The sequence below is a fragment of the Trichosurus vulpecula genome, chromosome 7, assembly GCF_011100635.1.
Source record: "Trichosurus vulpecula isolate mTriVul1 chromosome 7, mTriVul1.pri, whole genome shotgun sequence".
Classification (NCBI taxonomy): Eukaryota; Metazoa; Chordata; class Mammalia; order Diprotodontia; family Phalangeridae; genus Trichosurus; species Trichosurus vulpecula.
In genome coordinates this window covers 41613091-41685179 of record NC_050579.1, presented here as the reverse complement: position 1 = coordinate 41685179, position 72089 = coordinate 41613091, and the positions used below count along the sequence as shown (strand labels likewise).

The 72089-nt window shown below is 45.3% G+C and overlaps 1 protein-coding gene across 1 annotated transcript; it reads right to left on the bottom strand.

Moving 5' to 3' along the window:
• Window positions 1–45128: 45128 nt before the first annotated feature.
• On the bottom strand, window positions 45129–59450 carry TMEM132E (transmembrane protein 132E; the record flags this gene model as incomplete). Its single annotated transcript, XM_036766294.1, has 8 exons — window positions 45129–46187; window positions 48012–48203; window positions 48557–48839; window positions 50207–50412; window positions 53513–53656; window positions 55251–55443; window positions 55929–56075; window positions 58492–59450. Coding segments are annotated over 8 exons (3183 nt in total), but the record flags the coding sequence as incomplete, so codon positions are not given.
• Window positions 59451–72089: the final 12639 nt, after the last annotated feature.

Sequence of the window (72089 nt, the reverse complement as noted above, 5' to 3'; positions counted from 1 at the left end):
GTTTGCTGGGCCTTAGCTCTGGAAAACAGGGTGTCTCCTAACATCTTGATACAGAGGATCTTGTTAAAATCACGTGCAGCCCACATTTCTCTAGTGTTCAGTTTTCAAAGTGCTTTCCTTCATGCTAGCCTTGTGAGGGGGATAGACATATTTTATCATCCCCGAAGCTTCCTTCCTGGCTCTTGGCAGAAGGAGATGAGAGGTGCAGAATAAAGCATACATTTTCAGGTATGGACAATGTGTGGTTTGGTTTCTATGGCCTCATTGGTTACAAGGGAGGGCTTCTGTTTGGGAAGTCTGAGTTCTTGCTTGACTACAGGCTTCCATCTGGACTAGCTACCAGAGATGATCAGTTTAGGCTTTTAAGGGTTGTCAAGTCTTGGCCAGTGACCAGGCTATTCTACTAATTCAATAAAGGAAAATTCCTTTTACATTTCAGATAGGGTGTAGACATATCAGTTGTCCATTTAGTTCCATGAAGGAGAATTACTTTAGGCTTTGTAAAAGGATACAGGGCGTAGTCCCTCAGCTCTATCTTTCCATTTAAATACTTTACATACTTAACATACATACACACATGATACGCATAACTTTAAATGCTTAACATGCATACATAACAATACATAACACACATAACTTTACATACATACATAACACTCATAACTTAACACACTTTACATACTTGACACCTTGTTCTTTGTACTTTACTTTCTGTGATTCCAGCTGGGGCTTCCTGGGCTAAGAGGCTGGTCAGAGGTTAACTTTTCTATGCTGGAAATCTGGGAGAGCCGAGGGTGACACTGAGACAACTCAGCCAAGAATTTTCTAATGTTTTGAAATCATGGAAGCTTACCATGAAAACAAAAACAGTCATGAAGCCTTGACTGAACAGTAAAATTTTATTAATGTACGTAAGGCAAATGGCAATGAAGTAAAATTTATATCAGCCTAAAGCCAATGATCCATTTTAAAGGAAGGGTGATGATAATAACTGAACCCTTGGTGTCACCCAAAGGGCAATGGAGATATGCATAGTGGGCATCAATGGGATGCAGCCCATTACCAGCGAAGAAATGTGGATAGGAAACATGTGAAAGGATATCATAGAAAAATGTGACGAGGAAAGAAGGCAAGCTGGTCATGGAGGGAGAGTGAGGGATGACTGATGGACAGCCCAAGTGCCCTCTCATGTTGGGGAGACCCCTGGAGAGGCATTCAAGGACTCCCTTGGAAGGAACTTTGCATCATGAGAAAGGGTGAATGTGTTGAGATTTGTAACATTGGAGGGACCACTTACGTAGATGTGCTGCTGGTGGATTCACTGAAATACTGGTCAGTTGGTAATGGTATCATAGGGGCAGCTTGTGCAATGTGGAAAGCACTAGATTTCAAGCTGGGACTTCAGAGGCCATCTAGTCCAATTTCCTCATTTTACAGTGGAGGAAATTGAGGCCCATGGAGATCAAGTGACTTTTCTAAGATTACAAAGATAGCAAGATATTAAAGGCGGGGTTTGAACCCACATCCTTCCTTTGACTCCAAAGCCCTGTCAAATGGATTAATAATGGTACAGATCTTAGGCATTACTGGGGCTAAAGATAAGAGTTTCTGAGATTATAATAAAACTTTGGTTTTTCTTTTTTATCTTCAGAGACAACCTAACACACTGGATGACAAACCTGCCTTATACTTAGGAAGTTCTGGGTTCTAGTCTTTTCTCTAACATATGCTGGCTTGTGTGTTTCTGAGTTGGTCACAACCTTTCGGCCTCTAGGCAACTTCCTAAAACTGTAAGTTACAGAAGACTGTCTGTGAAAAGAGTTTGCACATAGATAAAAGTATTGGTCTGTACAGCCAGATGGCTCAGTGGATAGACCAAACACTGGGCCAGTCAGGAAGACCTGAGTTCAAATCTGGTCACTAGCTATTTGACCTTGGGCAAATCATTTAACTTCTGTTTGCCTTAATCCACTGGAAAAGGAAATGGCAAACCACTCTGGTATCTTTGCCAAGAAAACCCCAAGGATAATATGGTCCACGGGGTCACAAAGAGTTGGACATTACTGAACAACAACAATTTAAAACAAATTTTAAAAGAAAGATTTTCAATAGAAGTCATGAGATTATAACAAAACTCTCATCTTTCCTTTTTATCTTGTTCCTTTCACTTGGGAAATGTTTTTTGAACACCTGTTCTGTGGCAAGGCACTGTCTTGGGTAGTTGGAAATATCAAAATAGTTGGGGGAAGCATGACAGGATATTTGAGTGAAGGTCAAAGGAGAGAGAAACAGTTATTTGGCCATTGGACTATACTACAGACCACCTAGACTGAAAGAGAAAATAGATGAGGAGTTTGTGAAATATACAAGCCTGGCATGGCACAGAGCCATGTTACAGTATTGATTGAAGGAGACATGGGGGAAGGAGTATCAATTTTCTAAACATCTGCTGGAGCTCATTCTGTGTTAAAAGCAGAGCAGAAAATAACTTCTTCATTTGCCTTAGCGATAATTACATCCTTCCAAAGGTGGAGGGACCATCCAGAGGGAATCTTATTTTGGATTTGCTTCTCACCAGCAGGGAGATACTGGTTGCTGGGTTGGAAGTGATAGGAACCTTGGGAGATGTGACCCCTCCATCCTTGCGTTTGTGATAGAGAAGGAGAGGGAATCTCAGCCTAGTTTCACATGTACTGTAAATTTTTTGGGAAAAAAAGAATTTGAAGGGTTCATAGAAAAAAGAGGTAGGATTCCACGGACTAAGATGCTTTATTGGGGGTTGAGAGAGGCTCAAGAATAAAATTCTGAGGATGCAAAAGGAAACAATTCCAACAAGAAGGAAAAATGAGACTTGTCTGAAATACCAATGTGGATGAAAGGGAACTCAACAATCAATTTAAATGTTAAAAGGAATGTACAGAAGATGGAAGCAAGGAAAGCAAACAGAAGGTGAATATAAGAGTACCACACAGTCCTGTAAAAATAGAGTAAGGAATGCTAAAGTTTAGAATGAGCTGAGGCTGGCAGGGGAAGTTAAGGACAGCAACAAGGCTGGGTTTTGAGTTATATTGGGAGAAAAAGGAGAATCAAAGACCTTTTTCTTGGAGGGGGGCGGGGTAGGATGATGATAACTGATAACAGAGAGAAGAGAGAGAGCTGGTCAACTTTGATTTTGTTTCTCTTCTCTCTGGCAAGGAAAATGATCTTGACACTGGACATGACCAAACAAAAATGACTTTCAATGAGTTGACAGCCAAGAGAAGTATGAAGAGAATGATATATCACCCAGCTTCCCTTGATCACCTGGCCAAGAAGAGCTATACCCTAGGTTCCCCAAAAAACTGGCTGATGTGGTTGCTGAGTCATTGTTAATGATATTTGAAAGATCATGGATAATAGTAGTTGTATCCTAAGATTCAAAAGGGCAAATGTCCCAGTTTTCAACAAGAAAATCAGCAAAATATAAGAGATGGGAATAGAATGAGAAGGGAGAAACATGTGAGGAAGGAAGAAAAGAGAGAAGAAAAAAGGGTGGCAGGGACTAGGACAGTAGAGAAAGGGGATTATTCTTATATGTAGCTCTTTGTATATAGTTATCCCTTCCACATCATGGGGGTTAGGGGTGTAGTGCCACCATGATCTGGAAAATCTGTGCAGAATTTTTTGGCCCTCTTCATATCAGAGAAGAAGTCTGAATTATTATGGTATTAAAAGATGAAATATGTTGATAATATACAATACTATAAGTATATTTTATGCATTTCTGAATTTCTAAACTTTTTCTGTGTCAATTCCTGGCCTTCGTGTTTCAGCTGTGGCTTCCATAAAACTCCCCAAAATTCGCATTTAATTTCTTATGCTGACCTGTGATATGTCCAAACTTTAATGGGGAAAGTCGCAATGTGGAAGGGATAATTGTATACTCATCCTTTCCCACCTTATATTACTGTTACTTGTGAATTTGCCTCACTTTCTATACTAGATGGTAAGCAGGAGATACAATTCATTATCCTTAATATTGTTAATTCATTTTTGTATCTTCCTTGGTACCTAGCACAGTGTTAGACACATAGTAGATATTTAAATGTGTCTGCAGAATTTAATTTAATAGCAGGAATGGGGAAAGGAGAGATAGAGGAAGAAAAGGAAAAGGTAAGTTGGATGGAGATCTTTTTCTGGTTCTTTTCTCCCAGGGACACTGAAATGAAGAATGGACAATTGTTTTTACTCTGGGTCCTTTAAAGCAAATCAGAATCAGCAAATGATGTCCACCAGTCTCAATGTTTCAACACAAATCCCTGTGCTTAGTGTTGCATTTTTTCACTCAAGCCTTCCAGCTCTGATGGGGGAGACTATCACCACATATTAGGCCTTGGTGGGAAACAGGTTTTGTTCTGCTCAGGAGGCTTGGCTGTTTATCACATACTACAGACCAAATGGATTACCTGGAGACCGCATCTTTCTCCCACCACAGTGGAAATATGTATTTTACCAAGTGCTCCTGACAGCTAAGACATCCGTTCTAAACTTGGGGTTGCTGGGAGAACAGAGCTATTCTGCCCCTCTCTGGATACGGGCATAAAACAAAAGCATAAAACAAATCATCCCCCTCCTGCCACCCCACATATTCAACAGTCTTTCCTCTTCTCCTTCTATGTTCCCCTTTAGCTGCTTCTGTTCTACAGCCTCGCCCACTCCCAGCTTTGAGCTCTACCTTCCCCCTAGATTCTTTCTTCCCTCACCCCCATTTCCATGCCTCATTTGGGAGCGTCTAATGATTTGTTAGCTGATGCCCAACTTAGAGTTAGATCTGGGAACCTTAGAATGTGGTTTGTTTCCTCTCACCTAAAGTCTTTCCTGGGAACATAGCTTATGGGTGAACGTCTATAGATATGTATAGAAAAGGTTTTCAGCTCCTACGCAAGTGCTTAAGCTGATGATATATATCAAGTACAGCTCAGTCTTTATTTAATTGCACAGAACACGAAAAAAACACAGAAGGCTCACAGGAATTTATAAACACAACTCCTTTATCTGGTGAGTTCCTTTTCTTCCTTCCCCATCCTCATCTCCAAGGACTACATTTCAAGAGTTACCTTTAACCGCCTTAGAAAGGAAATGCATTTGAGGTAAATAGGTAGGTGACTCCCCTATTTTCTGGTCAGTGCTCCATCTCCTCTAGGGACTTCTACAAGCCTCTAGACTTAGGGGCTACTCCCAAATGGATTCTTTTGAATTTTGGAATGATTTGATTGCTAGAGAGGAATACCCTCTTTCTTGATGAACACACACAGCCCACATAACTCACAGTAAAAGGAAGGAGGTAAGGACCAATTTTACTCTTCCATTTTGTAGCTCAATTCCTTGATTCTCCTACAGATCCGGGGCTATACATACAAACATGCACACAGATATACATGCACTTGTTGCTTTTCTCTTCAGGAGTCTGGGTTCAGGAATATGGCATTAGTCAGGAACTCAGTATTGTTCAAGAAATGCCCCTTTTACTCTCTAGGAGGCTCTGCCTAAGAATTCTTGCCATTCTATAACTGACCCTCAGCTATTTCAATCTGTGGGTTTATATGGTTCCCTCCTCTCCCAGGGCTATCCTATTTCCTTCTTTCCCTTCTTTACATAAACTTCCAGGATACCTTGGATGCTCTGTCACTGACTTCTCGCAGATATCATCTCTTGTCCTAGAGGTTCTACCACCACCTGGACTTCCCAATGCCCTGGGTGATGGTAGAGATGCACAGTCTTCATCCTCAGGAACTAGTTCTGTTCTCTGTGACAGAGCTTCTATCTCTCCCTCATCTCTGGTTTTTTCCTCTTCACCAGTTTAATTAATCAATCAATATTTATTAAGTGCTTACTGTGTGCACACCTAAGTTGGGAGTTAATTTATACAATGGTCCCAACACAATAAAACATCCCTAAATACCACAACTAAGACAATTAACTAATACAGAGGCCAAGTGAACTCCACATACCCCATCAAGGTGATGTCCTCCATTATCTCAAAGAGGATATCCATATTTATTCTTGGTCATATTTTCTACACGAAGACTACTTCCTCTACTCATATTAGCATTCAGAAAGTAATCTGACAAAGTTATCCCAGCTGCTGCATCTCTCGTCATCTTACTATGGAAGATACTTTCTTGGAGGAGAGTCTTTATAACTACACTTTGCTCTATAGAATTAACTGCTTTTAAAAAGAACCAATGAACTCTTTCTATACATGTATGTATACATATGCATATAGACATATTTGTACATATATATGTGCATATATACACACATATATATTTGTATACACACATACATACATATAGTTTGTATTCTTTGCCTTTTAGTTGATTGCGGAAACATAAAGATGTGACTGGCTCTAGAAAATCATTTGAGAAAGCCTTTCTGCTTCTTTCTTGTGTTTTCATCAATAATACCTTGGAAACATGAGATACACGTACACTGGGAGATTCTCATAAAGATTTCGTAGTTGAGAAAGGAGGCATTTGGATCAGCAGTCATTGATATTCACTCAATAGCTTTTGTGTGTGTATGCGTGTGAGATATCATCCATGATTTTTTTACTTGTTCTGTCTACTTTCAGATATCTTGAGAATCTATCAAAATTCTCAAAATTGTGTTGCTTCTAGCACTGACTCCCTGTATATGTTTGGTCTAGTTTAGATGCTCCCTTCATCTTAATTTTCTTTAGTTCTGTAAAGGAGGTACAAAGAAAGGGTTAAGAGGTGTTTCCATTCTTTGCTGCTTTAGGAGGTGCCCGCTGCATCCAGGGCCACCTCCATTCATCCTGATCTATATCTTGCCACTGGACCCAGAGGGTTCTGGAGGAGAAAATGAGGCTGATGATTTTGCACAGCCCTCCCTCACTTAAATCCTATTCACTTGCATGTCATGGAATCACCTCCCTGATGGCATGGTCCTCTTTGATAATGAAGGACAAACGACAACAGCATTTAGGAGGTATGAAGAAATTCCTCAACCAAACTTGTTGGAATTATAGGTGAACCACATACCTGGTCACCTCGAGGAGCCAGCTGGGGAGGAAGAACACAGATCTTGAGAGAGATTGCTCTGTATTTGACCCTACTTACCCTCTATCCCTATGGAAAAGGCACAAGGGAAAATGTGAAGGGCAATTCCTTCTAAAATCAGAGTTCTTTCTCTATAGTTGGCTCTCTTCTTGACTGTTCTTGATGACTCTCCTGATTATCAGAAATGGCTAGCTGCACAGAGCTCTTCCTGTCTCTACTAACTACCTCTGCAACTGGCAAGCTTTTTTTTTTAAAGCAACCAGGGACATGGCTGCATCTTCAGACATTCAGTGGCTAGCCAGTTTATAATACCATTAAGTTCAATTAAGGAGTTTCTTTATACCTCCTAAAAGAACCAAAGAGTGAAAGTGCTATTTTTTATGGTGGCAGTTTTGCTTCTGAGGAACACTTCGAGGAAGGTGAATGAGTACCCGATGAAATGTTTCTTGCATCGTTGGACTTATGAAGAAAACAACTCCACAAATTCTTTGCTTGTGTCACTATGTAAACCTGTGAACTATCCTTTCATTAGTTTCAAATTCCTTATGTTTCTGGCTTTATTTGTATTGAGAAAGTCAATGTTAATACAGGAGCAGAGGATCATATATAGAGCTAGAAGCATCATAGAAGCCTTCATGTCCAGCTCCTCTCAGTTTTCAAATGAGGCCAAGAAACATTAAGTGACTTGCCTAGGATAATTGATTTGGTTCCATAAACATAAAACTGGTATTTGCCATGGAGGATATCTATCACGAAGTCCAAGGGGAAGAGGGATTCATTAGAGATGGCATGTCTTTTAGCATCTCCTGTTTGTGCACAACATTATGTTAATTATATCAATCCCTTCCTAAATGAGATCTATAACCAATTGGCTTTAGCCCTACAGCAGCTTAGAATTCCTCAGCTCAAGCGACCCACCAAGCTTTTGACTTTCCAGTACCAGGAATTACAGGCATTTGCCACTCTGCCTTTCATTTTATTAGTAACAACATTTTTCTGCTGATACTACATATCTTTTACTCATAGAATGCCATGATTTCTAAAGAATCAGAATTACATATCACCAAGAGACCCACGATGAGAAGGAGAGATGGTGGACATAAACAGGCAGCAGCACATTACTAATGATGATTTGCATGCAAGAAATGGCATAAAACATCTCATCAAAGAGAAGTATGCATGAAAAGGAGATGGGAGAGTCATGGAGGAAGGGCTAACAGATGGACAGTCCATGTGCTGTCCTGATGCCCATATAATGTTCAAAGACCTAGAGAAAAGCCCCCAGCACATTGGGTGGACACCCTATGGAGCACATATGGGCGGAGAAAGATGAATGTTGCATAGAGTAAGAAGGCATGGCTGGGTTGCCATCTGCACCCACCTCAATGAAATCACAGATCCATCCAAGAGGGAAGACTTCCTCCTCCTGGATTCCTATCATTCTCCCTCTCTGCCAATCCATGCTCCTTCCCCTCCTTCAAAACCAGTGAATACTCATTTCAGTGTTTCCTGAGAGACCATGAGGGACCCCTGCTGCAAAGGAGAACAGGAGCTCCTTATGTGCTTTCGTGTGAGGCTTCTTCTACCCCCAGGGCAGCTCAGGGGGCCTGTCCATGTTGTTTGTTCTGTTGATTTGACTCATCATCTGGGGATACCTTGAAGCCCTACAGCATTCTTGGTGGTCATTTTCCTTTCCCACTGTTAGCTCTAACAGCCCAGTGCCCATGACCTCTAATGCCCCTGGCCTTCCACAGTTACCACTTGTTGTTGTTCAGTCATTTAATTCTGTCCAACTCTTTGTGACCCTGTATTGGGTTTTCTTGGTAAAGATACTGGAGTGGTTTCCCATTTCCTTCTCTAGTGGATTAAGGCAAACAGAGGTTAAGTCACTTGCCCATGGTCACACAGCTAGTATGGGTCTAAGGCTGGATTTGAGCTCAAGTCTTCTTAACTCCAGGCCCAGTGCTCTACCCACTGAACCATCTAGCTCCCTCAACAGTTACTCTTTAGAAACCTCCAATGCCTCTGGCTTTGACATTTGCACCCCCAATGGACCCATTAGCATGGTGCTTTGTACATATTGATGATATCTACCATTTTATATAGTGCTTCAAAGTTTGCAAAGTTTTTTTACATGCGTTAACTCATTTGATCATCACAATAAACCTGTCAAGGTAGGTACTATGATTATCATCCATGTTTTCCAGCTTTGGAAATGGAGGTTAGCAGTGACTTGCCCAGGATCATACAATTAGCGAGTGATGGGGAGGTATTTGAACCCAGATCTTCCTGAATACAAATATACTACACTGTTCACTGTCTCCCTCCCTCTCCCCCCAACCCCCACCCCAGCCCAGCTGCTGTCACAGTGGTGTGTAATAAAGCTCTGGTGGAGATGAATGTGTGGAAATGTAAAAAAGATGGATTGATCTGGTGATGGTAGTGAGAGATAAAAGTGTGAGGTCTAAATGCTCCAGTGGTATTCTGCAAGTCAGAAGAAAAGGAGGAAAACTCTTAGCACATTATTTGATCCCCTCGTGGTAAACTTACTGGTGGAATTGAGATACTAGTTGCACAAGATGGGACAAACCTGGATGTCTCAGGATCTGCATGGCTGCAGGGAAAATTCAGATTGATGAGAATGCAGACCCATGAGAGTAGAGGCTCATAATTGTTTTTGTTGGGTAGTCTAGTGAAGTCTATGGGTCTCTTCTCAGAATAATGCTTTTAAATATATTAAATATAAATGTATTTGAATTTATAAAATAAAATACATAAGGTTACAAAGGAAACCAATTATATTGAAATAGTTGTCAAATTATTTTAAAAAAGAAAATCCACAGACTCCAGGTTAAGAAGCTCTGTGTTAGAGTAGTGAATATTAAATGACTTGCCGTAGTAAGTATATGTAGCATGATTTGAACTTGGGTCTTCCTGACTGCTGTCCAGTCCGGTACTCTACCCACTGGGCCTACTATCTGCCTTTAAGACACCCCCTAGTGGAGGGGTTGAGGATGAAATTCTTTCCCACTGAACTCTTCCAGGTCTCCAAAAGTATGCTGTCTGCCATGGTTTCAAAGTTCCACGTTCCACGCCCTTTCTGGACTCCCTCCTTCCAATGTCTCCTGCCTCCCAAGAAGCCAGAGTGAACATCAAAGCCTTCAGGTGCTCCCCAGTGCCCAGGTGCTTAACGAGGCTGTGCCTTCTCGGTTACCGAGGAATTAGCCATGCGTCTGGGAGCCCTAATGAAAAGCCTCTCTGGAGCTGTTTGGGATTAGCATTCATTTAGGAACCAATTGAGGGTCGCTTGGGGGATGGAGAGGATGGAAGAAAAGAGTGGAGAGGGCTCAAGCTATCGATGTCACGGGAGGGAGAGAGGCATCTGCTGACAAATGGGGTAACCAAGTCCCGTGGACAAGGTAAGTCAGGTTGTCAGAGTGGAAAGAGAGTCAGACTAGGGGTGTGTGGCCATTCCAGTCCTGGCACTGTTGTTTACTGTCCCTTGGACAAGTGACTTCTGTTATCTGGACCTTGGTTTCCCCTAAAATAATAACGATGGCTAGCATTTGGACAGCTAGAGTGCCAGACCTGGAGTCAGAAAGATCTGAGTTCAAATTTGGCCTCAGACACTTAGTAGATGTGCGACCCTGGGTAAGTTACCTAACCCTGTTTGCCTCAGTTTTCTCGGCTACAAAAAGAAGGAAATGGCAAAACCGCTCCAGTATCTTTGCCAAGAAAACCCCAAATGGGGTCACAAAGAGTCAGACAGGACTGAAACAATCAAAAGAGCAACAACAAAAACTGTCATTTAGATGGTGTTTCAAGGTTTGCAAAGCATTTTACAAATGTTATCCCAGTGATTTTCACAATAATGCTGGGAGGGATGGGCCATTATTATCTCTGTCTTAGAGATAAGGAAACTGAGGCTGAGGTTGTGATCGACCCAGGGGTTTAGACCAGTGCTTCTGGGGTTGTGAGAAATCTGGCAACAGGAAAAGATTTCTGAACTTGCGACAACCAAAAATTAACTAAATCTCAAACAGGAAATGAATCCGGGATGTTTCTGGAAGCGCTCGCCTGTTTTGTATCTTACAATTTCACTGTAGCCTTGGTTCCGAACACAAAGCATGCGTGCTTTGCACTGCACATGCCCCCAGGCCATGCAATGCCAGTGAACACGGCCAAAAGGCAAAAAGGGATCAGGAGTGGAAAAAGTTTAAGAAGCTCTGGTTTAGACTGGGGTGGGGAATCACATGCGGCCTCAGGAAGGAAAAGACAATCTGTACAAACATAAACATATGCACAAGAAATAAAAGGTATGTGAATATATGAAATGAAATGGAGAGGAGAGGCCGTATTAGCTTGGAGGATCAGGAGAGGCTTCATGTAGAGAAGGTGCCACTTGAATTGATTTTGGGAGGAAGCTAGAGAGTCGGAGAGTAAGGTAAGAATGAAGTGCATTCCAGGTACAAGGGACAGACAGCCTGTGCAAGGCTGGGCCATGTGTAAGGAACATGAAGAGGACCAGTATGGCCAGAAGATATAAAGGAGAGTAGGAAGATGGAGCCTTTAAATGTCAAATTGAGGACTCTGTACTTGGTCTTTGAAGGCAAGGACTAACTTCTGCCTTTATATTCCCACTGCCTAACATACTTCCTGGCCCATAGCAAAGTGCTTAATAAATGCTTTCTGATCGATTGATTGGTTTGGAAAGGTTACGTGATTTTCTTTTCTTTTTTTTATTTAATAGATTTTTTTAAGTTAACATTCATTCTCTCTCTCTCTCTCATCTCCCCTAATTTTAAAGAGAAAAACAAAACCCCTGTAACAGATATACACAGACAAACAAAACAAGCTCCTCTGTTATCCACATCTAGTGATATCAGTCTCATTCTGTACCTTAGTCTATTTTTTTCTATGTCAAAAGGTGGGCAACATTTTTCTTTATTGTTCCTCTGGAATCCTGGTTGATTGCTGCATTGATCAAAGTGCTTACATGATGTTTGGAGGTCACAGAGTTGGTAAATAGTAGAGTCAAGGGGTCAGGTTAACTATGTAAGGAGGTGCCTTCTACTAGGGCCTAGATGGATTTATGAGACGTAATAGAGACTCTCCACTAATGGACCCTTTCAGTGATTTGCCATTTTTACTCTGACCCCTCCCCCAACTCCTTTTTCAGGGTCCTTCCTGCCCAAAAATTCCACAAATAACTATGTAATTCGGAAGCATCCTGGGCATGGACAGCTGCTTTTCTCAGTCCCAACAAGATTCTGCCTGAGATCTTGCACCTGGTATGTCCCATATGAAAGGAACGATCAGACCCTTTTCCTCTGGAGCCCACTTTTGCTCAACCAGGTTACCTTGGAAATGGTAGGACTGGAATGTATCTTAGACATAATCTAGCCTAATCCTCTGATTTTAGAGATAAGTTGAGACTCGCTTAAAGGTATTATTTCCTTTTCACATGGAGTGACAAGATTGTTCTGTTGGTATGAGAAGCAAAAGCAGGTTATCTTCTGCATCTTTCTTGATAAACTGGGTTCCAGAAACCCTGAAAAAGGGGACTCCCCCTCCTCACCTAAGAATGAAGGAGTATGTGCCAGGAGTCTGGGGGGAAATTTACAGAGTAGTGTGTATGCATGTATTAGGACCACCTTAAACCAGTCTCTGGACAACCTCTGCTCAGGGTCTCCTAGAAAAAACCCTAGCCATCCTTAGGGAAGGGGGTGGTGGTGGTAATAAAGACGTGCTGCCACCTTCAGACAGACTTTTTAAAAACTACTGTATCAAGTACAGTCATCTGGCTGCCTCTGGTAATGACTCCTCCTCTGGATCAGGCAATGAACTGAAGGCAAGAATCCTATTTCAAAATCATAACATGACCTTGGCATGATAGGAGAGTGCTGTTTATGAAGCTATTGAGATTTTAGTTGGCTCTCTATAGAGTTGAAGGGGCAGCTAAATGGTGCAGTGAATAGAGTTCTGGGCCTGGAGTCAGGAAAACTTATCATGAGTTCAAATCCAGACTCAGATACTTACTAGTTGTGTGACTCTGGACAAACCACTTAACCCTGTTTGCCTCAGTTTCCTCATCTGTTAAATGAGCTGGAGAAGGAAATGGCAAACCACTCTACTATCTTGACAAAGAAAACTCCAAATGAGGTTAGGAAGAGTTGGACATGACTGAAATGACTGAACAACAAACTATAGAGTTGAGAAGGTACTGGGCCTACTGAAACAATTTTAATATACTACAATAAGGAATAAGGTACCATGCAGTCTAGATGCAGAACATGGTACAAGCTGCATCTAGGGGATCCCACTGGAGAATCTCCTGGGATGCTCACTGTATCCCAGTTTCTGGGAATACCTGAATGGAAGAACTGAGTGGAGGTTGATTGTATTGGGCATAAAAATGGTAGACCTAGCAGTGTGCTGGTAAATGTATGACAAGTGCTTCTTCAGGAAAAAAAAATAATTTTGCATGACTCATTTTAAAATTTAATTTGCATCATTAGCATTTTTCCAGCACTTTCTTAAGTCAATCAACAAAACAACAAATCAAGCCCTGATTTATAGCAGTGGCTGATTTCCAAGGTGTAAATACTCACGTTGAAAATTTAACAATTGGCTCTCCCCAGTGGGTATGAGCTGGCTCCAGCACATTCCTGGGTAAATTCAAAATGGTTAATGGGGAGTTGAAAGTGAATAGGAGAGAGGTAAAGAGAACACCCAGATATCTTCTGTAAGTTCAAGTGACAAGGTCTGGAGGAAGTACACCCCAGGTTGCTGAAAGAACCGGTAGTGTGATTACTGAGCTACTGTTAATAACCATCACAAGTATGAAGAATGTGATAGGTGTCATAGAGTATATGACATCTGTTTTAACAAAAAATGGAATCTTCAACTCATCGGCTGGTGAGTTTGACTTTGATTTCTAGCCCAATTCTGTAATATTATTAAAAGGATGGCTTGTGGATATTTAGAAAGAAAAGCAGCAATCACTGAGCACCAGCGTGGCTTCATCAAGAACAGGTCATGCCAAACTAACATAATTTTCTTTTTTTGGGTAAGATTGCTAGGTTACAAGAATCTTGTGACCATGTTTACCTAGACTCCATCAAAGTATTTGACAAAATGTCCTATTCTGTTGTTGTGGCTGAGACAAGAGAAATGTGAACTAGATGAAAATAGAAGTATCCCAAAGTACAGTTTTAAATTATTAAAGCTTATGGCTGCACTAAGATGTTTGGGACACCTTGTATTGTTAGGTGTATTCAGAATCAGTGGAATGACTAGAAGCAAAGAATTATTATTCATGACTTGGTATAAGTTTGGAGCTCCTGGAATATCTTTTTAATCCTGTACTTTTCAATATTTGTATCAATCCTTTGGTTGAAGGCATAGAAGGAATGCTAATTAGTTGTAAAGATGACCAAAGCTGGGTGGAAGTGTTAACACACAGAATAACAGAGTTGGGATCTAAAAAGATGCTGACATGCTAGAACAATGGTCAGAATCTAATAAATCAACATGTGATATATGTAAATGTAAAGTTCTATGCTTGGGTTCAAAAAATCAACTTCCCAAGTTGAAATGGGGGAGATTTTCATAGACAACATCTCTTGTGAAAAAGATTGGGAATTTTAGATGACTATAATTTCAATGGGAACCAATGCATGAGAGCTATTCCCTCTTGCTTACTGGGCAGCGAATAATAAATATAATATGGATGGAATATTCCATCTGTTTCTTCCTCCTATGGTCCTTCCTGAGATGCTTTTGACCATGATGCTCCTTTCTGGATCATGGAGTCCCAAACAGAAACATATCTATCTATCTATCTATCCATATATGTCCATATATATGTTCATTGTATAGCTCTCCTATACTTGAATTGACCCTTCTGGATGCATGGAAAAGCAGGACTTTGGCTGCTGGCTGGGAGAAAGAACATAAGTGTTCAGCATGAAGGAATGAGAGAGGGTTCATGGTCAAGGTCAGGGATGCCAGGGCAGAATGGCAGCAGGGAGAGACTCCCTGCCAGGGACTGCTACACCATGGATTCACTCTACTGCATGAGGGATGAGCTAGCTGAGGCGAGATCCAGCTGGAGGTCACCATCAGATCACAGGATACTGAGTGGAAAAGCACTGGCCATTAAGGGTTTTAGTTGCACTAGTTCCTGAGTCCAAGTGCTAGATCATCAGTCCAAAGTGTTGAATTCTGAAGTCTTCATTGAAAGAATTATCCTCCCATAAGTGTGAGTGGAACATCAGCTAGGAATTATACAGTAATGATGATAATAACAGCAACAATAAAAATAGTTTGCACTTATATAGTGTATTTGGGTTTGCAGAGGGCTTTATAAATATTGTTTCATTTAATCCTCACAACAACCCTGGGAGGTAGGTGCTATTATTATCCCAATTTTACAGGTGAGGAAACTGAGACAAACAGAGGTTCAGTGATTTGCCTAGGGTCACACAGTTATTAAGTGTTGGAGGCTGGATTTGAATTCTGGTCTTCACGACTCCAAACCTAGTGCTGCCACTTAGCTGCCTTGATAGGCTTTAATGCACCCAAATGTCTTACAGAGGGTCCTAAAAGTCTTAGTGTGGTTTTCAACTTTAATAGCTGTCTGTTCTCCCTTTCATTCTTGCAAGAGAAGCAGGTATAGAGTTCAAAAAAACAGAACTTTGAATTCATAGGATTGTTCAGAAGACATGAGAAAACCACCTAGAAAACTGCCTGGGTATGGGAGCGGTTACAGGCATGTGGCCAAATGATAAATGCTCTATTATGTATTGCTTTTATTGAGCCTCTGCCAAGTATAAAGCACTGTATACAGTTAATAAATATGTTCTGTTGGTTACTATGGGGAAGTGACTCCATTATTCAAAGGTCATGTAATGTCTCATTGAAATGCCAGAAATGCAGGAAGGAGGCAGGGTTTCTGGTAGGATGGGGGCTTGAAGCTGATTCTTATTGGATCCATCCATAATATCCATACTTCTTCAGCAACTCAGCCTAGTTATCTAGAGAAAGGCAGAGTTGGGAGTTAAAAGGCCACCTACTCTCAGAGAAACAGAGAAAGCTTGGCACTTCTCCACCATTTCTACTTGATGGGGTTGAAGGACTATAATGACCAGGGTTAAGTTTGAGACTTGCCTGGCATCTGATCCTTTCTCTTGAATAGGCTCAGATGCTATGCTGGCAGCACCACATGATCACTAAATTGGTACATAATGCTATTCCTCCACCCTTTTTTATTTAATCTGTTCCTTTTGAAAAAAAGGCATTCTGTTCCATGGCTATATTCCCACCACATATCATGCCTACCAAATCTCAGTGATATCTATGAGGCCATGTTTACCTCTTTATATTGAGATCTCTTTGATGAGTACTCTATATATTTGCGTACAGATATTTGAAGTCATGAGTATTACCACTGCCTGATTTCCTGGAGATTGCCTTCTGTCAATTACTATCTTTACTACCAGTCTTCTCCCATTCTCTACCATTTTTATGCCCAATACAATCAACAACACAACAAATCAAGCTCTGATTTATAGCAGTGGCTGATTTCCAAGGTGTAAATACTCACATTGAACATTTAACAATTGGCTCTCCCCAGTGGGTATGAGCTGGCTCCAGCACACCCCTGCTATTCTCTGTGACTTGGGGGCAGCTATGTGGCACAGTGGATAGAACTCTGGGCTTGGAGTCAGAAAGACTCACCTTCATGAATTCAAATCCAGCCTCAAACAGTTACTAGCTGTGCGATCCTGGGCAAGTCACTTAACCGTTTTTGCGTCAGTTTCTTCATCTATAAAATGAGCTAGAAAAGGACATGGCAGACAACTCCAGTACCTTTGCCAAAAAAAAACCTTTAAAATGGGGTCACAAAGAGTCAGATATAGCTGAAATGATTCAACAGCAACATTCTCTGTGATTGAAAGGATGGAAGTGTGTGGTTTTCCTTTCTATCTCAGTTTCCTGTTTAAAACCTTTATCATTAGATCATCAGCTGTCCAGACAAATCTGATCTACCCAGATCTTGTTAGCTATATTCCAAACCTGGCAAAAAGCCTGTCTGCCATTCCTGTATCTTCAGCCTAGGTCCAAATACTCAATTCTTTCATATTGTCTTTTCACCCAACTATTCACTTAATATATATCCCTTTCTCTTCTGAAGTCCAGCTGTAATGATTTTTTAAACAAATAAAATAAAATATCGCCTAGCCCCTAAAATCTTCAGTTTCCTATTCAGGACTTCATAATCTCTAGAGACAATTCCTAGGTTCCTTATGGCAGAGTTATTTGTCTCCACATGTATCACCAGAGGTGTAGAATAGTTAACAAGCCTGACAAGGTTCTTTCTCACATCAGGGGGAAGATAATATACTTTCTCACTGTTCATGTCAAGTTGATGTATAGGTGTCTTGGTACTCTTATTTGCGGAGTGACCAGCTGCTAAAATGCTTTTCTGCTTCCTGTACCCAGCACTGAAGAACCCCTTTCTTGGTGTTCCCCACAGTGACTCCAAATCCTTCAAAGGAAAACAAAAAGCCACTTTTTTCTCATGGAGTATAGTCCCATCCTCCAATAAAAGCCCCACTCCTATGACAAAGCAGCAAAGTTTCAGTCCTTCTCCTGCTTCTCTTCCTCCTCTATGTCATATTCTTCTGCTCTCCACCCTCCTGAAACAGGTTAGGATTATTCCCTTTGGCCTCTTCAAATTAATTTTCTTTTTTGCTTTCTCCTTGAAGCGCTCCTTCAGTTTTTTCCAAGAATACTTCATTCTCATTGATAAGTCAGAAAGTCACGAAGTATTCCTTCAGACCTCTCACCTTCTCCCTGAGCAGGGAGATAAACCTATACTTGGTGCTCACATCATCATTTGTAGGCTCTGTTGCTGGGGGCCCCTAGGCAAGGCTTTTTTATATTCCTTCTGTTATCTAGGGACTCAGGGGCTGCTAAGGTCCTAATGTGTATTCAGCTGTTGTCTGAGAAAGTCTTCTAAAGAAATCCCAGCTTCCATGTGCTATTCACCTGTTTCTTTCCCTGCCTTTCTCTTATAATAGTCAGTTCTTGTCTTGCCCCCTTCACCGCAGCACTATATTCTTAATTTGTCACTTGATTAAATTCATTAATACTGGGAAAAGGGACATGGGTAATCAAAAAATCAATCCACCAATTGACAGGCATTTATTAAGAGCCTACTATGCATCTGGCACTGTGCTGGGTGCTGAGGATACAGATACAAAGAATGAGGCAATTCATACTCTTAAAACCCTTATACTCTAAATGGAAGAAAACCTGAATAGAATAAATATGAGAGAATATATATATATATACATATATATGTATATATATGCAAAGTAGTTAAATACAAGGTTGTTTGGGAATGATATCTCTAGCTGTTGGTAGGAATCAAGGAAGGCTTCACAGAGCAGCTAATGCTTGAGCCATGGCTTAAATGTTAGAGAAGAGTTGTAGGTGGCAGAGGCGAGGAGGGATTGCAATCCAGGTATGAGGGAAAACAACTACAAAGGAATGGAGCTGTTTTGTGGGAAGAACTGAGAGGAGGCCAATTTATCTGGATCATAGCATACAGGAAAGGGAGTAATGTCCAAGGAAGATAAATGAGGGACAGTTTGTGAAGAGGCAATAGGAAGCTACTGACATTTGTGGAATAGGGGGGTGACACGGTTAGATCTGTATTTAATGAATCACAGTAATGCAAATCACTTTAGCAGGACTGTGGAGAAAAAATAAGAGCAAAACAATCCCGTATCATTCTTTATCAATTTTGGAAAACATTACCACAGAATCTCAGAGTTGGAAGGAACCTTTGAGGCCATTTAGTCCAACAAATCCCTAACTAGGAATTCTTTCAACAACATTCCCAGCAAATAATCATTCAACATCTGTTTGTATGTTGGACCGAACACTGGCCTTCAAATCCAGACTCAGACATTTATTAGATCTGTGACTCTGGACAAGCCATTTAACCCTGTTTACCTCAGTTTCCTCATCTGTAAAACAAGCTGGAGGAGGAAATGGCAAGCTGCTCCAGTATTTCTGCCAAGAATACCCCAAAAGGGGCATGGAGAGTTGGATACAACCAAAACAACCAAACAACAAAAACAATTCATTTATTGCTCATTTAGTCATTTATTTGTTTATTCATTTATTCTCTCATTAATTTATCATTATCACTACTACTATAACTACTATTATATATAAACTCTTATAATTAACTCTACTCCTATGACTACCATAACTATTATTAAGTATAAACTATTTTCATAACTAACTCTAACTACGACTGCTATTACTACATATTCTATGAACATATAGATAAGCTATTATTACGACTAACTATAATTACAATTATCATTACTACTGTTGCTGCGGTCGCCACCACCATCACTGTTACTGCTTTGTTGATTTTCTTTCCTTGTTGTTCCTGGTCAAACTTTCTTTGAGCAGGTTCCAATGAAGTGACAATCATAAGACCATAGATTTAGAGCTAGAAGGGACCCTGAAGGGCAAGGAGACCAACCTCATCATTTCACAAGCGACCTTGGGAAAGGTTCTTGGTGCTTTTGGGCCTCAATTTCCCCATTTGTACATTGAAAGCATTTTCTCATCCGATGTCTAAAGTTCCTTCTAATTTCAAATCTATGATTGTTATTCCATCTATGGCCTGCCCCCGCTCCTGCTGCCTTCCAGGGTACTTTGTGCTGGTGACAGCATTTGTCCCCCTCCTCAATGCTTCCTCCACCTGGATGACTGCCCATCTCTCAGATCAAGGGTCAATATCCCAACTGATGTAGGAACACTTCTTTCCTCCAATCTTGGTACAAACATCTGCCCCACAGATAAAGCTTTCATAACCTCACAGCTGCCAAGGAAGAAAGGGAAAGGAGATAAGTTGGGTATGGTAGAAAGAAGCTAAAATTGACTTCACTAAATATCATATGTGCAAGTGCCAGATTTATGTCCTGGCCATATGTGTTATGTATGCATATCTTGGCTAAGTAGATACATGATCTGGACACGTGTACAATGTGTGTGTGTGGGGGGGGAGATGCACACACAGGATGTGAGGGGGATTCATTTATATTCAACATGTATTAAAAAGTACCTATTTCCTGAAAGATAAGGTCTATACGAAGCATATGATACATTCAATATATACCTAATCCATGTGTAATGCATATACGGTTTTTGCGTCTTCCAGAAACTTTCTATAATGTTGCTTTCTTTCCTCAGTCTCACACACACTTGGTCTTCTTGGACTTAGAACCTAAGGGAATTAATGAAGGGTGACTGATAGTCAACTAATGTAGGTTGGGCCCTGTGCTGGGCCAGGAAGCAATCTGGTGTAATGGAAAGAGCTTCAGACTTGGAGTCAGAATACCCAGGTTTGAATCCCAGACAGGCCACTTATGACCTGAAGGATCTTGGGTAGATCACTCTCCTTTTCTCGTCCCTAGTTTCTTCATCTCTGAAATGAGGGGAGGGGAGAGTAAGACTATATAACCTACGAGTTTTTTCATACTCTGCCAGTCTATGATTCTGTGAGATGAAAGCCTGGGGTGTGAATGTAGCCTGGGGTGTGGGTCACATTTATATATAATAAGTCTGGGGAAAATGCTTTTGTACTGGCTCCATCTTATGTGGACCTGGGCATCTGGAGGATAGAGGGTGGAGGATACAGATAGAGCAGACTTGAAGTGAGTTTGGGGAAGGCAACTGGCCCCCACTCTCCTTCCCCTAGCTCCCATGTCATATTTGGGTGGAATTTTGCTGGACAGATCTGTGGAATGTTGACAGTAGTAGGGTCTCCTACTGGGGAAAGGAGACTTGGGAAGAAAACTCAGTATCATCTGGGGAATGTGAGGATACTGGCTGAATTCCCCAGCAGCTCAGGGAGGATTTTCTTTTTGGCAGAAGCTGTGTGTGTGGTTGGCCAGAGACATGTGGTGGGGAAGACCATGTGTGTGACAGACAACAAGGGTGTTAAAAATAAACCCTGAATGAATTTGTTCATTCGCCAACAATTTATTAAGCACCTGCTGTATACAGAGGACTGCTGTGAATGGAGGAGACATCAAACTTAGCTGTCATCTTTGCCTTCATAGAACTTAAGAACATAAGAACTCAAGTAAGGAGATATATAAACACCAATATTGCCTGAGCAGGAGGAAATAATCAGGTCTTGTTGTCATTAGGAAATTGTGCAATGCAATGGCCTCAAAGTCTTGCATAAATGAAAGCCCATTTTTAAAAACTCCAATCAAGTAAGCATGTATTAAGCATTTACTATATGCTGGGTGTTTTTGATACTAGCATTCTTTCAGAGATGCCATACAGCTGTGAGTCATGGAATCCTATAGCCACTGAATAATTAAAGTTGGAGGTCAACCAAAGGACAATGGAGAGGACATGAATTCAAATCTAACCTCACACACTACAGACATTTAGTGGCCATGTGACCCTGGGCTAGTCACTTAACCACTCATTGCCTTGGTTTTCTTAACTATAAAATGAAGATCATAATAACACCCACCTCTCAGGATGCTGTGAAGATCAGATGAGATGATCAAATGAAATCATATTTACAAAAGTGCTTAGCCCACTGCCTAGAAGAGAGTAGATATTTGGCAAATGTTTATCCCTTTCCCTGTTCTCTGACCTATCTTCATTGGTTGAAGGCATTTCCTCACCCAGAAATTCTCTCTACCATTGAAATCCCAACTCTAGTCCCTATGCTTACCCTGAACATGGCATAACTTTTTTCGTTGATAGAATATGTGTCTTGATTTTTCAGATTCCAAATTTTATATGTGGAAGAAAGATTCCACTTGCTTTGCCTGGGCCTAAGAAACAGAACAAACAGAACTAGGCACAGTGGAATGGAGTCAAAGAGAAGACCTTCTGTGGTTGGAAGGAACAACAGTCTAACAGGTGGAGCTGTCCAAGAGCTGACAGCGCTAGGTGAGGAGGTCAAATGGAGGCCAATGATCACTGGTGAGTAATGGTAGGGAGGAAATGCCTGCCTGGATGAAGGGAGGATTGACCCCTTCTAACTCTGAGATTTTATAACCGAGAAACTCCTCTCTTACATCCTTTCTTAAGGAAGAGATTGCCCCCTTGGAATGTTGTTTCCCCCTGGAAAGTTGGTGATTTCTGTTCCCACCTTTGATCCCCAAAAGAGAATTAGTCTCTAACCTCTAATAGTTAATAAGCTACACAAAGATGGGGCTGTAGAATTATTATTACTAATTATTGCCATGTAATATATAATTATTAATAATGATAATGAAGAATAGCTAACATTTATACTGCATGTTAAGAGTTGAATAGCTCTTTACCTATATTATCTCATTTGATCCTGATAAAAACCATATGAGCTAGGTACTATTTTTATCACCTTCATATTACAGATGAGGAAGCTGAGGCTGAAATCAGCAGAAGATCACAATCCAACCCCCTCAGGCTCAGGGATGGGAAGTGATTTTTCCAAGATGACACAAATTGTAACGACATATCCAGGATTAGAACCCAGTTCCTCTAACTCCAAATTCAATATTCTTGCCACTATATGCCCCTCATCATCTTTGGAAGTGACTCTGGCCTGTGTGGGGCCAGGAAGGGCTCAGACCTGATTCCATGGAGGAAAGAGGGGCCTATTTCTCTAAACCATCAGGAAGCTCCCCCTCCCCCAGACCCCTTTCCTTTACTTTGCCCTTCCACCCCTATTCTCCCCACCCCAAGCAGCCAGGTTCATTACATGCCCAGCGAAAGAGGAAAAAACCCTCCCATCAGATGGGAAATTAGACTCTGTGGGAAACAGGAAATGAATCAGAGATGGGAGATGGACCCTTTCTAAGCTACTTGCAGAGAGCTCAGGAGAGCCCCAGACGGAGAGAGAGATAAGGTCCTCCACCATTCGGGCTGAGTCTTATCTCTGACTTACAGATACACATCTAACACATCCCAGCCAACGACAGGCTGCATATGAGCTCATAAGAGCTGCCCCTCTCTTCTTCCAACTCCCGATGTGTGTTGGACTGAAGTACACATTGGGCAAACATTTTTATGGGAAGCTGAGCTACTCCTTGGCTCTCGACTTAAGGTCTCCATTTCTTTTAACCCAACCCCTTACAGATTTCCTGCAGGCTTCATGTGCCCAACTGCTCTGCAGCCCTGTTGGTCCAAGTGAGAATCATAAGCCTTTCTTTGCATCCTCATATCCTTTGGAGGTTGGCTGGGTAGACATCTTTGTTGCCATTGGATGGAAAAGGAACCTGAACCTCAGAGAGGGGAAGAGGCTAGCCTAAAGTCACACAGCTAGTTAATGGTAGTCAAGAATACAACTCTGGCTTCTTGATTCCCCATCTTTTCCATGTTGCCCTTCTTTCCACTAACCTTAGTTCAGGCCCTCATGACCCGTTGAAGTGTTTCCTAATTGGTCTCTCTGCCTCAAGTCTCTCCCTGCTCCAACCAATTTTACCAAAGTGTTTTTCCTTAAGCACAGATCTGACAGTGTGCCTCCCCTACTCAACCAATTCCAGTGGCTTCCTATTAGAGTCCTTTACAACTCTAATCCAATCAATCTTTCCAGCCTCATTGGACATTACTCCCCCTCTTCAAAGCAGCCAAATAGGCCTTCTTTCTGTTCCTCATTCATGACAATCTCTTACCTCCATGTCTTTGCACTGGCTGTCCCCATGCCTGGAATGCCCTCCCTCCTTACCTCTACTTCACAGAGACCCTGTCTTCCATTTAAGACACTGCTCAGACATGAAGCTTTTCCTGAATCCTCAGCTACCAGGGCACTTTCTCCCAGAGTACCTTGTACTTGAGTACTTTGTGTCTATGCATGATTTATTCACTTTATATTTATGCTGCCTATATATTTTTATGTACTCGTCCTCATGATTAGAATGTAAGCTGCATGCAAATAGGGACTGTTTCACTCTTTGTGCTTGTACCCCAGTGCCTGGAACATGGGAAAGGCTTCCCAAACACTCGATTAATTGATCGGACCAGACTAGAATTAGGATGCAGAAGGGAGAAGGGGAGGAGGCAGGCTTCCTCCCACCAGTCTTCAGAGATGGAGAGACATTTAAGCCAAAGGACAGGGCCTATCCTTGGCTCCTTTACAGGAAGGGTTGGAGACCAGCTTCTCTCCTCGACAGTTTCTGGCTCTTCCTCTAAGGCTGCAAGGCTTCCTATGATCTGGAATGAATCGTCTGAGATTCATGGGGCCCTGATGTCTCACAGCTCTGCAGGCTGGTGATTGGCCAGATCTCTGTGCTCTGGCCTACTACTACCTGGCTAGGGATTCCTTGGCCATGGGAGTTTTGGACACATACCACTTACCACTATGGTCCTGAGCCTCAGCCACATACAATCTCCATCCTCCGCTGTACTTCTTATGGGAGATAAACAGGAGAATGTGACCAAGAAAGTACAGATCTGACTGAGAGTTAGGGGGAGGTAGAGGTGTGGGCCATATGAGTGGTACAGAGAGGAAAATGGAAGTATGTGAAGAATCCAAGATAGGGCAGATGGGTGGGAGATCAAGATGGGAGCAAGTGATAAAGAGATAGGGAGAGTCATGGACCAGGGAGATAGGTCAGATGTCACAGGACAGAGATGGGGCATATATGGGAAGGGAGGATAGAGATTGGGCAGGTGTGGGGAGGTAGAAAAAGGGGGACAGGTGTGGGAGGAACAGAGAAGGGGCAGATGAGGAGAACAGAAAGATGGGGGGAAGGAAAGACGATAGGTGTGAGAGGAAAACAAAGGCAAAGATGAAGAAAAGACATGGGGCAGAAATAGTGGGGAACAGATGGATATGGGGGGCACAGAGATGGGCGAGAAGTGGGAGGTACAGAGAAGGGATAGTTGTGGGAGAGACTGAAAAAGAGGAATGTGAGAAGAGGACAGGGAGAAGGACAGAAAGAAAGGATTACGGAGGGAGAAGACAAAAAGACAGAGAGAGGGAAAATAGCTGGATTTATTAAACATTTGTTTTTTTACTCCAGGATGTATGTGAGTGGGGGGGATGGGTAGGAGATAGTAGATACTGAGGTTGCTAAGCAATAAAAATCCCATTGAGTGGAAGGGGGCTTAGATGCACCGGAAGAGAGAGGGCAGGAAGCTGGTCAAAGGATCACATAAAACCTCTTTTCTTCCCATTATTAGGGCTTCCCTAATCCTCATGTTATTGTTCAATGCTTTTTCAGTTGTTTCTGACTCTTTGTGTCCTTATTTGGAGTTTTCTTGGCAAAGATACTGGAGTGGTTTGCCATTTCCTTCACCAGCTCATTTTTACAGATGAGGAAACTGAGGCAAACAGCGCTTAAGTGACTTGCCCAGTGTCACATAATTAAGTGTCTGAGGCCAGATACAAACTCATGAAGATGAGTCTTCTTGACTCTAGGCCCACTAAGCCACCTTTTTCTGTCCCTAGATCTTCACTTCTGCTATGCACAAGGAGAAAACAAAGGGAAACAGTAGCTCTTCGAATCTACCCCTGCCCTCTCTCTCCCACCCTGACCCATCCATCTTGTCAAAGAGACAAGACCATGTCATTTGGACTTGGGGTTAGGGCATAGGAGATCTACTTCCCTGGCTTTATCCCCAAGCACCTTAGGATCTATAGTTCGCATGTTCTGAAATCCCGAAATCTCAGCATTAGGAGGGATCTCAGAAACCATCTACAGCAGGGGTTTCTAATATTATTTTGTGTGTGGCATGGACCCCTTTGACATATTGATGAAATCTACAGAATCTTTAGAATAATATTTTTAAACGAGTAAACAAAATGGCGCAGCTAAGGAGCCCAGTGTGTTGGACTTGGAATCAAGAAGGCCTGATGTAGCTAAATCTAGCCTTAGACACTTAACTAGCTATGTGGCATTGGGCAAGTCGCTTAATACCTATTTGCCTCAATTTCCTCGACTATAAAGTGGGGATAATGACAGCACCTACCTTCTAGGTTTTTGTGAGAACCAAATGAAATAAATTTGTAAAACGCTTAGCACAGTCTGGCACAAAACAGGCACTCAATGAATGCTCATGGCACCCTTTATTCCCTTCTTTTAGTATCCTAATCAGTAAAGTGAGATGCTACTTGAGGCCATTGTATGAGGATCAAATAAAATATTACATATAAAATGCTTTTCAATTGCTATATGAATGGTAGCTAACATTGCTAAAATACACAGGATCACAAAAACGTTGATCAAAATATTTAGAAAACGAGGTTCAAGGTCCGCCGGGTTAATGGATGGGTTTAATCCTAGCCTGAAAAGGAATTACCTTTACTGCCTCCTCTACAGAAAGCCACCCAGCTTTGGCTAGAAGACCTCTTTGGGGGTGAAGCCGCTGCCTCCTGCAGTGCCCTGTGCCCCTTTAGGAGAACTCTTTTCTGCAGGAAGCGCCCCCTTAAAGGAAGCCTAATTCTGCCTCTTGGCCCTCTTTCTGGACTCAGGGGGCAGAGCAGAAAAGCTCAGCTCTATCATTTCCAACTATCAAGTGTTGTTAGGCACTTGATGTTTCTCTGGGCCTCCTTGAAGGGGAAGGTTAAGAACTTTTTGTAATTAGCATGTGGCCTCGTGTTAACTAGGTGCCCTTAAATATTGTTTTTAGAAACTTGAACACATTGGGCTTTCATCTCCGGACTGTACATCTCTTCCTTTCAAAGCAAAACCCTGATTTACACACATTTCTTGGCCATCCCTCAGAGAACACAGAGATAAGCTTTAACACTGTGGAAATTATTGCAAACTTGACTTAGTCAGTGTTCTTCACTTGTTTTTCAGCTGTGTCTGACTCTTCTTGGCTTGCCCAGGGTCACACAGCTAATAAATATCTGAAGTTGGATTTGAACTCATGAAGATGGCTTCCTGAGTCCTCTGTCCACTGCGTCACCAAGCTGCCCAATTTAACTTGGAGGGATTTGAATTAATGCTCTCTGATATTCGTAGAGGGCACAAAACACGTGTCTCCTTTAGGCCTCACGGTAACCATGTTTGGTAATTATTGTAGGTTTTAATGCTCCCATTTTATAGAAGAAGAAACTGAATCTCTGCAACATGAAGTCCACGGTCACTAAAATAATACTAATATGAATAATTAGCATTTAATATAGCAAAGCATTTTACATATGTTATATTGTTTGATCTTCACCACAACCTTTGGGGTATGTTCTATTATCCTAATTTTATAGATAAGAAAACTAAGGCTGAGGGACTTACCCAGAATCATACACTAGTAAGTGCCTGAGGTAAGATTTGAACTCAGATCTTCTTGGCTCCTAACTCCAGCATCCTATCTGCTGTGCCACCTCCCTGATTCTAGTCCATATCAGAGACAGGATATGATCATGTGTCTCTACTGACTTCAGAATAGAGCATTTCAGAATTAGAAAGAGCCTTAGGGATCAATTGGTCCAACCCATACCAGAAAAAATATCCCAACTACAATATGCCCATCATTTGGTTATCTAGCCTTTGCTTGAAGACAGTCTGTGAGGGAGAATTCATTCCCTCTTGAGGTATCCCACTTCTCTCTGCCCATTATACCACATTGCTTCTCCAAGTAATGAGGGTTTTTACTGTAGGTGGCGATTCAAAATGAAATTGGAATGGGTTTTGGCTTTTCTGATCTCTTCCCGGACCCCGAAACAACACCAGCAGGCTGCCCCTGCTCATCTTCTATGCGATACTGGCCCATCTGTCTCTGTCTCTCTGCCTATCTCTTTCTGCCGCAGAATTACAGGATTTAGAGCTGGCAGGGACATTCAAGACGGTGAGATTGTGGGTTTAGAGATAGAGGGGCTCTGAAAGACCATCTAGTCCAACCCCTTTGTTTTGTAGATAGCCCCTCCGCTTGTTCCAGCCAACTCAGTCCATCCATTCTCCTCCAACACATCACCACCTCCGTCATCCCCATTCTTTCCCTTATTTTTGGTCTCTCTCTTTACTGGTTCATTTCCTACTCCCTACAGACACATCCAGGTTTCCCCTATCGTAAAAACATCCTCACTTGATCCTTCCACTCCCACTGTCGTCCTATTTCTCTTCTGCCCTTTGTAGCTGAACTCTTTGAGAAGGTCGTCTACAATAGGCACCTCCGCTTTCTCCTCCTACTCTCTTCTGAACCCCTTACAAGCTGGCTTCTGACCTTATCATTCCCCTGAAACGGTTCTCCCCAAAGTTACTGATGATTTCTTCTTGTTTGTCCTTCGTTCTTGAAGAGGACTGTGACATCAGGGAGGTGACGCCATGACATGCAAATGAATTGGATTTAAGTGAGGCAGGGCTGTGCAAAGTCACCAGCCTCACTTTCTCCTCGGGAGCCATCTAGGTCCAGAGGCCAGGTATAGATCGAGAGGCCTGGAGATGGCCCAGGATGCAGTGGGAGACCTTGGCCTCCAATGGCCTTTTCTAATTCCTCATTCTCTGCAGCCTTTGATGTTATTGATCATTCTCTCTTCCTCGATACTCTCTTCTCTCTTGGTATTAGGGACACCTCTCTCTCCTGGTTTTCCTTGTACCTATTGGACCACTACTCTGTCTTCTTTATTGGATTTTACTTCAGATTACACCCTCTAACCACAAGTGTCCCTCAGAGATCTGTCCTGGGCCTTCTCCTCTCTCTCTATGCTACTTCACTTGTTGATTTCATCAGCTACCATGGATCTGATGATGATGATGATAATGATGATTCTCAAATCTACTGTTCCTGTAACAATCTCTCTCTTGATCTCCAGTCTCTTATCTCCAACTACCTTTCAAGTATCTTGAACTAGATGTCCAGTATACATCTTAAATCCAACATATCAAAAATAGAACTTATTATTTTCCCCCCAGCCCCTCCCCTTCTGCCTTCCCTGTTAATATAGATAGCAATAAACTGAGACCTGTTAAAGATCTTAGCTTGAAAAGGCCAAGGTCCCCCACTGCTTCCTTGGCCATCTCCAGTTGTTCTGATCTATATTTGGTGGCTGGACCCAGATGGCTCCAGAGGAGAAAATGAGCCTGGTGACTTTGCACAGCCCTCCCTCACTTAAATCTAATTCACTTGCATGCCATGGCATCACCTCCCTGAGGTCATGGTCCTCTTCAAGAAAGAAGGACCAACACCAAGCAGATAGTAATACCATCCTCTCAGTACCTTAGGCTCACAACCTAGGAGTCATCTTTGATCCCTCATTACTGCTCACTCCCCCATATTCTATCTTTTGACAAGACCTGAGATGTGACCTCTGCAAAATCTCTTGAATATGTCCCCTTCTCTCCTCTGACATCACCATAACTCTGGTGCAGGCCCTCATTACCTCATGCTTGGACTTTTGCAATACTCTACTGATAGGTCTTCCTGCCTCAAGTCTCTCCCCACTCCAATCCATCCTTTATTCAGCCATTAAAGTGATTTTCCTAAAATCCAAGTCTCATCATGTCACCCCCATCCCCTACTCACTCCCAGAGGCTCCCTCTCACTTCTAGGATTAAATACAAAATTCTCTGTTTGGCATTCCAAGCCCCTCATAACTCAACCCCCTCCTAACTTTCCAATCTTCTTACACTTTACTCACCAACATATACTTTGATCCAGTGACATTGTCCTCCTGGTAATTCCAGGAACAAGATGATCCGTCTCTCAGTTCCAGGCATTCTCTCCAGCTGTCCCCCATACCTGGAATGCTCTCCCGCCTCCCCTCTGACTACTGATCTCCCAACCATAATCCCATCTCTTACCGGAAGTCTTTCCCAACCCCTTTTAATTCCAGTGTATTCCCTCTTTAGATTATTTCCTAATTATCTTATATATAGCTTGCTTTGTATCGATTTGTTTGCTTTGTCTCCTCCATTAGACTGTAAGCTCCTTGACAGAAGTGGCTATCTTTCGCCTCTTTTTGCACCCCTGGTGCCTAGCATGGTGGTTGTCATGGAGGAGCAGCTTAATAAGTTTTTATTGATTGATTGTTTGATGAAGAAACTGAGATCTAGAGGGATGAAGTGGTTCACCCATGATTGACGGCTAGCAAGTGGGGGAGCCGCTGCAGATGCTGCGCTGTTTCCGCTGGAACTCCATCTCACTTTATAATGTTCAGGAGATGAAACAGAGGCCCAGAGAAACTGAGTAACTAGCCCAAAGTTAATGATAGAACTGAGATTAGAACTCAAGCCTTGGACAAATCAATCCACCTCATCTGTAAAGTGAAGTGGTTGGCATCTACGACCCTTTCAGCTCTGAATCTAATGAGTTCTGATCTCATGGTTACATTTGCAATTGTTGTCGTTCTGTTGTTGTTGCTGTCGCTGTGGTCATTCCTCCTACACACGCGGCACTCTTTTCACCACACCAGGAGTCTATGCTGTCTCTTTTTGTGAATCTGCCTCTCTCACATAGGATAAGGATAGACTCATCTCCTGCATCAATGTAGTGCCAACTGAAGTGTAACTAAGGAAGGGCAATTGGAGCTTTTCCCAAAGTTGACAAATTTAGAGGGTGCTGATGTCACAGACATAGACATATCTCTTCTTCCTGTCCTTCTCAGGAAGTGGCCATTGGAGTATGTGTGTGGTAGGTGAGGGGTGGCGGTGTGGGGAGAGTTTCAGGGGTGTTTCCTTCACCTTCAGTAGCTTAGAAACTTCGTGATGTCCTAGGGCAGTGGTCTCAAACTCAAATAGAAATAGGGGCCACTAATCTGTACATAAGGATCCCTGTGGGCTGCATATTGACTTGGTTTTAAAGTGCAATATTTTCTATTTTATTGTATTTTGTGAAATATTTACCAATTACATTTTAATCTGGTTCAGGGCCACACTGGGGAATGTTATGGGCTGCTTGAAGCCTGCAGGCTGCTTGTTTGACATCTCTGTCCTAGGGAATGTTTTTCCTCCCTTTCCATCCCATAGTTGAACTCCAGATATTCTCTCTACCTCCCCCTAACTCCCTCTCCCTTACACACACACACACACACACACAGAGACACTCTCTCTCTCTCTCTCTCTCTCTCTCTCTCTCTCTCTCTCTCTCTCTCTCTTTCTTTCTCTTTCTCTCTCGTCTTCACTGATGCTGTTTGCCCCAGCTGCAGAAATCACTAGCTGTTTCTCTAAGTGCCTGTCCCCTCCTGGGATAGAGTAAATAGCGGGAAGGGTCAATGGCCCCTGCCCACCCCCTCGGCCCCCTATAATAACATGGTTAGGCCATCCCTGATTGCATTAGACACCTCTAGTTAATGCATTCTGGCTGTGAGTCTCCAATCAGTGTAGGCTAGTCTTCCAACGATGGCCTGGATATGTGTGTGGCTCTCTATGTGTCCCCAGATGCCTGACGAAGGCAGCAATTTAATCACCTGGTACGTCTGATGTTTTGTTGTGTCTGTTCTTTGAACAGGGTTTTCAAGGGAGGAGGACTGAAGGATAACTGTGGGACACACACACACACACACACACACACACACACACACACACACAAACCTCTGCAGAATTTTCCTCCAGCTGTGGCTGCCCGCTAATATTTATGAAAAGGAGATCTTACTTTTTTCCCTTAAACCACACTTCATGTTGTATTTCTATCCTTCCCCTACCACGGACTATGTTTTTACAGGTTTCCCTCTATAACCCTCCTACTTACAGACACAATGGATGCATTCATCTCTTTTTCTCATATGCTTTCCCTTCTATTTACAAATAAACAGAATCAGGGCAGCTAGGTGGCTCTGACACTCACTAGCTGTGTGACCCTGGGCAAGTCATTTAACCTCAATTACTTCCCCCACCCCCAAAACAAACAAACCGAAAACCCCAAATCCAAATAAATGGAATCCTCACACATTTACACCAATTACCACCTCCCCAGCTCCATTCCTACTCTTCCTACTTCTATCTCTTCCCTGCTTTGCACCCAAAGGCAAGGACATCACTCTCTCTGGGCCTGAGGTTTATTTATCACATAAGAGGCATTCACAAGAAATGATTCTCATTGACTTAGAATTAAAACTGAGACCTAGGCGGAGCTAAGTGATTTGCCCAGGGTCATATGGCTAAGAAGTGTCAGAGGCAGGATTTGAATCCAGATTCCCTCAATCTAGAGCCAATGCCCACTTGAGGGGGTCCAGATAGAATGGAGAGAAAGAACAGATGGAAGGAGATCCAGGGGAGAGAATCTGAACCAATTTTGTGGCTAAGAGATTTCAGCTTAAACTATCAGCTTTGTCAGAATAGCTACACCCTAACAGATGGGAGAGATAGGGGGTGGGTGCAGAGGTAGGTCCCCTCACTCCATGCCCAGGCTATGAACCATCCCTGGGATAGGGCCCAACCTAGTCCTTGTGAATGAAGCGAGAGGAATCTGTCATCTTGGAGGGAGAGCTGGAGTGGGGCAAGGTTTCTCTCTCTGCTACTGCACCTCTGACAGGGAGCGTGGATGGAGTCCCTACTTCACCCCACCATCCTTCCCCTGCCCCAATTCAGTTTCCAGTTCTTTCCATACCTCCTGAATGTAGCGGATCCATTTCTACCACTCCCCCTCCCTCTGTCCCTATCCTCTTGATCAGCCCCTCAAACTGCCCTTGGCAAATTGAGTCTGGGTTGCTATTTCCCACCCCAATTCAGTTTGTTTTCTCCTATCAGAAAGGTTTAAATGACTCCATTCCACTGGGATCCAGAAATCTCTATACAGCATCCACTGCTCGTAGTACAATCCCGCCAGCCTCACCTCCTGTGATTTCCCTATGTACCTCCTTCCCAATTCCTAACCAAGCTCTGGGCACTAACCCTTGATGGTAGACTTGTGTGAGTTTACCTCTCCTTGCCCACCTGCAAGCTTTTACCTACCAAGATGGTGGTGATCCAAGATGGATCCCACCTATCCATCTGAAACCCCTTCCAAATAGCCTCTTCTTTGGATTCATGGTTCTCTTTGAACAAAAACATGTACTTAAAGCCCATCTTCTTCAGGAAGCCTTCTCAGATTAACCCCACACAAATGTACCAGACTGGCAGTTCCCTAAGGGTGGCAGTGGATAGAGCATTGGGCTTAGAACCAGGAAGACTTGAGTTAAAATCCAACCTCAGACATTTACTAGTTGTGTGACCCTGGGAAAGTCCCTTAACCTCTGTTTGCCTTACTCCACTGGAGAAGGAAATGGCAGAACACTCCAGTGTCTTTTCCAAGAAAACTTCAGGGACAGTATGGTCCATGGGATCATGAAGCATCAGACACAACTGACCAACTTGGAGCTTATTGAGGGCAGGAGTTGTTTCCCTCCTCCTGCCTCCACCCAATAAAGAATCACTCAAAAGTTATTCCTTTCTTCCCTTTCCTCCCCTCCCACCTACAGGGAGCTTGGAGGAAGGGAGCTGGAATTCTCTTTCATCTCTTTCCCCTCCTCTCCTTCCTGGGAGCTCCCAGAGGGCAGGGAATTTCTCTCTATCTCTGTCTTTCTCTGTCTCTCTTACACATGCACACACACACACACACACACACACACACACACACACACACACACACACACTGGGAACTTCCTGAAGGCAGGAGTGGTATCTCTTCCTGCAGGATGTAAAGATGAATACATATGACCTTTCTCGAGGTCCATTAGGACCCTCTGTTTCTTCCATTCTCCGGGGGCTGGGAGCAGACCCTCCTTTTATTCTATCCTGGTGCCCCAACATGCACACACAGCCAGCAGCTGCCAAAAACTGAGCTCTGAGGCAGACACAAGTGACAGATAAAAAAGCCAGACCTTCAGAGCATGGCAAGCCAAACAATCCTGTTAGCCCCGAGGTGTAGATTCTCACCCCCAATCATTCCCTGCTATAGCAGAATGGGCACCGGGCCCAGGGGAGTGAGGAGAGGAAGCCCAGATTCCTGGCTCCCCAATACCAATCTGACCTGCGGTTCCCTGAGTAAGGAAGGAAAACAATAACCAAGGGCCTCGAGATGGAGAAGAGGAGGGAGAAGATGTCTCTGTGGGCTGAGATTGGCCAGAGGTACATTCACCTTGACCAGAGTATCCTCCAGTTTTCTCTTCCCTTCCCCCACCATGATCTGGGGACAGAGTGAATGTAGGCAGGACACAGAGCTTGGGAGACATAGGACTGTAGGTTCAGAGCTGAAAGGGCAGTTTGAGGTAATCCAGACCAGCCCCTTCCTTTTAGAGATGAGGAAACTGAGTCCCATAGAGCCCAGGGTCGCATGGCTACTAAGTACCCATGGCAAGATTCAAATCCAGGTCTTTCTGACTCTAAATCCAGCACTCTATTGACCTACAAACACTCCCAAGTTCAGAGAGGTTGGAAAGAGGCAGAGGGACCAGGAGGCCTTAGCATCATAGATTTAGTACAAAAAGGTGTATTAGAAAGATTGTTGGAACTGGAGTCTAAACAGATGTGGGTTTGAATGTTGTCTCTGACACATTAACCACGAGTAAATCACTTAACCCCTCTGGGTCTTCCTTTCTTCATCTGTAAAATGGGGGTGATAAGATGTCTCCTTTACAAGATTGTTTGTGAGAATCAAGTGAGATAAAGCTAAGTGTTGTAGGGGAGAGGGAGGTTGATCAGGACAGCCCTTGTCAGCTGATTCCCTCCTCCCGGCACTGGTGAAATAACGGGAATGTAAGGAGACACAGAACAGAGACAAGAAGATGCTGAGATCTTAAGCTAAATTGAAAGAAGTCCATTAGTCAAAGCAGATGGATTTTTATAGGGCTTTTTTGTTACTCCTTTAGGGGCTGTGAGCCAGTCTTAAACCAAGCCAGATGGAATTAGAGGATGGTAGTCACTGGGTGGCTCTTTAAAAATGAAAACAGGATCTTCCCTGAGGCTCTGGTCTCCAGATTGTTGACCCCCTCCCCAAGACCAGCACTTTAGGAAGGATCTCAGTCCTGTTTCATCTCACTCAAATCTGGTCTCCTTCTCCTCACCTGCTGCCTCCCCACCTACCCTGCCCCCTTCCCTTATGTGTTGCCCCCCCCAAGGACTGGCTTATAATAATAATAGCGATAATAATAATGATAATACTCATGATAGTGATTACTAGCACTTTAAGGAGCTCAAAGCACTTTACAAATATCATTTCAATTGATCCTCACAACATCTCCAGAAAGTATGTGCTATTATTATCCTCATTTTACAGATGGGGAAACTGAGGCAGACAGAAGTTAAGTGACTTTCTCAGGGTCACACAGCTAGCATCTCTAAAGCTGAATTTGAACTCAGATCTTCCTTGGGTAGCTAGAATCTCATGTAGGAGACAGAGCACCAGGCCTGAAGTCAAGAAGACTCCTCTTTCTGAGTTCAAATCCACCCTCCGACATTTACGAGCTGGGTGACCCTGTGCAATTTACCTTAACCCTGTTTGCCTCAGTTTTCCCAGATGTAGGAGGAAATGGCAAATGGCTCCAGTATTTTTGCCAAGAAAAGTCCAACTGAGATCATGAAGAGTCAGACATGACCGAAAACCACTGAACGACAACAGCTTCCTGATGCCTATGCCCAGTGTCCAGGTCCAGTGCATTTGTGCCACTCTCCCAAAACACCGAATGAACTCCAAGCTTTAGCACAGTGAATGTTAAGCTTCTTGAGGGAAAAGACTATCTTATTTGCTTGTATTTGCATGGTGCCTGATACGTAATAAAAGGCCTAATAAATGCTATCTCTCACTTCTCTCCCTCTCTTCTTTCCTTCCCTTCCTCCCTCCCTCCCTTCCTTCCTTTCTTCCTTCCCTCTTTCCTTTCTTTCTTTATTTCTTCCTTCCCTTTCTCCCTCCCTTCCTTCACTTTCTCCCTCCCTTCCTTCCCTCCTTCCTTTCTTTCTTCCTTCCTTCCTTCCCTTCCCTCCTTCCCTCTCTCCCTCCCTCCTTCCTTCCTTCCTTCCCTTCCTCCCTCCCTCCTTCCCTCCCTCCCTCCCTCCTTCCTTCCTTCCTTCCATCCTTCCTTCCTTCCTTCCTTCCTTCCTTCCTTCCTTCCTTCCTTCCTTCTTTCCCTCCTCCCTCCCTTTTACTTTCTTGCTTTCTTTCTAAGCAGTTATCTGAGAAAACTACAAGGAGTGTGACCTCTGGTAGCAGGGAAGAAAGTCATGTATGGAAGAATCTATCCTTTGAGAGGAAATTGCTCCTGTCCAACCAGTAGAAGATGTTGTACTCAGCACTGTATCAATCTACTGGTTCCCCAAATAAAAAGATCTCAATGCAAATGTCCTAGAAACCCAGCCACTGGGCTAGTGGTCACTGGACTCCCAGGATTAAGCATGTTTAGCTTAGATCAGACAATTTTTATACAACCCAACTTGATACCAGCTCCATTTCCTCTCTACTTCCTCCCTCCCTCTCCTTCCCCCCCCCAGGAAAATTTCTGTCTAGGCTTGCTGACTTCCAGGACTCCCTCCCCTGCTGAGGATGAAATACCAGATGCCAACCAAGTGGGCTTCCAGCCCTCTTGACTGGCTGGCATCCCTTCCCTGTCTACAGCCCTGCCCACACAAGCTGTGTCCTCCCTGGAGGGATTCCACCGTCTGGCAATCTGGCCCTGACCTGGCTGCCAATCTTGCTCCTGGGGCAGAGGGAATGTTCCCCACTAACCTGGGGCATTATAGCCTGGGCATTACCCACCTCAGCACAGTCCTTACAACTCTGTCCCACCCCTCCTTTCCCCCTTCCACTCTAGAAGAGCAGGGGAAAGGAGAAGCTGGTGAAGGAGGAAGCCTTAGGAACTGGAAGTGCTGGCTGACATTCTTTTTTGAGGAGTCCATCATCTCTGAGAGAGGCAGAGCCAGTCTCCTGCCTCCAGATGGGGGATAATGGTAGTGATGATTCCCTCCAGAAGAAAAAGAATAGAAAAATGGGTATGATTCTTGGGAAGAAAGAGGGGAGAGATGACTTTCCAAAAACAAATTAGACTGATCGTTGTGAGACTCTCTACTCTTTCCCCATGTGGAGTTTGGCTTTCAGTTCTGGGTGCCATGTTTTAAGAGGGATGATGACAAGTGCAAGCTGGTGAGGGGGCTCAAATTTGAAGAATCTGGGATGCTTAGCCTGGACAGGACCTAACGGTTGCGTGGGGGATCAAGGAGGGGTGGGCACCCAATTACTCTTTAAATATCTGAAGGGTTGTTATGTGGAAGAAGGGTCAGATTTATTCAGCATGGTCCCAGAAGGCAAGGTAGTGGGAAGCAGACTTCGGCCGATAGAAAAAAACTGTTAGAACTGTTCAAGAATAGAACAGACCTGCATTGTATGGTTGTGAGTTTCTGGAGGTATTCAAACAGTGTCTGATGTCATGCTAGAAATACTGTGGAAGACCGTCCTATCCTGGATAGGGGACTGGACTATGATAGATGTCTTCAGGGTCCACACTAGCTCTGGGATTCCGCGAGCTGCTAGAATGGATACTGAGGATTCCTAGGCTGGGGAAAGTTCCTTGGGTCACCTGTCCCTTCTCCAAACAAGTACATTCTCTGCTCTCATCATTAAACCACCCTCATTGTCTAATCTTCCATGTCTCAGCCCCTCAGCTTTGCCCATGAGGATCATCATCTTCTTTCCCGATGCTTTTCCAGTTTGATCTCACTTTACTTCCTAACAGGACCCCTCATACCCAGCCAAGTCTATCTCCCTACTCTGCCCCAGCCAAGCTTGCTTGTTTCCTCCACAGATTCTTAGATTCACAGATTCCACAGAGTTGGAAGGGACCTCAGTGACCATCAATAGCCCAGTCCACGCCTAACAAAAGATTCCTTCCACTACATCCCCAAGAGGTTGACTTGCTTTCTCTGTGAGATGACAAATAAGGGCATACCCAGTACTTCCCAAGGCAGGCCATTTGGTTAGCAACTTTTCTTCAGTACACATAGGTATGTGTGTATGGGATTGGACTGGAGCCCTTCCCATAGAGCTGGGGTTGTACTCAGGTCCTTTTCTGTGAGACGTGTGTTCTGTTCCCAGCTCCACAGGAAGGGCTGCGTTCTACAATTTTCTGCTATACTTAGCAGCAGACTTAAATATTTCCACCTTCAACCAATTTTTCTTAATTTTCCCCTCTAGAGCAGAGCAGAACAAATCTAACCCCTCTTCCACAAAAGAGCCATTAAAATGCTTGAAGACAGCTATTTTATCATCCCTGAGTCTTCTCCCAGTTAAATAGTCCTGGTTGGTATGTGGGGCATTTGGATGGCATGGGTGCCTTTGGATGGCATGACTCAAGGCCCTTCACTATTGATTATCTTCTTTAAACAACAGCTTGTCAAATAAGCAGTACACAGAGCTAAACATAATTCACAGGCTGTCTCCTCATCCTGGGATACCTAATTAGTAGAGATGACTCCTAACAAGCCATGGTTCCTAAGAGCACTGGATTTAGTCAAAAGACTTGAGTTCAAATGCCTACTCTCATATTGACTGCGTGACCTTGGGAAATACAGGAGACCTCTTTGGGTCTCAGTTGCCTCATCTGTAATATGAGATGGGGACAGGTCTGCTTCTCAGACTCCATGACTTCTGTTACTTTAAATCTATAATCTACCCCTCCTTCAGCTAACTGGGCAGATGATGAGGGCATACAGACTAGCCAGGCAGAGTTGGGAAAGGTTGATTCGACTAAGCCTTCTAGGAAGAGGTGAGTTTTGAAGGAAGCTCCCCAGGTGCTTGGATTCAGGGTTGTGGGGGTTGGGAGTGGGGTCCTTCTCACCTTCCTCCCTCCTCCCTGGCTCACAGCTCTTCATTAGCCAGAGTCCCTGGCTTTCCAGGAAATCTCATTTCAGCAGCTGGTCTGATTCATGGGCCTAGTTTCCCAAGCATTCCCAGAGCAGCTCTCTGTCAATAACGGTTCTTTACAAGGTCCCCTGATTCATTTTCAGGTTGAAGACAAATTTTTAAAGAGGAGTTCAGTGTCGGGGCCATTCCAAAGGGGCTGTTAACTTAATGTCCCTCTTCATTCCCCACACTCAAGCTCCCTCTCCAACGACACAAGGGTCAGATCCTGCTGGTTTCCAGGAACCGTTTCTGCTGCTTCATTTGGAAAGGGGAGAAAGGGGAAGGGATGAAGCTTCCCAGGGTTGGCATTCGGAGACTTGAGGGCTCTGTCCCCCCAGCCCTCAGCCTATTGCTTTGCAAGAGCAGGGATGATCATTTAGTCCTTCCCCCTGCTTCCATGTAGTCCTATCCCGATAGCCCAAGTCCTCTCACAGCTGCATTCTGTTTGGCATTTAAAGCCCTTTACATTCTGGCTCCAACCTACCTTCCCAGGCTTCCTGCATGTTCCTCTTTTTCTTGCATAATTTGTTACAGCTAAACAGTCTCTCTGCTTCTCAACGTCTCATCTCCTATCACCTTGTCTTTGCATAAGCTGTCTGTCCCCCATGCTTGGAATGTCCTCCCTCCTCACCTCCAGCTCCTTTCAGGGCTTACTGTAAGTGCCACCTCTTACTTGAAGCCCGTCCCGATCCCTCCAGTTGCTAGGGCTTTCCTCACAGAAAATCCTCTGTATACAATTTGCCTTGACTTATCTGTGTTCATGTTTTCTCACCAGGAGAACCTAAAGCCTTGAAGGCAGGGGCTGTCTTAATTTTCATCTCTCCAGTACCTGGCACCTATTAGAGCCTTAATAAATGTTTACTGAATAAATCAGATGAATGACTTTCTCTATTCTTAGATTTTGAAGAAGACAACCCTTATTCCAAAGTCACATTCTTCTGATGGGGAAGCTCTTCCAGAAATCAGCCTGAGCTTTGCCCGAGTACGCCTGACACCAGGAAGATGGATGAGATAGTTAACTCGAAGCTGTTTGGGGAATAAAGTCCAAATTTCTCAGCCTGGCATCCAAGATTCCCCATAACCTAGCGTGTATGTCGTCTTACCTTCTAAAGCATTATTTCAGATCACTACCTGCTGGCAGCCCACTGTCCTGGAGTAAGGGGACTTGGGTCTGCATCCTCCAGAAAGTGCCTTCCCCTTTCTGAGTCTCAACTTGCTCATCTGTAAAATAGACCCAATAATGCCTTTATTGCTTACTTACAAGGCACTGTGAGGTGGGATACAGAATACCTAAGCGCACAAGAAAGATAAAAGCATAAATAAGAAGCCAAGTGGTAAAGGCGAAAGAGTGTTGGTTTAGAGTCAGAGGACCTGGGTCTACATTCTAATTCTGGCGTTTATTTGGACAAATTATTTGTTCTCTCTAAGCTCTAGTTTCCTCGTGATCCCACCTCTGACACCAATTATCTGTGTATCCTTGAGGAGGTCAGAACTTCATCTGTAAAATAGAGTAGATGAACTCTAGTCACCTCCATTAGAGTGTGAGCTCCTTGATGGCAGAGACTGTGTTGCTTTTTCATTTGTACCTTCAGCTCTTAGCACAGCACTTCACACACAGTAAGCGGTTAATAAATGCTTCATTCATTCATCCATTCTAAGGTCTCAACCAACTCTTATCTAGGCAACTGGAAAGGGAAGATGTATTTTTTCCTGGCCAGTGAGTTTGGAGGCATCAAGAGGAAATGTGACTGAGGTCCTGTAAAATGGTGAGGAGGGGAATGGAGAGGATGAACTAGATTAGAGGTGGCGGTGCCAGAACCAGATTAAAATATTTAACAAAATCAATAAAAATACAATAGAAAATAGATGATGTTAATATGTAGTTTTCTAAGTCAATATGCTGCCTGCGGGGATCTTTATGTGTGGCTTAGTGGCCCCTCTGTGTATTTGAGTTTGACACCACTGGGCCAGATGACCTCTTAGCTCTTTTTCATTAGCTACAGACCCATAATCATTAGATTTGCCACAGGGTTATATTTTTTTGGGCTACAAGAACTCTTGAAGATCAACTCCTGAGTTGTTGAAGGATCATAAGATCATAGATTAAGAGCTGGAATAGACATTAGAGGTCATCTAGGCTAACTCCCTCATTTTATAAGGGAGGATTCTAAGACTCAGAGAAGTCAAGCAATTTGTCCAGGGACATACAGCTTGTTAGTGTCAGAGAAGATGTCACGGATACACCTCTTGAGTTGTAGAGGAGCTATGATTTTGTAATGACAGAGTGCAGCAAATGCCCACAATAATGGTTGCAGATTGTTGAAGTGCTAAAGAAACATCTTCCCCAAGGGCCTAAGAGAGTGCTCCATACATGTAATGAATTTGTCATCTTTCCTGCCTGCCTTAAGTCTCCTCTCCACTTGTGCAAATTGCAACCCATTTACATTCTCTCATCCTGCACAATACCTCTTCATTCCTTTCTGGAAATCTTTCATACATCTACTCACCATTTTTTTTCATTCTTTAATATTTTGTGGCAAGCAACAACCCAACACTTGGTTTTTCCACTTGTTGGCCCCTTGTCCCCCACCTTTGGTTCATGAATTTACTTTGGCTTTGGAATGTTTTTACATTATGTTGGCACACAGGAGCATCTGCCATCTTACATAGATCCTTTATGGAAGGGTAAAATAAATTGTACGAGATTAGAAGGCATGAATGGATTGCAATATTCATTGGTGGAGAGAATGCCTACGCAGGAATATCAGGGATCATGGAAGTATGGATGTATCTGCTATACTTCTAAATAGCTTCCAGTGAAATAATGAAGCTACCCTGTGAAGACTGAAAGTTACCCTGAGATCAACCCTTTCCTGAAATTCAATCTACATTGAAGATGAAAACATCACTTCTTAGAGTGATCCCACTCTAAAGCCTCAACAGAACTTCCCCTTGATTCTAAGCTGGCTGCCTGGCTCACATTGTCCCTGGACACTAAGCTTTTTGGTATAAAAGGATTACCCCTGATGCAAGCAGCACTGGGGAGTAAGAGTAAGCAAAGATGAAGACAGTCGGTAGAGTGAAACTGGCAGAGTAGATAGCTGTATCAACAAGAAAAATACATATTTTCCTGGCACAACTAGTCACAAATGGAAACTGGGATAACATCTCCTCCATGTGTGATGAAGCTGGCAAAAAAGCTTTAATACCTATGCAATGTTTGTCTCCTTGAGGGCCTTTGGGTTTTTGCAGATGTTACTGTGATTCATTTGTTTTCTTGATGACTTTACCATAGACTCCTCCCAATGGGGGCTCAGAGCCCAGGAGAGGGAAGGTGCTAGGATATGCCTGCTTGCTCTAATTGGGGATCAAACTGAACTTTTTTGAAGTATGTAGCACATGTTCATCTGTGTAAATTCACTAGTTCATAGCAGGTACGGAATCACAGAATTGAAAAGTAACTTAGAGACCCTCCAGCCCACTTCTTCCCTACTCCTTTTCATTTTATAGCAGAAACCAAGGTTCCAAGAAGGGAATGAATGAGTAGCCTATGGTGTGGTAAGTGACATAGCTGGAAAGTGAACCTAGGCCTTCTGGTTTCCATTCCAGAGATCACCACTCTACAGCATGGGGCCTCTATTGGAAGTCATCTCATCGCAGTCCTGAGGTCACTTTTTTGTTTTCATAAAGATGACAGACCCTCATTGGGAATAATTCTGAGGCTGGGGATTGCCAATCAGCCTCTTGGGGAGACAAAAAGACAGCCAGGCACCAGAAAATGGAATGGCATTACTTCCTAGCCAGTGGGTTTGATGGAGGGCAACAGGAAATGTGACCCAGATCCTTTAGCGGCTCACACACAACTCTCTTTGTCCCCTCCCTTGGAAGGTGGAAGGTTGACTTATAAAGAACAGGCCAACTATTTTGATTATTCATCATAGTGGAGGCTAGGTTTCAAAGGGAGTTGGTCATAGAATTAATTAATAAGACTTCTACTATTAGTCTCTAGCAGGGGCTCTCACTCTGAGGTTCTTAAAATTTTTTCCTTCCTTAAGTTTTAATCAAATTGATAGGCAGTGGCTGTCCTTCATTCTCAAAGGGACCAGAATGACAATCACTATCTTAGATCCAAGTTAGTGTGTCCAACTGTGGCTGATCAGACCAACACGACCTTGGAATGCTCTACCATAGGTCGGCCACAAATAGTCCATATGAACATTTGGGGTGGATTCTCTAAAGTTGAACATCTTGTGCTTCTTTTGAGTTACCTCAGTTCTACTTTGCCCTAGGGCACAGCACCTTCTCTGATGAGGGCATGCCATGTTGGGTTGTCCTGTGCCAGTGTCTCCCATATCACACAATCAATTCCAAAGTTCTTAAGAAAGACCTTGAGAACGTCCTTGTATTGCTTCTTCTGGCCACCATAATAGACATGATAGGCAGTATGGCCAGCCAGAGTGGTTGGGTTAAAATGTTCCCATTGATACTTAACTATGTGACCTTGGGCAAGTCACTTAACTTGCTGAAGCCTCAGTTTTCTCATCAAGGGGGTTGAGCTAGATGGTCTCTGAGGTCCCTGCCATCTCTGGTTTTATGATCTCATATTCCGCTTTCCCCTTTTCTGTGGCCAATTCTGCACTGGAAGAAGTATTAGTAAGTAATGTGTTTAAACCTACCCACACGTGTGTGTCTTTTCCCTTGTATTCACACCAGGCACACTTCTACCATTTCAAACAGTTGTATCTGTGAGGAGGGGAGGGGGCATACATGATCACAGGTGTGTATGTGTATATAGAACAAAACAGAACCAGGTATGCAGCACATCTGTTCTCCGGGTCCCTCTGCTCCCGCCCTATCCTGGTCTCTTCTGTTTATTTATTTAAGAAAAATCAGACACAGTGGTGGGTAAAAACCCAAATGGAGAAATCACATCTGAGAAGTCACATCATCCAATCCAGCTGTCCCAGGGTGGTGGTGGTGATGCTGGTGCCCTCAGCTCCCACCCTTAAAGACAATATGTCTCCTGGTACCCTTGGACCCACCCCATGGGGGTCTGTGTTGGTGGAGGGGGGAAAGGCAACCTCTCCTAGCGCCTCCCTCACCCTGCCAGCCCAACCTGGCCCATCTGGAAAGGGAATAAACAGCCGGCAAACCCATGACAAGTGGCTAAGGCATGGTGAAGACCTAGCTGAGGAAATCACAGGGTTAGACGAATTCCTGCCTAACTGGGTATTAGAGGGCGGTGCCCTTGGGTTGGGAGCAGGGGTGAGACATTGTGGGGAAGCCACGAGAGCATGGGCAAATGGAGCTCCCCCTCTTCTCGCTTCTCTGCCCTCCCACCCCTTAACCCACTCTGGGATAGTCTCATGGCCAGTGCCCCATCTCTGGGCAAGAGATTTTTGGGGTAGAAAGGAATGGTTGAGGATAGAACAGACACCTCCAAACACACCAGTTCCCTGCCCAGGGCCTCCATAGGAAGGAGGCAAGAAGAGATAAGCCCTCAACAATCCCTCGGAGGAGATTTGAGGGTAAGGGCAAGGTGAAGGAGGCAGAGTCTGGCTCCGACCTTGACCCCCTTGGGCTGACCCTGTGACCAAGGGCTCCCACGGGGACTCCCCCAAGTAACCTGGGGAGGTTCCCAGCATCTGGAGAGGGATGGAGCCTCCCAGATTGTCAGGGGGTATGACTTCCCAAGCCAGCCCCAATTCTTCAGCTCTGCAGCTCCATCCCTCAGGAGGGCTGGGGGGAGTCCCCTCATCCCCATCCTCAGGACAGAAATCCCTGAATGTAGGTTTGAGAAAAGTCATTGTGCAGCTTGGGGGAAGGGAAGGAGGAGAAATGGGGGACGTGGGAGGAGAGGGAAGCAGACCCCCAAGGAAAGGATAACCCTGGGGGCAGACAAAGCTTGGGAGGGGCAAATAGGGCAAAGCCCATGCTTCTCTCTCTTTCCCCCAACATTTTTGTCTCTCTTGCCTACACACTGCAGGCAGCAGAAAGACAGAGAGGGAAGACAGGGCCCCTCCTTCGATCCCTTCCTACTGGGCTAGTACCCCCAGAGGGAGAACCAGCTGCAAAGGGAGGGGAGGGGACAAGGCCTCAGATCCAGCCCTGGCCAGGCCTAACCCAATGTTAGGAGGTGGGGAGAAGGTTAGGATTTATAAAACCCAATCCAACAAGGCCCAGAATAAGCCCGGGAGGTTGAGGCAGACTCTTCCCGGAAAAGCAGCTGAATGGGGCCAGGGTGGAGGCTCAGGGTAGTTGTGGGAGGGGCATCTAAGCAATCTCTTTGATTCTGCGGATGTAGTTATGCAGGTCCTGGGGGGCAGCCAATGTGCCCCCTGCCACATCTGGGCAGCCCCACCTCAGGTTCTCCTCCTCCTCCTCCTCCTCCCCAGCGGGCACTGAGTCATAGGCTAGCTCCTCAGAGGGCATTGTGGTGAAAGTGGTGAACTTGACCCGCTTGCGCTTGGATGTGGGAGAGCTGGCTGGGTCCTCAGCCTGGTCCCGGGCTGAACCCCCTGAGCTGCCATCCCCTCTCCCATGAACTTGACTCTGGACGCTGGTCTGGGAGCTGCCACTGCTGTGGTGGTCCCCATGGCAGCAGGCAGGCACGGCCTCCAGAGGGTTGCCTGCAGGTGGTGAGAGCTCACCCTGGGCCCTTAGGGGCTGCCCATTACCCAGAAAGACCCAATGATGGGAATGGTCCATGCTGGTCTGGCCCTCAGGGGGGATCCTCTTATGCCGATACCGGAGTACAAATACAATACAATTGATGAGAAAGACAAGGATGGCCAAGCAGAAGACACCTAGTAAGGCATACATGCCAATCTCCAGGTCCGTCAGCCCCCGGGGCATCTGGGTGAAGCCAGTGGGGATGGGTGGGAAATCCTCTGTTGGAGTATGGGCAGGGCCAGCAGTACCTGGTGTAGGTGGTCCCTGAGGGTAGGCAGTGCCTGGGTGGCCAGGTCCCATGGCCTCATCCTCACCATCTCCACCACCCCCACCTGGGCCAGGCTGGCTGGGGCCTGGGTAGTCATAGGTGGGGTCCTCTTCCTCATTCCCAAAGCGCACTCGCAGCCCCACAGCTGCTGTGGCCAGGATGCTCTTCCTCTTGGATTTCTGACAGCTCTCTGCAATGGTGAGATCAGCCTGGAGGAGCAGGCCTTCGCCCTCAGCCTCGGCCACCACAAGCGGGAAGGCCCGGTCCTGGGTCACGGTGGCCACCCTCTCATCCCGGCTGCTGACCAGTAGTGCATAGTCTCTTGGGCTGTATAGGGACAGTGGAGCCGTGGTGCCATCGCTGTAGGACAGCCAGAGGCTCAGGAGAGCTTCCTGGAAGAGGCCAACCAGGGGAAGGGGAAAGCAGAGAAAGGAGGAAGGGTCATCAAGATTATCACCTTTCTGCAGGAGGTGGAGATGGTGAGTGGGGGAAGGACAAGACTGGGTAGAGCGTGATGGAGGACAGAGGATAGAAATGCTCTAATGAGGACAGATTGGGAGTCAGTGAACCCAGCTCTAAACCTAAACCACTCCAGTCATTTGTTATGGCATCTACGTATGGCAACTAGGTGGCTCAGTGGGCAGAGCACCAGGCCCAGAGTCAGGGAGACTCATCTCTTTGAGTTCAAATCTGGCCTCAGACACTTCCTAGCTGTGAGGTCCTGAGCAAGTCACTTAACTCTGTTTGCCTCAGTTTCCTCATCTGTCAAATGAGCTGGAGAAGGAAATGGCAAACCACTCCAGTCTCTTTGCCAAGAAACCCACCCCCCCAATGGAATAATGAAGAGTTGTACACAACTATATTGACTGAATAACAACTACCACCGTCTTCAGAAATCTGCCTTACCTTGAACCCTGCTGTGTGCCTTGTTATGCTCAGACCTCCCCTCCACCCCCGCCTCAGGCATTGAATCTGACCTGTCATCCTAAGCACCCCTGGGCCTTGCCATTCACCCTACAACTTCGACCTCTGGCTTTTCTATTGGCCCTGAAGTTGCACTCTCTAATATGTTGTCTCTTTCCATTAGAGTGTGAGCCCCTTGAAAGCAGGAACTGTCTCACAGTTTTTGGTTGTGTCCCCTGCTATTAGCACAGTGCTTGGCACATTGTAAGCAATTAAGAAATGACTTTTCATTCATTCAAAGCCTTCCCTCATCACTTCCCTCCTCCATCCCCCACCCCCATTATCTTAATAGAGTCAAAAGACTCAAGTCTTTTGTCTTAAGGCATCAGCCTCATACTTCCTTGTCCTGCCTTGGAGAAGATGAAGAAAAACCTGTTTTCACTCTCCCTTCATACGTGTAGGGGGCTGTTATTATCTTCTCCATTCTCTGGCCCAAGCTCTCCTTGGCCTTCTCTCCTATGTGCTAAATAATAGTAAATTCCAAACCTAGAAGGGATTTTAGAAATTACTCAGCCCAACTTCCTCATTTCAAAGAGTAGGAAACAGGCCCAGAGACAGTGAGTAATTTTCTTAAGGTCGCACATCGAGTCAAGCCAGAGGCAGCAACAGAATCTGGATAACCTGGATCCACTGCCCAAGGGTTCTTCCTGCCTCGGACACTTATTAGCTTTGTGACTCTGGGCAAGTCACTTAAATTCTCTGGGCCTCAGTTTCTATATCTGTAAAATAGGGGTGGTGGTCTCCACAATGTCTTCCTAGAGTCTTTTCCAGCTCTAAGCCTATGGTCCAGTGATCTCTTGCTCTATGATGCACCTGGTTAGCTTTTCTGCACCAAATTCTTATTCCCCTCCCTCCCCCAGCCCTTTTTCTTTCTTCCTGTTGCTATTAGTTAGGGAGCAGAGGGAAGAAGCTATAGGTGGGGTTTAGGAGTTAGATGGAGTTACGGAACATAGGTGTCTGGTCCTCTAGAGACTTGAGGACAGGTTCCTCAGCTTTCCAGGAGAAGTACTCTCTAGTCATTGAGTGCAGAAAAATGAATGACTAGACTTTCCATAATTAAGTCTTTACCCAGCCAGGATAGAGCAATGAGGTGAAGAGCAAAGTGGTTAAGCCCCCCACGCTTAAGCCCCTCCTGAGTCAGGAGGGAGCAGTAGAGGAAGGGTGAATAATATGCCACCTGTAGTTCCCTCATTTGGCAGAGGGTGGGAACATGAGGTGAGGTACCCAGTGCTTCCAGCCCATCACTTATTCACCTGCTTGAGGAAGCTGAGGGTCTGCTGGGCTGCCGTTGTAGCCAAGATGGTGTGACTATTCCCAGGGCTGGGGCGGAGGGAGAGGGAGAGGCTGGCTACCACCTGGCCTCGGAGCTCTGTGATGCTGACCTTCTCCTCTGTCACCGTCAGCATTGTCTCTCCCAGGACAGCCTCGGTCAGTGGAGATATAACCTGGAAGGGGGCAGTAAATTGGATGCCATGCACTCAGGTCAAGGGGTGAGCGTGAGGAAGGGGAGAGGGAGGTTCAGAGTGGAAGGTAACTTATCACCTGCTCATCCTCAACCCTTTAACTGACCTCCCATCTTTCCCCCAAGAAAGATCCTTCTATTGACTATACAGCTTGTTGCTTGAGAGCTATGAGACAAGAACAGATATATGGGAGGGATGGGGTGAATGGAAAGAATTAGGGCTTGGAGCAGGAGAGCTGGAGTCAACCTCAGGGTTCTCTTTGCCTCCAGGGTCTTAATATCAGAGGTTAGGGTGGGGAAATTCTGGGCTGAGTTGGAGGGGGAGCCAAGTCCTACCTTAAATGGGGTCATCCCAGGCTCAAGGCCAGCCAAAGTGCTACTGTCCACCAGTTGGGCCACACGGGGGTCGCCCACCCTCATGAAGTCACTGACCAGGTCAGTCACCTCCACCAGCCAATCAGGGCCCAGCATGGTGACCACCTGGTCAGTGCCCTCAGAGGATGTGGTATGGAACTGGGTGAAGACCTGGAGCGTGGAGTGTTGATACTGCAGAGTACATCCCCGGTTCTGACGCTTCTCTTCCTCTTCCTCCTCCTCATCCTCACTCTCCCGAGCTGACCTGGCCATAAGGAGATAGAGTGCAGGGTTCGCATGGGGCCCCCAGCCCCATGTTTTATCTCTGTGCTACAAAAAAAGGACATACATGTATGTGTGCAGATGTGTGCGCATGTGTGCATGCATGCATGTGTGCGCGTGTGCGTGTGTGTTAAAGAGGAAAGGAAGTGAAGAGGGCAGAGATGCAAGGGGCCAATCCTGCGGCCTCGAGGCTGCATGTGGCCTTCTAGGTCCTTGGGTTCGGCCTTTTGACTGAGTCCAAGTTTTACAGAACAAATCTTTTTATTAAGGGACTTTGTTCTGTGAAGTCTGTATTCAGTCAAAGGGCTGCACTTGGCCCACTCCTACTCTATGATCTCACTTTCCTTGTCTGGTCTTTCCCACCTGCTTGGGCTCTAGAGAAAAGGAAACAGAATCTATTGTATTGGGGGGCATGAAGGGGGCTGGCCCCCCTCTCCCCTGTGCTCTTTGGTTCTACCCTACTCTAGGAAACATTCTAGTTTAGGAGATTGTGTTTCCTTCCCCTCTCAGTGTTTCCAGGGTTGGACTAATGGGCTTTCAAGGCTCCTTCAAACTCTAAGTCTATGATCCCATGCTTCACCTCCCCCTTCAAACCAAGGGCCCTCTTCTCTTGTTTTTACCCATCTCTCCCTCTTTTCACTTAAACATCCCAGAAAAACACTCAAGCCAGGATCCTCTACTCCAGCCCCTAGGGTCTGAGGAGCTCAGCATCTCTGTCAATAGTATGAGATACAGTGTGAGATGACATAAAGAGTCCTGGATTTGTAGTCAGGAGAACCTGGGTTCAAACCCTGGCTTTGTCGCTTATTAGCCACCTCTCATCACAATAAAATGATGGTTTGGGTTAATCTCAAATGCCCCTTCTATTCCAAATCCTGTGAATATTGCTTTTCTTTCCTTCCCTCTATGTGTCTTCATTTTTCTAGGCTTCTTCCATGTCCGTCCTCTCTCCCTCCATCCCCCTACTTTGTCTGCCTGTCTCTTTCTCCCTCCATTTGTCTGTCTGTCTGTCTGCTTCCCCTTCATTTCTCCTCTCTGTTGCTTCTCTTCCACCATTCTTTTTCCTTTTCTCTCACCTCCCTACTGGATTTTTCCCACCTTAAGAGCTCAGAGTGGGTGTAGACAGTATGTGACCCTGAACATTAATGCATGGGTAAGAGGAAGCTTATGCCTGCCCCTGTGTATGCCCAGAACTGGTGTGTGTGTGTGTGTGTGTGTGTGTGTGTGTGTGTGTGCACGCTCGCGCGTACATGAGTCTGTATTAGTGAATGCACTGGAGGCTGAGTGTGGTACCCAGCAAGGACCACTTGGGAGTGGGAGGCTGTATGTCTCCAGGGATCATGTCCGTACCTTCTCTCCGGGAGAATGGGTACCCTCCAGCCCTTCACTTGGCTGAGCTGGGCATCAGAGAGCTCAATGTGTAAGGGTAATTTGGGAACCCAGACAGTCATCTCCAGGGGTGCGCTCAAGATATCATATCGAAAGGTCACCCGAGCATTCATGGAGCCCCGTGACTCCTTCCCACTCACAAACACATAGTCACAGCTTCTGGACACCTGTAGGGAAGAGAAGTGGGGGATGTGAGTTAGAAAACCAGGAACCTCATCAGCTGTAAAGACTCATGACTGGATCTGAAGCCTCAGGAGGACCAGATGACTTGGCAGAGAGGAGTCTTGTCAAGGGGGCTGCTAGAGACAGAGGAGGGTGGCTGGAGAAGAGAGGCAAAGAGGACCCTGGTGGAGAGGGAGAGGAAGCAGACCCCAGGGGCCTGGAAGGAGAAGCTGCTGAACAAATAACTTGGTATAGTAATGTCCCTGCAAAGCATGAACTCCTGACTAGCTTGGCTTCTGCTCTGCTTCATCTTGTCCCTCTGTCTAGACCTCCTCGTTCTCCAGCAGGCAGACACCAAAGGCTTAAATGCAGACACATCCTCAAAGGGCCACTCACTACCCAGCCTGATGAAGTCAGTGAAGGGCCCACCATCTCCAGCCCTAGACTAAAGACCATTGTCTTTGGAGTGAGATGACCTGGGTTCAAATCCTAGGTCACGCTGGGTAAGTCAGCTTTCTGGGTCTTAGTTTTCTAACTCGTCAAATGAAACAATTGGACTGGATGGTCCCTTCCAGTTCTAAAGGCATGATACCATGGTCACGGCCTGGGTCCTTGAAACCATGAGAAACATCCCCTCATTAGAGTGCCATCCCCCAGACTACTGAGAAGTCTGGGCTTAAGGAGGCACATGTACACACATGTATATATATGCACACACACATCCTATAGTCCACAGACATGAGTGGAGGCAAAAGGTTGGGGCTGGGGCATAAAACAGGGAGAAAGGGTCTGAGCTCCTGGGTTCAAGGCTGCTTCTGATGCAAACTGGCTATGTGACTTTGGACAAATCACTTCATCTCTTAGTGCTCTGAGCACTGTTAAGTTGAAGAGAAGGTGCCAACAGGCACTGGTGGAAAGACTTTCCTCACTTAGGAATTCCCTATACCAATGAAATCACAAGTCCAGTCTCTATCCCTAGTAGTGCCTGGCACATAATAGGTCCTTAATAAAAATTAATTGAATTGAAAACACACACACATACACACAGGTACACACATAACACCTGAGCTGCCCTGGCCCACACATGTACGTGAGACAGTCTGCTCCCGTCCAGGAATATACATATGCACATAAACACAGAGGGCTTGTGTCAAGGGAGGGAAGAGGGGAGAGTGGAAGGAGTGGGGAGGTTGCTTGGCCCAGATTCCTTCTCCCAACTTCTCCCCTTCCTCCCCACCAACAGTATGGGGGCTGTTAGCTCAGAGTCCCCAAAGAAGCTAGGTCATCATTGCCACAGTGGTTGGAAGAGGGGGTGGTGATAAACTCTCTGCCAAAGAATCTCATTTCCCCTTTAAAAAGTCAGTGGAGAACATTCCAGATTTGGGCAAATCCTGCTGTCAATTTTTGAAAAAAATATACTCTATTCTCGTCTCCTAGGACTAGACCCTTGGGTGGGCTGCTGGAGGGGCTGGGGGTAGGAGGTTCCAGGTTCCAAGGAAGCCCATTGGTCCAACAACTCCTCTTCTAAGCTCTGTGACCATGAAGATCAATCGAATAGATCTCAAAAACATCTCTTAGCTGCAAAATTCTGCTCCTGAGAATATAAGCCTGGGCGGGGGGTGGGGGAGTGGGATGGACAGTTTTTTTTTACATTGGGATGGTTTGGAGGACAGCCAGGCAATGCCAAGGATAGAGTGCTGGGCCTGGAGTCAGAAAGCCCTCTGTTCAAATCTGCCCTCAGACACTTACTAGCTGTGTGACAAATCACTTTACCACCGTCTGCCTCAGTTACCTTATCTGTGAAATGGCAACAAGAAAGGTACACACTTCACAGGGTTGTTGTGAGGATAAAACGAGATAGTATTTGTAAAGTGTTTTATAAAACCTGAAAGTGCCACATAAAATATTAGCTATTAGTATCACCCTTCCTAGAGGCAGGCGCATCTATGGATGAGATGAATTACATACACTTCAATCCCAGAGAGAGAGAGAGAGAGTATGTGTATATGAGAGAGAGATTGAGGAGAGAGGGACCATAAAGGCAGAGAGAGAGTGAGAAAGATGAAGAAGGAACAAAAACCCACGGCTCCCCCTTCTTCTGTTCTCCTTAATGCTGAATTATTTACAGGAACAGAAAACAGATCCAGCCATGTAATCTTTTGATTTATGGAGCCCGCCGGGAACCCTGACACTGTAATCATGGCTCTCTGGCTCCCCAGGTAGGAGGCCTATGCCAACTTCCCTCCCTCTTCCCCTCTTCCTCCACTTCCCTATTTACTGCCCCCCATTCCCCACCCCTTCCCCTGCTTGCCTCCAACCGTCTCCCCGAACTGGGCAAGAAGGGATAAATCTGGAGGCCCCCTGGAGGTAGACTGACAAATGATTTATCACAAGCTGGGCCTCCTGCATCCCTGGAATGCTGAGGACATGATATACCTGCAATACCCTTGTTTAAAGTAAACAGCTTGAGGTATTTACGAACGGATATGGGATGGAGGGGTGGGGGAGAAGGAAGATGCCTAAGATCACAGATTTGGAACTGGAGGGCACCTGAGAGGTCATTAAGACTAAACCTCTCATTTTACGGATGAAGAAACTGAGGCCCAGACAGCTTAACCCTGGATTACTCAGCTATTAAGGTGTCTAAGGTAATTTGAACTCAAGTCTTCCTGACTCCAACTCCTTTGCCCAATCTACTGTAGTGTTGGTGTCATCAGTTAAGAAAAAAGAAGAATTCTGTCCCTTTATATCTACTGTAGATAGTTCACCTTGATAGGACTTTTCCCCATTAGTCCCTAAAGTGGTGCTAAGTCATCTCTCCCCCATTATTCACACATCTGAAAGGTCACCTCCTCCGGGCAGCTTTACGAGATTCATTAGAAAAAACAACAAAAACTAATCCAACCCAAGACAGAGGATATGAAACCTCATCATTCCATCCTTCCTTCTCCCCACCATGATGCTGTTGTAACATCTGATGCTCCACCCAAAATGGATTGATCCTCTAGTATTATCTAATATTGATTCAATCACATTTGGCTCAGGTCCCCTGGGACTCCTGTGTCCTACCGGGATAGCGGGGACCTGGAGAGACACAGTGCCTACCTTGATGATGTCCTCATTGTTGGACTCACACTCCACCAGGGAGGAGACATCCAGAACCTGGCCCGTCACCTCAATAGCAATGACCTTGACTGGTATGGCCACTGTCCGGCCAGTCAGGATGGCTGTGTTGATGATCTCAGTGTCCTGTGGCGAGGATGAAGGAGACGATGTTTCAAAAAAAGAAGTTGTCGTGACTCTATCCAGACCCAACTTTACTCCATTTCTGCTACCGTTTTGGAGAAGAAAAGCATTGATCCTCCTCACTTTCCCTTCTAACTCCTCCTCTCTCACCCTCAATACTCTTCCCTCCTATTCTTCATAGGGTAAATCAAGTGTGTGCCTGTCCTTCCCCTTGTACTGACATACAGGTTAAGCTTCACAAACAAACTCAGATACATGCATCCATAGGTGCACAGATGCACAGCCACACATCCTCAGGCAAATACATTCAATTATCCCTCCATGATTGCACCACTGAGGTATCCTTCCAACTGGCTTCCTGGATAAGTGGCCCATTCCATGACCACTCCTCAAATAGGCATGCCTTGGATGCATCCCATCTGCATCTTCACCTGTTGAAAGTCTCTCTTCCCATTCAGATGCCACCTCTTCCATGAAGTGCTCCCAGATTTACCCCGCTGAAAGGGATCCTTTTCCTCAAATTTTCCTGGATCACTTGTCCTGGATCTCCCTCTAAGGACACTTCCAGATCTAAGTCCATAATTCTATGATCCTTGGCCCTCAAGTTCTCCCAAGTGTCCTCACTATCTCTGTGTATTTGCTGTTCCTTCTCTCCTAGAGTGCAAGCCCCTTGGGACCAGGTGCCTTGCTCTTGTTCTTTTCATCTTTGTATTCTTAAAATCTAGGAGAGTGCTCCTTCACATGGCAAAGGCTTGACAATTGTTTGTGGAAATGAATTATATTAAACATCACTGTCAGATATAGTCTCTCAAATTCACTCAATCACTCTCATACTTAGTCACAACACACTCTCTCTCTCCCTCTTCTCTCTGCCTGTCTCTGTCTCTGTCTGTCTGTCTCTGTCTCTCTCACGTGTGCATGCGCGCTCAAGCACACACACACACACACACACACACACACACACACACACACACAGAGAGAGAGAGAGAGAGAGAGAGAGAGAGAGAGAGAGAGAGAGAGAGAGAGAGATTTAGACCTGGAAAAGACCTTTGAGGCTATCTAGTCTAACCTTCTAATTTTATAAATGAGGACATTCAGGGCCAAATATTAAATAACTTGCCCGTGGTTAAATAGGTAGTGAGTGGCAGAGTCATGATTTGAACCCAGGCTCCCTAACTCCAAATACGGTGCGCTTTCCACTGTACCACACTGCCTTTATGACACGCACCCAGTCATACACACATAATCATGTGCACACAGTTACATGCGTTGGTGAGTGCATACATGTGATCGCACAATCATACACATGCATCCACTGATCACCAACCGGCCAATTAATCAGAAAGCATTTATCAAACACCTCCTATGTGCCCAGCTCTGCAATAGACGCTGTGCATGCAAAGACAGAAATGAAACAGTTCTTGCCCTTGAGGGACCTGCGTTCATCTGGGAAAACAATGTGAACATAGGCAAAGGTAGGAGACACGGAGGGTGAATCAGCAGCGGAGGGTCTCCAGGGAGACCTCCCTCACTTAGGAAACAGCAGCACATACACAAACTCCATCACAGGCTCTCACGCACTCAGGATGCCCCTCACCATAGCCAGAGGCAGAATAGCCTGCACATCCCTCTGGATGACGGTCAGCTCAGTCACTGCCCTCTCTAGGTCGGGCAAGGGGCTCCCACCTCGGTAGTCGATATGCCACATGATCCGGCGCTTCACGGACTGGCTGGTGAAGTTCTCCATCTCAAAGTCCAGCTGCAGGATCTCCAGGGGTCCCTCGCCCTCCCTGCCAGGTATAAAGGGGGTGGCGGCAGGAGGGATGAGCAAGAAGGGCCGGGGGCTGTTGTTCCCAGATGGGATGGGGGAGCCCTGAGAGCAATCTGACTAGTAGTGAGTCAGTCTGCAGACCCTTGAGAAAGACTCAATAATTGGGCCTGGAATCCCTCAAATTCTGCCCCTCTCGCCCTAATCTCTGGCCTTACCAAAGCTTACCCAGCTCTCTAATTTTCCAGCGTCTAATATACTCATGCCCATTTCTTCTCACCTTCCAGCTTGTGCTGGGAACAGAAGCTTCCCTGCTGGCAGCCAGGATTTCTGGGTTCTGCCTTGACCTGGGCTTCGTTTTTTTCCTTCTAAAACTCCCTCCCCACTTCTGCCTGGCAATTCTTTTCTGTTCTCTTCCCCAACCTCCCCCCAGCAGTGGATACAGGATGAGAAGGGTCAGCAGGGAGACCACCCTCCAGGGAACTCAAGATGGCTATTGGGGCTGACCTGGGGAGCAAAGGGGCACTTTGAGCTCTGGACACATCCACAGTGGCGGTCGAGTGCTTTCCCCCAGTGAGCAGCTCTGAAGTTACCTGCCACTGGCCACTTCGGGCCTTGGTGCCCAGTAGGGTTACTCCCTTCTTGGCCTTCACCCTGAGGACAAAGAGGGAAAAAGAAGGGGCTGGAGGTCACGGTGGGGTTCGAAGCTCGTTTCAATTCCAGAGGTCACTAAGCAACACAATTTGCCATGGAACCCAGGCTAGGGCAGGATGAACTAAGCCTCTGCTTTGGACTCAGAAGTATATTCACTATGCCTGGGAGAGGGCAATCCAATTAACCTCTTTGCGAAGGGGAAAGGGCGGGGTCTCTGGGGAATTTTCTCTCACCTCCAAGGGTCAGGAGAATGGGCCTCAAATACGCCTCAGTTTGAAGCAGGATCACATGAGCTTTCTCACTTTCTCACACTTAGGTGTTGCTGGTTTGTTAATGTGGACACTTTCTGGAGGTAGCCTTATTTGCAATTCAATTCAACCAAAATCCACTAATCACCTACTGTGTTCAAGGCTGATTAACTAGGTGGGGCAAGGATGAATAGGGCCCATTTCCTGCCCTCAAGGAGTTTAAAATCTTGTTAGGCTGGCAAGGAGAGGGTAATGCTTGACCCAAAGGAGTGAATACACAAAGGTGTATCTCAAGCACAGACTTGGGTGAGGAGAGACTTTTGGGGTGTGGGGAGAATGGAAAAGAGCCTTCCTTCTACCCCTCAATGAGTACTCTTCAGTGAAAAGAGGAGGGTACTGGAGTCAGAGAATGTGCATTTAAAGTTTAGCTAATTGGTGTTGTGAAGAGAGCTCTTGGCTTGCAATCAGGAAACCCTGAGTTCAAATTCAGCTGCAGACCCTTACTAGGTATGTGATCTTGGACAAATCACTTAACCTCTCTTTGCCTCAGCTTCCCCAACTATAAAATAAAGATCATAACAGCACCTAACTTCCAGGGTTGTTATTATGAGCATCAACTGAGATAATATTTGCAAAATGCTCAGTTCATAAACCATGAAACTGTAAACATCTAATGAAGGCGGTCACTTAACAAATTCTTATTCCCTTCACCACTTACCACCTGTGTGACATCGGGAAAACCACAATCTCAGTTTCCTCGTCTGCAAGACCAAGGAATTATACTAAAGACTCTAATGTGTCTTCCCTTTCTAATCTATGATCCTATAGCCTCGTGTAGACATCCTTACGGGATTGTGATCTATTCATAAGGGCAGTTCAGTTTGGGTTTCTCATTTCCTGGAAGTCTCAGAGTCTAGGAAATTACGAAATTTAATGGGACTACATTGGCCTGCTATGAATCTATAATACATTTGAAGCCGCTGAAGTGTGGACCATGCACCAATGGGTCTTCAATTTGCTGAGATATTCCCTGGGAGAGGTGCTGAAGTTCACTCTGGGAGCTAAAGCCTAAACCCCACTCATCCTCTCTTGCCTTCCCCTTTTACTCACCCCTCTGGGGACAAGAAGATTCCTGTGACCTTCCGCTAGCCAACTCTGTCAATAGAAGTCAATGTAATCAACCATGCAACTTTCCAATGGAGCTTAATGAATATTGAGAGAGGCTTTGACCTTGGCAGCTAACTCACCTATTTGGAGCCTGGGAAGGGCAGGCAGAAGGGGAACTTTCCACACTGGGAGACCCTATCAACTTCACAGACCCCAACGGTCATCCCTCTTGCCTCCTCCAATTCCCCCATTAACAGGCAGCTAGAGGACCCAGTAGATCAAGTATTGGATTTGAAGACCTGAATTTAAGGTGAGCCTCTGACACTTACTAGCTGTGTGACCCTGGGCAAACCACTTACCCTCTCTCAAGCTCAGTTTCCCCATCAGTAAAATGAAGATAGAACAGTACCTGCCTCACAGGGCTGTTGTGGGGATCAAAGGAGATCACATATAAAAATGCTTTGTGAACTTTAAAGTCCTGTATTTATTAATATTGTTGTTGTGATGGTTGTTGTTAATGCTGCCAGCATCTCTCACGTTCCCCAACCTGGGCCTTCCTGTCCTTAGTCCAACCCTTCCCCCATTTTTTCTCTAGTAACCCTGAACAAAGGGGGCAAGGAAGGGATGAGTCTATGAGGTAGGTGGGACAGGTATGATCATTCTCATTACCCAGATGAGAACGCTGAAGCTCCAAGGGTAAACTGACTTGCCCAAAGTCAAGTCAATGGTGAAGCAAGGACTAGAACCCAGGTCTGTGAAGGGTCAAGCCCAGCCTTTCCTGAAGGTAGTAGGAAGATGGAGACGTTTAGTGAGCTGGACCTCTGTGGGTTTCTGCAGCTCTCTGGAGATCAATATGCTTTAAATCAAGAAAAGGACAGAAGGACTTACCTGGATTCAAATCCTGCTTTTGACACATTAAGTGGATGACTCTGGGCAAGTCCCTTAACCTTTCTGAGCCTCAGTTTCCTCATCTGTAAAATGAGGGGTCTGGGCTAGATGGCCCCAGGGTGACTCTAAATCTAGATCCTAGGACTACACCCTGAGCCAATGATCCCTTGTACCTGAGGGTGAAATGTTCCACGCTGGGGCTGGAGGAGGAGGAGGAGTTGGGTGCCAGATAGAGGAGGATGCTTAACACCTCCCCAGGTTTCAGTGGTCGGTCTGGGAGGCGGATGACCAGGTTGCCGTCCAGCCGATGCTCCTGGAGGGCCCGTTTGGGTGGCGGACGGAAAAGACTGATGCTGCCTATTCGTAGGAGCGGGTACTGGGTGGGGCCCTCGGCCCGGGCCCCTCCCCCGCCCCGGCGGCTCCCTTCCCCACCACAGCCCCCATTGGCATCGGGGGAGTGCAGTCTATAGTAGAGTTCGGCTTGCTGGCTTTCCCCACCAGGCTCGGGCTCCAGGCCTTCAGGTGGCTTGCGGCGGGCCGGGGGTGGGGCCGCCGGAGCAGGCGGTCCGAACCAGGCCAGCGGCAGCTCGGCCCGGACCAGGCAGGTGGCCAGCCCTCCGCTCAGGCGGCAGGAGCTCTTGACTTCGTGGGCATTGCGGAAGGCGTGCAAACGGACGCAGGGCAGTCTCTCGGTGGCCCCAAAGTCGTCCCAGTCCCGGCCGGCCACGTAGAACAAGACCTGAGCCACGGGCTGCGAGGCGGGCACCCGAGGGTGCACTATGAAGGCCCGAACCTTCCAGTTGACAGTCAGCCTCTCAGGGATGTCCAGAGTGCTGGCAGGCTGTAGGAGCTCCCTGGCCAGGACCTGGCTGGTGCTGAAGGGCCCCAGGGATACGTTGAGGATGGGCAATTCTTTCGTCTGGAAGACGACGAAAGGTTCAGAACGCTGCAGGGGCCCCCCGCCGCTGCTGTTGGCTGTAGGTGGGGGCGGCGGCTGCACCTCTCGAAGGAAGAAGGCCAGGCGTGTGTGGGACAGGCGGTAACTGACGGGCAGCACCGGAGCAGCAGGAGCCTCTGGGGGCATCGGGGTGGCCAGGTGGGAGGAGCGGCCGGAAGCTGGAAAGAGGACAGGAGAGAGGGCAGATCAGGGGGCTGCAGGCACTTACCTCCCGCTGCCCACCCCCCCCCCCGCCCCCTTTAATTTCCTGATCAATGTCTCAGAGAGGATCCGATCTCCTTTCCCCTAGACAGTCCAATATTCGAAGCAGAGACTCCAAGGAGTAATCTTTCAACTGAAAAAGCATTATGAGGCAGGTGGGGAACCTGGGGCCTAGAGGCCACATGTGGCCTTCTAAGTTCTTGGGTACCGCCTTTAGATTGAGCCCAAGTTTTACAGAACAAATCCTTTTATTTGGGGGTTTGGGAAGGTGATTTGTTCTGTGAAGTTTGGATTCAGTCGAAGGGCTGAGCTTGAGGACCTAGAGGGCCACATGTGGCCTTGAAGCTGCAGGTTCCCCACCCCTGGATAGATAATGAGAACCTGGGAGCCAGGAAGTCCTGAGTTCAAATCCTCTTTCACATATTGTCTGTGTCAGCCTGGATAAGTCACTTAATCTTTCAGTGCTCTAGGCAACTCTGTAGGACTAAGTTTCAGAGAAGATGCTGACCTTCACTGGTAGAGGGAATCCCTTCATATGGGGGGTTGCCTGTACCAATGAAATCCCAGGTCCTCTCTGTGTCTTATGGAAGGCATTATTTTCATTTTAGTTAAACTAATCATTCTAACACCACCAAACAAAGCACACAGAAGTCTCCTCAGTGATCAGATCTGTGGTTTACTGTGGTCCAAATAGCAATGATTCAGAGGGCCTGGGTTCCAGTCTTGGCTCAGTCTTTTATTCCCTGTGTGACCCGAGGCAGATTCAGTGAAAGGTTGATTAATGTTTCCCAGTGATGTTGGGAGATAGCAGGATAAACCTCAGAGAAGCGAAATAGGTGCCAACACCATGTTCCCCCCTCCCCCCCCCCAGACTCACAAGTGAAGGTGGGAACCATTGTTGAGAATGCTGCTTAATGTATTTTCCTACTATTTGCCCAGCATTTCTATTTTAAGTAAATTATCTCTTTTTGCAAGACTTATATAACGTACGACCTATAATTAATGTTGTCTGGTTGGCGGAAGAGGTGTTCAGAGAGGGAAAAATAGGGGTTTTTAGCAAGAATCTAAGTAGCTCTGAACCCAAACTAGCCACAAATACTCAGAGGTAACATAAAGGGGTGTTACACTTACAAATGAAATTTTTCATTCTTCATCCTTCTCTTAAGATTCCAGAGTCTCCCTCTCTCTAGGGGCTCCCAGCACTTGGGCTTTAGAGTACGTCTTACTTATATCATCATTTGGAGACAGCTTGGGAAGGCTGTTCCCCCATGCCTCCTCCTTTCACCCACTCTCAGCAGGTGGGTATTAAAGTAGATAGACTGCAGGACTTGAAACCAGAAAGACCCAAGTTCAGACACATATTAGCTGTGTGACCCTGGACAGGTCTCTCAATCTCTATGTCTTACCTCATTTCCATTTTACTGTTTCTTCATATGTAAAATGGAGACAATATCACCTGCTTTACAGGGTTGTGGGATCAATTGAATTAACACAGAAAGAGATTTGCAAGGTTTTTTTTTAGGGGGGAAGGCATGGCAATTGGGGTTAAGTGACTTGCCCAAGGTCACACAGCTAATAAGTATGTCAAGTGTCTGAGGCCACATTTGAACTCAGGTCCTCCTGACTCCAGGACTGGTGCTCTACTCACTGCCCCCCCCTAGCTGCCCCCAGATTCATAAGTTTTAAAGCACTATAGACATGCACACATATATTGCCCAGTTTGTCCCAGAATTTGGCCCTTCGAAATAACCGATTTGATGGCCTTTTCCCTGGATCTGAGGCCTGGTTCATTTGCAGGGCCAATGGGCACAGGTGGGCAGGAGCAATGTTTTCTGAGATGAGAATGATGGGCATCCTCATATGTGAAGTGGCATGGGAGAGAGTCTGGGGAAATGGACTTAAGTTGAGGGGATCACGAATGTCATGGAGGCCAGTGGGGACAGAGCCCTTAGGCACCCACTAGGGCACTGAGCCCTGCAGGCTAACCACCCTGAGCATTGGTGTATTTCAAACTAAATAGGAAACAAGTGGGTTGGAATTTGACCTCTAAGGTTCCTTCCAGCTTGAATTCTGAGACCCTAATGTGCCCAGTAGAGATATCCTCATCGTGAGGATAGCTGTGGCTGAGACTGGAGTTAATGTGAGTAGGTCCCAGAGGCTTGTGTGTGTGTGTGTGTGTGTGTGTGTGTGTGTGTGTGCAAGCAAGTGCTCTCACACATGTGCATATCAGGTTAGGGCAAAGGGGAAAGGAGATAAAAGAAACTTCCAATCTAAGCGGTGCTGATAGATGATTTCTTTGTTCAGCTTGACCCTCGTCTCCTGACTCCTGCTTTTGGTAACATTTCCAAGGCTGAATTACTTGAAGAAACACACAAAGGACATGTTCTCTCATTAATTAATTCAACCAGCTTTTATTAGTCATCCAGTATGTTCCTGCCCTCAACAGGCCAAAATCTAGGTGGGGGGTGGCAAGGACATAACATTTAGTGGGATCAATAAATGAAAAATAATTTTGCATTCTGCTCCCCTCCCCAGGGACCCAGGTCTGATGCCCAATCTAGGGATTATTGGGACCTGACATACAATTGCTCATCAGGAATGCAGGGATTTCAGTGCTTAGGTGACTATGACCTTGCCACCACGGGCATACACCCTTCTCTTTTCATCTTACCATTATGTGTGATCTTCCCCCATTAAAAAGTAAGTTTCTCGAAGGCAAGGGCATTCCTGTCTCCTTGTATTTGTATCCCAAGTGCTTAACATAGTGCCTAGACCATGGTAAGTGCTTAATACCAGCTCTATCTACCTATATCATCATCTACCTACATTTCCTTCCCTCCTTCCTTCCTTCCTTCCTTCCTTCCTTCCTTCCTTCCTTCCTTCCTTCTTTCCTTCCTTCTTTCCTTCCTTCCTTCCTTCCTTCCGTCCTTCCGTCCTTCCTTCCTTCCTTCCTTCCTTCCTTCCTTTCTTTCTTTCTTTCTTTCTTTCTTTCTTTCTTTCTTTCTTTCTTTCTTTCTTTCTTTCTTTCTTTCTTTTTCTTTCTTTCTTTCATCTGTCTATCCATCCATTCATCTGTCCATCCAACCATCCATCTATCTATCTATCTATCTATCTATGTCTGTCTATGGCAGAGAGCACGGGTCATGACTTGAGGACCCAGATTCCCCTTCTCCTTGGGGGCTAAAGGGAACATCTGAAGTAACATAGCAGGCACTTCTTGCTCATTAGGGACTCTGACATCATACCTGGGGGGTGTGGAAGTTAGGAGAGAGGAAGTTGTCAGAACCAGTGACCCTTCCCCACTTCATCCATTCACAGGGGACCCCAGAGCTTGCTAAGTGGCACTTAGTCCCATCCCCAGCTCCCCAAGCTCTAGTCTGACCATCTGGATGCCTGCCAGGCCCATCTGAATGAAGGGAGGAGATGGCCAGATGGACTCAGATCAGCATGAGGGAAAGAGTTGGATAAATATACCTGGCCTTCCCTAAGGTTGGAGTAAGAGGTTGGGGGCAGGGCACACACAGGGCTGGACGTGTGTGTGTGTGTGTGTGTGTGTGTGTGTGTGTGTGTGTGTGTGTAACAGCACAAGACTAGGAGTGAGGAGACCTGGGTTCAGGTTTCAGCTCTACCACTTACAAGCTGTGTTGACATGCCGGGGCTCTAGTTTCTCCAGCTGTGCATTGGGCATAATTAGATCTGCCCTGACTACCTCACAGACTCGCTGAGAGGATCAAATGAGACAGTACCTTGTGATGCAGTGAAAAGTAAGATGACTTTGGAATCCAAGATTGGTGTTGCCCTGTCTGACTCTTCATAACCCCATTTGGGGTTTCCTTGGCAGAGATACTGGAGTGGTTGGCAATTTCCTTCTCCAGCTCCTTTGACAGATGAGGAAACTGAGGCAACAGGGTTAAGTGACTTGTCCAGGGTCACACAGCTAGAACATGTCTGAGGCCAGATTTGAACTCAGAAAGATGAGTCTTCTTGACTCCAGGCCAGGCACTCTATGCCCTATAGCACCAACTGACTGACCCAGGTTCAGTTCCCAACATTCAGCAGATAGGATCGAACTCCAACTCTTTGGCTCCCTTCTCTATGGAATGGGCAATCATTTAACTTCCTTACACCTGTTCCCTCCTCTATAAAGTAAAGGGGTCCCTTCTTGCTATAGACCTATGAAACTATGATCAAAGAACTTTGGGTCTTGGCCATGGGTAAGGTCAGTCAGATAATAAACATTTACTAAGTACCTACTACGTGCCAGGCACTGTGTTAAGCACTGGGAATATAAAGAAAGGTTAAAAAACAGTCCCTGGTTTCGAGGAGCTCACAGCCTAATGGGGGAGATAAAGAGCAGACAACTGTGTATGAACGAGATATAGACAGGATAAAATGGAGATAACCACTAGAATGAAGGGGCAAAGGAAAATGCTTCTTATACAAGGAGGTGAAGGGAGTTGATGAGAAGGAAAAGAGTCCTTCCTGGTCATTGTTGAGTCATTTTCAGTCATGACCCCATCTGGGGTTTTCTTGGCAGGGACACTGTAGTGGTTTGTCATTTCCTTATCCAGCTCATTTGACAGATGAGGAAACTGAGGCAAACAGGGTCAAATGACTTGCCCAGGGTCACACAGCTAGTAAGTGTCTGAGATCAGATTTGAACTCAGGGTCTCCTTACTCCAGGCCAGGTTCTCTAATCACTTCAACACCCAGCTGCTCAGAGTCCTGTCCAAGGGAACAACAAATTTTGAAGTTTCCCCCTGTTTTATGCCCTCTCCACAAGGAAAAGGGGACAAGAACAAATATTAAGTGCCTGCTCTGTCTTAAGCACTGGGCCAGGTCCTGAGGGAAAGAGAGGGATAAACACCCCTGCCTGTAAGGAGCGTATGCTCTGTTGGAAGAGATGGAGGTTGAGGCCAGAAATGATATGTATACAGAGAACTAGAGTGTAAGGCAGAGTGAAAGATGTAAAGGAAAGATCCTAATGAAATAGTCTAGGAAATTCCAAGGAGGAAGAGAATATTTTCAGTTGGGGGTTCAGTGAAAGGTCCATGAAAAGAGTAATGCCTGGGAAGTACCTTAGAAGAAGAGGGAGATTTTGACAGGTGAAAATGGAGATGTGCAGCCCAGGCCTGAAGCTTCATGGTAAATGCTTAGGACAAGGAGGAGCATGCTGAATTCTGAGAATAGCCAGTAGGCCAATTTCATTTATTTGTAGGGTGTAGTGGGAGTCACTATGGGAGAGAGGATAGAGAATTGCCCTTGGAGTTGGGAAGACCAGCTTCTGACACGTCCTGGCTGGGTGACCCTGGCTACATCCCTTAACCTTCTTGAGAAGGTTGGCCTCACCAGATGACCTCTGAGGTCCTTACCAGCTCCAGCTCTGTGACCCTGCAGTCTGTCTCAGCTTGACCCAGCCTTCAATGGGGACATCAGAGTCTTCAACCACACAAACCTGAAATCCCTTGTCTGCTCCCTCTCTCTTAATCTGTATCTTTCCCTCATCTTAGCAGTTGCCAAGTCCCCCTAGACTCTCCCTCTGAATCATCCCTCATTTGTGTCCCTTCCTCCATACTCTCATAACCACCAGCCCAGCCCAGATCTTCCCCACATTCTCACTTCTTATAATTGCCTCTTAAGGTGGGGGAGGAGAGATTAATATATAAACAAATATATGGTCATTTCAGGAAAGAGAAATCAGTAACAGCTGCCAGGAATCAAGGATGCCTGGGATTCTAAGGTGTGGTAGGGAAGAAGGAGAACATTCCAGTCATGGAGCACAGCCTTTTCAAAGGCTGGGAGGTGGGAGACGGAACGTGTGTGGGGAACTTGCTAGAAGGTAGAGTCAGAATCTGAGTTAATTGACTTGCTTGAAGGTATTGGGCAGGGTAGTGGTAAAATCAGGTCTCAGGGCCATGTTTGGAAAGGATTTAGTGAACTCTTAGAGAAGTAACTGGTGTGGTACAGCAAGTGGAGAGCTGGTCTTGAAACTGGGAAGATCCAAGTTCAAGTTCAGCCTTTGACCCAAACAGATCACGTGACCCTGGGCAAGTCACTTAACCTCTGAATACTAAAGGTGTCAAACTCAAATAGAAAGAGGGCCACTAAACCAAACAATCAATAAACATTTGTTAAATGCCTATTATATGCCCAACACTGTGCTAAGGGCTGGACCATATAGAAAGATCCCTGCAGCCACACATTGGCTTAGAAAACTACATAACACATTCTATTGTATTTTTATTCATTTTGTTAAATATTTTATATTTTAACTTGGTTTGGGGGTAGTACTAGGGCTGTGTGACAGACGAATATGACACCTCTGCTCTAGACAAGTCTCTAAGACAATTAACGGCAGAGAAGGTGCTGACCTGTATTGATGCAGAAAGTTTCCCAGTGGGAGTTCCCCAAACTGAAGAAATCCTGGGTCCAGACCTTATTCTAAGTACTCTTACACTGAGGCAGAAGCCTGGACTGTAGGAACTTCAGAGATTTCTACCACTTTCTTGGTATTTCTTTGTACCAAACTGGGAAGAGAATCCAGGAATCCTAATTCCCGGGCCAGTGCTAGCTTAGGCTACTGCAGTGTTTACCAGCATCCTTTTGTGTGGTGCGTGTGTGTGTGTGTGTGTGTGTGTGTGTGTGTGTATGTACATGTGTGTATATGTATGTATAAGAATGTCAGTGGGCATGTGTTCATATAGTGCCTTGCATATAGTTAGAATGATAAAGGTTTTTTCTAATGAATGGAAAGATGAATGAAAGAATGAATGGCTAAACGTACACACTTGTGTGTGCATGCCGAGCTATGTGCCATTGTGCCCACTCCTTGTATCTCGGTGTAGAACTTCATACAATTGTTCTCCAGTCATCAGGGTGCCTGGAAAGGGCAAAGAGGGAGAGAGTTGGGAAAGAAAAATCCTCTGAATGTTTTATAAGGTCAGATGCGGAGGAGGGAATCAACCCAGACACAATGAGAACAGCAGCCGAGAGTGTGTGTGTGTGTGATTACGTTTGCTCCTCAGACACACTTGAATGTAGGCACATACAAACACAGAGGCATAAACATTTCTCTCTCTCTCTCTCTCTCTCTCTCTCTCTCTCTCTCTCTCTCTCTCTCCTCACCCCCCTCCTTCTCTGTCCCTCCTTTCCTTAGTTCTTTCTCTTTCCCTTTCCTCCTCCTCTATCTTTCTCTCCTCTCTTCCCTTTTCTCCCTTCCCTTCTCTCTGTTTCTCTCCCTCACTGTCTCCCTCTCTCTTTCTCTCCCTCTCCCTTCTTCCCTCTCTCTTTCATTCGAACACACACACACACACACACACACACACACACACCACAGACACATTCAGATACACTTCCCTTAGATACAAGGATCGCACAGGTAGACTATAATTTTCTTCTCTAGGAACCTTTAAGGATTATATATTATATATTTAGAGCTGGAAGAGACTCAGACACCAAGTATTCTGACTCCCCCCACCCATTTTACAAATAAGAAAACCTGAAGCTGGGAGAGATTAAGTGATTTGCCCAAGATGACATAGGATGTAAGTCATAGAACCACGGGTTTAGAGCTGTCAGGGATCTTTGAGTCCAATTTTCTCATTTTTTCTAGATAAGAAAATTGTGGCACTGACGAGTTGGGTGACTTGTCCAGAGCCACATAGCAGGTAAAAACCACCCAAATCCTCCTGACTCCAAGTCTGCTGCCCTAACCACTATGTCACCATGTTGCATCTTTTTTGGGGGGGAGGGGGAGGGGTCAGAAAAAAAGATTCTAATCCACTTCTTCTGACTCCCAACCCAGCACTATCTCTACAGTGGAAAACAGACCGCCCATTCTTTGCATATTTCCCTTTTCTCCACTCACAAAACCATCACCTTTGTCCTAGCACTTACCACCTGAGCCTAGAATAAATACAATTGCTTTCTAATTGGCTACCCTGTCTCAAGTCTCTTCCTTCTTCAATACATTCTACACATTGCTGCTAAAGTGATCTTCCAAAATGATCTTCCCACAGCACAAGTCAGATGACCATTCTTCTACATAATAAACTCCAGTGGTTCCCTATTACCTCTAGTATTAAATACAGCCTCCTCTGTTTGCTCATCTTAAGCTATTCACAACTTGCCTCCAAATGACCTTTCAAGCCTCATTATACATTAGCACCATCCATACCCTAAAGTTCATCCAAACTGGCAGGAATACTGTTCTTGGTACAAGTCATTCGACCTCCCCTCTATGTGCCTTTGAATCATCTGCCTCACATTTCTTCTGGAATGCAATACCTTCTTGTCTCTGCATCCTAGGATCTTTAGTGTCTTTCAAGACTCACTTCTAGTTCCAAGTACTAAGAGAAGCCTTTCTTGAGCCCACCAACTACTAGGGCCTTCCCTGACATTACCTCTTAATTTTAATTTTATATTTCATATATACCTTGCATCTCTATTTCTCTTCTATCTCTTCCTATATCTATATCATCTATGTCTAAATCTCTGTCCATGTCCATGCCTATGTCTGTGTCTATGTCTCTATGTCTATGTCTATATTTCTATATCTACATCTATATCTCTATGTCTATGTCTATGTCTCTATGTCTATATCTTTATGTCTATATATCTCTATGTCTATGTCTCTATGTTTATGTCTATATCTCTATGTCTATGTCTCTATGTCTATATTTCTGTCTCTATCTCTGTGTCTATGTCTCTATGTCTATGTCTCTATGTCTATATGTCTCCCTCAATAGAATGTAAGCTCCTGGAGAGCTTCACTTTGGTCTATGCATTTCCAGCTGCTAGCATAGTGCCTAGAATATAATTGGTGCTTAATAAATGCTTTTTGATGTATTGTCATATGCTTTAGGAGCAGTCCAGCTTGGAGACAGGGGAATGACCTTTGGTCCTTAGTAATTTCTGAATCAGAAGGACCTTGGTAATTTCTGAGTCACTAGTTCCCCAAATGAGTAAGATCATCATGTTACATTTGGCTTTGACAGTGTTCTGTAGAAGGCAGTCATAAGAAATATTTGAGTAGAAGAGAGGGCTTCCTCTCAGGGAGCTTGCAGTCTGAGGAAGGTTATATAGTCCCTGAAATCAAAGAGTTCTCAGTCTAAAGAGACAGTATCTGCTCTTAGGGAGCTCTCAATCTGAAAGAGAGATACAGTCTACCCTCAAAGAATTCCCAGTCTTATAAATGGACCCAGAGTTCCTTCCCTATGGGTGCTCCCGGTATGACAGAAACATATGACCAATTTTCAGAAAAATGCACAGATTAAGTAACCCTCCAAAAGGTCACATGTGACAAAGGTCACCCCAAGACTATAGGCTTGAGAAAAGGTTAGCAGAGGAGGAAAGTAAAGGGGCATGGCATCCAGTTAGGGCAGCCTGGAACAGTGGGTAGAGAGCTGGCCTCAGAGCCAGAGAGACCTGAGACCAGCCTTGGACACACACTGGCTTTCTAACTTTCTCAAACTGTAAGTTGCAGAGAAAGGTGCCAGCGTATATTTGTACAGGGTTGGCGTTTTTACTTCCAATGAAATCATGGTTCTAGTCTTTATCTGCATCCCTGTCTTGTCCTTGCACTAGGACTGGGTCTCAGGATTGGCTCACCACCATCTTCATTGGATAGCTGGTGGTGTGAGCTGATCCTGGTGGGAAGATTATGGCTTGGGTCTGAGTTTTGATAGAAAAGGATTTCTCTAATTGAACGGGGTCATAGAATTGGAAGCTACCATAAAAGGAGCTATCTTTAATCAACAAGCATTTATTGAGCACCTATTATATACCAGGTACTGTGCTAAGTACTGGGGAGGAATATAAAGAATGAAATTGGGAAAGGATTCATCTTGAAGAGGGGTTCTTCACTTTTTTGGTGTCGTCTACCCTTTGGTAGTCAGTCAGTCAACAAGCATTTATTAAGCACCTCCTGTGTGCCTGGTGTTTTGCTCAGTGCTGGTCTAGGTGCTTCATACTACTATGGTTTGTTGCCTACATTCCTAACTGAAGGACATGATAAATTTCAATAAGAGATTAGTGAAAATGAAAATATGATTTTCTTCCCATTTAAGTTCATGTACTTTCTGAGTCTATGGACCTCAGGTTAAGAATCTCTGATGTAGAAGGTGGCAGTTGATCTGAGTTTTCCCTGCTTCTTGCCACAACCCCATGCTTCCACCTCCCAAATCAGGTCCCTATCATTGGGTACATGGAGAATGGGCAGAGAGGAGTCTGTCTCTGGGAGGCTGAAAAGGATCATAGATTTAAACCATAGGTATCATTTAGCTCAAACCCTTCATTTTACAGGTGAAGAAACTGAGGCCCAGAAAAGTTAATAAGTAACTTAGCCAAGGTGACAAGGGCCAGAAGTGGTAGGATCTAGATTTGAACCTCAGTCTTTTGTCTGTTTTTACCTTTTTTATGTACCTGACACATAGGGAGTGGTGAAGAAAGCTGTTGGTCCAAGGAAGAGCCGGGTGGCCTGGCCAACCCAGGCCTAGGAGACAAGCTTCTGACATGCCGTGTGTCAAATGAAAGCTTGGGAAAGAAGGGGAAGAACCAGCTAGCTCTGCACAGGGAGGATAAAGATCCCCATCCCAGGATGAATCATCACCTCTAACCAAACTCCACAAATCTCTCTCCAGCTAACCCCACCAACCCTCCTCCCTCCTGAGATCAGAGAGTCTCCCTGCCCCAAACAGCCCAGCCAACAGCCTGCTCCTCACTGGGGAGGCTGTAACCTTAAATCATCCCCTCTAATTGCCTGCTAGCCTGGCTAATATATTAACTACTTGGTCAAAGCACAGGTCGTCCTGATGTAAGAAGCCATCGGTGGATGGAGAATTTGCATTCTGTGGCCTGCAGAGAAATCCACTAATTCTTCTAAATTGCCCAGTGCAGAGAAAACCGTGCCCTCCTCCCCACCCCTCTCCTTCCCCCGGTGCTGGGGGAAGGGGGGACTGTTATGTTGGGAGAAAAAAAGCCTTGATTTCTCAGTCTGGCTTTACTATAGATTTCTCAAAGCCATCTCTTTCACCTGCCTGGGACTCCAGGTGGTACTGTGAAAGAAGCTATTGTTAAACAACAAACATTTATTAAGCACCTATTACATGTGCTAAATACTGGGGACTTAGTACACACCGACCAGTCATGCTGGGTGACTAGATCAGGAGACAAGGGCACAGTCAGCTCTGTCCTCTTTAGGGGGACCCATTCCTAACATTGAGGCTCAGGCTTGGCTGGAGACAGCCAAGTCTCGGCATATTCATAGCTCTTGAGAGGTTTGGCTGCTGCCTGATCTCAAAGCACCAAAGGTACAGCACCATCTTCTCTCTGTCCCTACCGCCCTGCCTCAGAATGAGAAATACCTCCTTCCCCAGGAGCAGACTCCAATGCAGACATTTTGGCCGGTTGAGACCATAAACCTCCCTGTTTTAGGGCTAGTCCTGCCATATTTGCAGCTATAAAGTTTAGTGGGTTTGGGGTTTGGGAGGAGGGAGATGAGTAGAAGATTAAAAGCCTGGCAGGAGACCTTTTCTTTAGTGGGCACTCAAGGTCCTGCACAGATAACTTAGACATACATCTCAACCCTGGACTCGGATCCAGGAGGTCTGGCTCCCAGCTCTGCTACCAACTGATGGGGTGACTTTGGACAAGACACATTCCCTCTCTGATCCTTATTTTCCTCCTCCTCAAAACAGAAGCAACAGATCAACAGTCACTGAGGTCCCTTCAGGCTCTGGTCATCTGTTATGCTAGGACTTACTTCTTTCCCTATCTATAAAATTGGGGGTGGGAGGGGGTTGGTGGTGGTAGACCAACTAGGTGACCTTTATGATGCAGTGTCCTCAGAGTCAGAAAGACTTGGGTTCAAATCCCACTTTAGATACTTCCTAGCTATGTGGGCCTGTGGAAGTCACTCAAATGTTTCTGAGGCCCAGTTATCACATCAGTCAAATGTGGGAATTGGATTGGATGGCTCTAAGATCCCTTCTGGCTCTAAGTCTATGATCTGGTGCTTCTCCAAAGCAGAGGAGGGGGTTGGGGATGAGCTTGGAGGCAGAACTCCCAGATTCCTTTGCTGCAAGATGGGGCTATGCCTCATCAGATACATGGATGTGATTTAACCCCCTCACCCAGGTTTCATAGTACAGGACAGGAGGGGGATTCCATTTGCTCAGAATACTGTCCTCTCTCATCCTGCTCCCTCCACTTAGCCAAATTCTGTCCATCCTTCAATGCTCTGCTAAAATCTTGCCTCTCTCATGATGCCTAGAGGGAGTGTATCCCTTCGTGTGAAGGCATCAGAACTTCCAGCTTCTTCATTTGAGACTTCCACCTGAAAACCCACTGTTGCCAGTGATCTGAGGGCTGGACACAGGGAGAGAGGGAGGGGGTAAGGGGTAAAGGGAAGGGGTTGGCAGAGAAGGAAAGAAAGGAGGGGGTAGGGAAGAGGATGGCAGGAGTGGGAATCTCCTGCTTTTATGAGTTCTAATGAAGATCAGATGCTTCCTTTCTTTCCCACTAATTGCCCCCAAATTAAAACTAATCACCTGCAATTAAAAAAATTTCTCGTTAGAGTTTGGTTTTGCTTGAAGGCAAGTAGCATTGTAAGTG